This window comes from Streptopelia decaocto (assembly GCF_964273445.1).
Source record: "Streptopelia decaocto genome assembly, chromosome: 2".
NCBI lineage: Eukaryota > Metazoa > Chordata > Aves > Columbiformes > Columbidae > Streptopelia > Streptopelia decaocto.
Window position 1 is genome coordinate 150,009,872 of NC_138655.1, and position 72,089 is coordinate 150,081,960.

Here is a 72,089-nt window from a genome sequence, read left to right on the forward strand (position 1 = left end):
CTTGAGAATTTAGAAAGTTCCACAGTTCAGAAATGCATCAGCCCTGCCAGCACTGAATGTCATGAGCAAATAGACGAAAGAAGAAATTCTAACTTCCAAACAGTCCAGAAGCCAAACAAAATATTACGGGTAGAAAAAAAAAACCAACAAATCCAAACATAATTATATAGCTGGAGTTCAGATTGTTTGGACTCGGAATGAAACTGCTTGCCCAATCCTATCAGGGGCACTTTGCAGTTCCAAACCCACATATGCCTCCCATTTACTATTTCTATTCTATACCAGCCTGCTATTTTCTGCTCAACTGGTAAGCAAAAGCTACTTGAAAATTTTTGTCTTTTAGTCTGTACTTACTGTCAGCTGTCGCAACAATAATAGCTGAAAGACCATGCTAGTCCGTCTGCTTTTCAAGCAATCCCTCCAGGAAAGGCTTTCTTTATCTAGATGGATTTTTCAGTCTGTTTCAGAGACCTACCCAGAAAGACTGCTTCTCAGTCAGCCATAGGAATAGCAAAGACAGCAATTAAAATATCCTAAAGTTTCTAGAAAATATCTGCATTTTGGACTGTCATGATCAAGGTAGCATAGCAAGAAAAGTATAAATATGCATAGAAAAAAGTTCCTGATTTTAATTTGAGCACAGTAAGAAGAATGTAGAGGCAAGCAAGCTATAATTTGATTTCAATTTTAAAGTTGATCCTCTGTATTACTGAGATTATATTAAGGCTGAGATTATAAGAGTATTTTGGATGGAGAAACAGACAATAAGATTCACAGCAGTTCTTAGAACTATTCTAACTGATTTTTAAAAAAAGCATTTTCTAAAGGGAAATCACTAGATTTCACATTCTCTGGGGCAGAGATGTGCCTTATCACCGCAGTCTTGAGAATTGTACAAAGTTGGCAGCAACCTTTTCTTCCCTCAAGGACATATTTTATTTGTATAGAAATAGAAGCTGCTTTCCACTCCTTGTTGACCATTTCCTGGGTCCCCACTAGACACTGTATCTGCATGTCTGTGGTTTGGCCACAAACAATCAAACTCCAGGCGGACCGTGGGGTCAAGAAATGTTTTTCGGGGGAATTTGTAGAAGAGGAGTAGCCAGTGGTTTGCTAGTGGACGAAGTGAGTATGTTAAGCTGATGACAAGCATGCTGGCTGGGGAGAACTGTTGTTCATCAGCGTGGGCACCTATTTTTGGAGGAGGAACGGTTCAAGCAGATGGCCATATCACAATCTGGGCTGGATGCAATCACTGTGTGGGTCTGCACTGAGCTGTGAACTAGGCAGTGCTAAAGGGAGGAGGTGTTAGAGCCTCTGTCGCCACCCAGTTGACCTGTCATATTTTGCTTTCTTGTTAGAAATGACAGCGTATATCTCCTGTCAAACAGATTATGTGTTAAATCAGAAGTTATTAATGCACTGTAATACAACAAGTTATTACTTTTGTAATCCTGATTTTTTATTACGAGTACATGAGGACTCATAATGAGTTACAGTGCACTTAAGTAAAGACGATGACGTCTTATGTACAGTAAAGACAAACACAGAATTAATATGATCCATGAAACAGAGTGGTAGGCATTAATTTGGTATATTACAGAGACTAGTAACATTCAAAAATACGTTCTCCAACTAAAGTATTATTAAGGAATCAAGTGCATGTAGTAGTATCAAACAAATAAACTAAATACAAATACTATACTTTGATTAAATTTATGTAAGTGCTTTTAACATCTCAGAGAAATAAAAACAATAAATAAACACACACCTGTATACATAAAAGTTTATAAATTTATTCTTTGTTCTGAACAATTAATGAATATCAGAGATTTTTCTCTGACAAGAGGAAAAATGCTGGTCCTAGCCAAATGCAGAACAGATACAGCTGAAAAAGCTGTAGCACAGAAGTATTCTTTCTCACAGCTTGTAAGCCTATTTTTCAATCCTCTCCTATGCCACAAAGGCCTTTTCCTCTTGTTCACTCAGGAGTACTTCTCCGTACATGTTTGCACACCCAGTCCTTGCCATGAAACCTACATGAGGTGTATATACAACCAGTCACAAGAAAAAACTTCTAGACTCTGAAGCCTGGCTTTGATCACTTTTACCATTAGGACAATTAGTTTGTGAAACATTCTATTTTTCATGATACTGGATTTCATAAATGAACTGAATTAGTTTTTTCAGCTAGCCTGAAGGAGAATGGGAAGGACATCATCCATTACAACCAGGTCTGGAATTAGCCACTGGTGCCTTTAAGGATGCCAACGTTACGGGGAGAGTAGAAAGACAGGCCTGTTACTAAAGTTGCCTGACACATTTCATGATAAAATCTCATTTTCAAATGATGATACTTTCATGATACTTTAACTGTTTGAACTGAAATTTTCTGTACTCATTGACTGCCTCGAACTAAATTCTTTAGGAAAATTTCAACAAAAATCATTTAGCTAAAGACATTTTCTCTCAACTGGCTGAGCTTGGAGCCTTTCCAGCTGCTAGAAATAAATCATCCTGCAACGATGGATTCGTGCAGTAGTATACATTTTCTTAGAAATCCTTGACAAGCTCCTTACTTGGTGAAAGTAAACATAACACTGATGGCTGCAATAGTGAAGGTGATTTTGCAGCCCTAAGATTTTGGCATACCACGTGGGTCCATAGGTCTGTGTAAGAAGTTAAAGGGTGATACCATCAGTTACGTGGAACTGGAGGGAATAGAATGCTTGATTATCTTTGTTTTACTTCATTTTCAAAGTGAAGTAATAGGCACTGATCTACAGATATGGTTGTATTCTTCCTGGCCACAAGGAAAAACTGTTTGATTTCAGTCTGACATGGACTGATGTGTAACTTTGATGTATTTGCTAGAGATATTTCGAAGAGAAATACATATTGAAAAATAGTTAAATTTTTATTTTTGTATTATTTGATCTCTGCAACCTGATTAGTGAAGATATGAGACCAGTAAATGTGGCTTTGTTCTATTTCATCTTACACTTCTAATAAAAATTTAAAAATCTCTCTGACTTTACCCTGCTAGAAGAAGAAATGAAAGTGAGAATCTTCCATACTATTAAAATGGGTCTTCTTTCATGTGCATCTTCTACAAACATTCACAACTCCTGTGACAGTGGTACCACTTAACCCTATTTGGAAACCTCATTAACCTCTTTCTTGATGCCTGTGAAATGAGATGTTAGATATTCTGCTCTTTAAATATTTCTCTTCTGTTAAGCTAAAAGGAAAACAAAATAAAAGCAGAATATAAAGACCTGGGAAACATCTAATCAGTGATGTGCTGTTTGTCTTTCAGGAGAGTAAGTGTAGAATATGGACCTCCAGGTTTGCTGCTAACTTGAGATCCACTGATATATGTTCTATCCAATTTTTTTGGCTGTTTTTTTTTTTTTTTTTTTTTTTCAGGTAAATGTACATTCATAAACCTTCTGTTCAAACTTATTATTAAAATATAGACATGAAAAGAGGTTATGAGGTACAATAAGAACCACAGGATTTAATTCTAATAATACAATCCACTGCTAATAATGGATAATTTACTTATACTCTGAGTAGGTCGTTGCTCCCTGAAATGAGCCATTCCCACTGCTTGTTTTATTCCTCAGCTTCCTTGCATTTCTCACTGTATGTTTAAAGTCCTACACCAAAAACTGCTATAGGTCTCCAATGACAAGAAAAGGTGGAATATCAGCCTGGGCAAGTGAATTTTTACAGCTCAGTAGAATTCTAGACTTTATATAAAGAAAATATCACCCTTTACAATATAATCTAAACAATATAAATATTCTCAGAGATGCATAGCTAGCTGTAGTTTCACCTCAGATGTTTGTTCAGATATTTTTGCTACCAAGCTCTATCAGTATCATGATCAGGAGAAAAGCCTTATTTCTCAAATGAGCTGACAACAGTTACATTTTGAATTGTACTTCTATTTTAAATCGGTCAGTCCTTTTTATTTAAATATTTTGAAATGTGTAGATCCTCAATAAGCTCTGTTTATTTCCATGAGCATTTTTCCTGGCTAAGTGATTAGGCAGGTCTCCTGGTGTCCCTGTGAGAACAGGATCTTATTAAACGGCTTTGAAGAGAACTGAGTGGTAGATGTACAGTTGCTAGATTTATGGAACTGCTGGATCAGGAATGCTAATTTTTCCTAGTGTTAATATATTTGGGTGATGTCTTCCTGAAACATGGCTGAAGTCTGCAGCCTGTACCTTTTTCTCTAGTAGAAGAGCTCATGATGAATGTACAGTCAAATACCCTTAATGTTTTGCAGATGCTGTGAACACCAATTACAGAATGCTGACTGCAGTGAAGGGGTTAATGATTAATTAAGTATGATGATATGAATTAGGTATCAGCAGGGTCTAGGGTAATTGATGTCAGGTGAATGGGAAACTCCCCAGGATAATGTCAGTGCCAGAGGGAGTGGTGATTAGTGGGGATAAATGCTGGTGTGATCAGCATCTGATGAAGGCAGAGCTGAAATGTTAGTGGGACTGGTTGAGGATAATAAATGCTTTTCTGTTCCCAACAGAGAATAAAGGAGATTTTGAATCAAAATATGTAAATACAGGTAGAACCCTTTCCACATCTAACGAGTGCAATAAGACATACGCTTTTAATACATATCTGTATAAAGTTTTAGAAAGCAATGCTAAAAGTTCATTGTGAACCACATAATCCCTAATTTTAAGTGGTTTCAAGAAAGGGAGAAAGTTGAGCTCCATTATTTTTCTCTGTTCATTAAAAAAAATGCAGAACATTCTTCAAAGTGTAGATGAAGACTTCACTGTTCTTCCACGTAATCAATTTGCAAACTAGGTTACAAATACTGAGGTACACCTTTGTAAACCTTCTTGATGGAAAATATAGGTAAGCGTTGTCTCTATTTAGCTTTACATAGCTACAGTTAATACTGTTGTCATATGGATATGTGTAAGAGGGGCTTCTTCAGACAGCTCTAAACAATTTTGACTGACTTCTAGAAAAAAGTCTGTTGTGTATGTCATAAAATGTAGTACAGGATTTGTAGGATATAATAACTCAATTAAAGATTGTCTCATAATGCGTGTGTTTTACTGAGGTGAATTGTGCAAGAAAACTCAATCATTCCATTACCTAACTTAGACGTGCTTAAAAATGTTCTTTATTGAGCAATCTGATACAGTAACCTACACAGGCAATTGTATATCTTCTGTAATTATTTTACTTTAAAATCTCTTCACCTCCACAATACTTACAAGGATAATAATGGTGCTTATTTATTTACTGTAGGCAAATCCTATGAAATTTTGATGTGAATCTGGGCCACGTAAATTTAGCTGACATGCCAAAGAAGAAAAACAGAGAGAAATTGAAAGTTCTCTACGATATTAAAAAAATTATTAATTTGCAGAAATTTGAAGAAATCTGACAATGATCTGTGGATAACACAACCTAAACACAGGTCACAAAAAGAGAAAGTAAATTTCTGCTCTGTGTCTTTACAGTCATAAATTTAACATGATTGTTGAATGGCTGGATGGCTCATTATCTGTACATACTGTATATGTCTGCACTGTACTACTCCTGCATTATATAGGAAGGTATCTTTAAATCCAAAATGACAGACAGTAAAACAATGGTGAATTTGTTCATGTAGCTACATTAGCAGAGGGTGGTCTAAAACTAGTTTTACTGCTATATGTGAGAATAGATTCTTAGTGATTATTATAGTCTAGATAGGTGTAAATGTACAATTAATAATTATTTGTTATTTTTTCAGATTAGCATTATTTAGATTTTATACGTATTACTTTTATAGATAAATTTGCTTAGTTAATATTAGGTTAATGAGTGGGTTCATCTATGGAGGGTGCAAAATGTACAGTTTCACACATTTTGTGAAAGATCTAATAATAGATTTTGCTTTCCAACAGATGGTCTACATATCTCTCAAATAAAAAATACAAACTTAATCTGATTATGAATTAATTTTTATGAGTTACATACCTTTTAATTCACAAGGAACATAATGTAGTCATATATACAGTACTACAAATGGAATAATTCTGCTTTAATTAGAGGTGTACGTGTTCTGCAGTGATGCCAAAATTTCTCACTGAATTAATGTCTTGCTTTACTGTTGAAGTTCTTAAAGAGCTTTATGCAACAGACTGAAGAACATTATCTGTTCCTTTACAGCAGGGAAACTTGAGGAAGAGATTGTTCACGGAATCCAATTCTTTGATGTGTTTTATTCAACAGATCTTTCATGGAGGTCAGCTGGAACTCCCATTGACCTTTGTAGACCAATACTTATGCCAACACAAAGCAGCTGGTGCATTGGAGAGCTAGAGAACCTGGTCAGTGATTTAAACCCAGGTCTTGTACTTTAAATCCCACATGTTAAAACAAGAAGAAATATTTGGTTTTCTGACTCTTTATCCCCGACTATGAACATACAACTGTTATGAGCTCAGCTTTCTGGATTCTGTGACTGCTCTGCGATTGGGGTCACTTGGCCAGCAACTCGGCCCTCCACAGCTGCACCACAGGCTCACCAGGCTGGCTTCTCCAGCAGAGCTTATTGTACTTGTGTTTGCAGTGTGTCTTGCCGAGTAATGCACGCAGCCTCGCTGCTGGTGGATTCTGTGTAGCTGCCCACCCTCCCTCTCCCTTTTAATAAGTTCATTAGAATGGTCATTAACTAATTTTCTGGGGAAAAAACAACAACTACAACAACAACAACAAAACCCACAAAAAACAAACAAGGGGGAAAATATCTTCTTTTCTGAAACTGGGTATCTGATTGCTCCCCTGATGCTAGCAGTAAACTGCAAGAAATATGGTACAATCCTTGGAAAAGAACAAGAGGTGACTGAACGTGCAGCTATGCAGCTAACACACTGAGTAGGCATTTCAGCAGTCTGGATAAAAACTGTGTATGTTGTGGCTATGTGTAAAATGGCCTGGGAACTTTCCAAATGCAAGAGAAAGAACAATTCTAGCACCCAAGAACTAGAATATAAGAAAACAGACATGTAGTGAAGGCTGTTTGAGGATAGAACAAAGAATCCAGATGATAAAGCTGGAGACAGAAATAACTAAAAGTTTCTGAAGTTAATCAGTTTGTTTAATGTCAATACAAGCAGCCACACTAATCCTAGCACTATTAGTAATACTGCAATCTCCTGTCTCTTTTGCAAGTATCTTCACTGTTTACCTTGTCTGGAAACCCTGACTCTTCTACTAAGATCCCTTTCACCAGGTAAATAAACTTTTCAGTCAAAAGACATAATTAAGTCACATGTCCCAGAGCTATAAACAGATGACAGTCTGCAGTTTGGGAGGCTTTGGGTAACTTTCAGCTACACAGAATTTGCCAGTGAATAAATCTTGTACAACAAAAGTGTACCCCATGACATCAATCCTGATGACTTGAGACAGTCTTCAAAACATGAGGATAAACTGACGGTGTTATTGCAGTGTGATGTTGTGAGAATTTTGAAATTCTGCTTGTTTTGCCTGGTGCCCTAGGGACTACAAAACAATACAGCCTTCAAGTGTTCAGCAGAACCAAAATATAAAAATTAAAATATTAATTTTGATAAGAGAGTGGAGAAACAAAAGCATCACATAGCGAATTGGAATGCCTGGTGAGCTATGTGCCAGCTGAAGTCTGTAAGAAGTGTCACTGCTGCCATTTCTAACCCCTTAAAAAACATCTGCAGAGATGTTTTTGATCAGGGTTGGATTGTCTGGATAAATCCTAGGCTTAAATTCTTTGTTTTTTAACTCTGGACAACACTGTCAAGGTACTTTAAAAAGAATCAGGGAATGTTTGGCACAGACATACATTACTTTATAGCCACATGATTCCAGATAAGATTCACTGCTGAAGCCACCAAGGAAGGCAGAGCAGTGGCACAGCTCCCATCCTGCAGCCTTTGGCCCTGCAGAGATACTCATGGTCACCACGTGTGCAAAGGGGAAGAGTCATCATGGGGGCAAGAGCAGTCAACACACTGAGTCCAGAGCTGCTTCTGAGGGCAAAGGACTGGTTTGGTCTTGCCCCTTGGATTTAGGTGTCTAACCTACAGCCTGGAAGAGGTGTCTCTCTCTCTCATTTCAGTTTCTTGGCTTCCAGTACTTCCCTGAGGACAGATGAGCTATTTTTAATAAGTGGAGGTATAGCCAAACCTATTCTTCAAAGCACAGCTCTGTGAGCCTTTTCAGACATTTCTCCGTGTGCCAAAAGAGCTTCAGACAGTTTAGGAGCTATGACCATTAGTGAAGAGTTGCTTATGGATTTTAAGGGCCACAAGTTTGACTTTAATTTCCGAAATCCTGCCAATCTCAAGTGTTTTTATGGCTCTGGCCCTCAGTCTGGAATAAGGCTACAGAATAACTCTGTGTTGGAATAACTTCTACATCAGGTTGCTTGCATTTCGCTTCGTGGTTTAATGAGGAAGAAAGTGAGCAAAATACCTATTGGAAACAAATCTGCCAATGAGTAGAAGAAAGCGCAGACGTGCAAGTCGAGCAGAACTGAAAGGCAGGAGCTGGACAAAAAGAGAGTTTAGAGGAGATGGATGGAGCTAGTGATGTTGGAAAGAAGGAGCTGTGCTTGGGAAGAAAGCTGAAAGATGTACTTCTTTTGGGTTTGTGTGCATCTGTGTGCATAGTTTTTGATGGAAAGTAAGAGAAGACTGATTTTAAAATATCAAACACTGTTAAAGAAAAACTTTATTTGGTGCTGTTCTTAATCTAAGGTGAAGTACTCACCTGGTAAAGTGACAAGTGTGAGTCTCAATGCTTTATACTTTCTTCATGCAAATAAGTTATTGTACCAGGAGTTTGCAACCCAGATTGGGTAATGTGATGAAAAAATGAACATATTCTGAACTTTTCATTCATAATTCTGAAAATGTCTGCTGCCTCTGAGTGCTGATATATTTTATTGCGAAAAGTTCTGGACAAGGCTTTGAAATGTATTTGCAAGCAAACTCCTCCTGGCAGATTACAGGTAGAGGTATTCTCAGAGTTCTCTGCAAATAGTTCTCCATGTGGAAAAGTCTATAAACAGAGCAGGATATCTCTGTCTGCACGAGACTTCGGTGTTGTGTGGTACAGTGTCGGTCCAAGGTGCTGAGGAGATGGCGGAAGGACTTCAGAGCTATTATGGTGTAAGAAAGAGAAATTACACTGGATGGAGGTTTCATATGAGACTGTAAACCTCATCAGGGAATCCTTTCTGTCCTGAAATGATGCTAATGTTTAAAGACTGAGATCTGGCTACAGTAAGACCAGAAAATGATTGCTTGCACTTAAGGGTTGTTTCTAAAATAACAAAGAATTTACATGTATCTGTGAACTGAAATGTGAAATCAAAATCAGCCACCACTGAAATGCAAAGGAACTACAATTATTGTTACAGGACCAAAACTTCACACATTTGCAACAACTTATTACCTCACTTTTTATTTGAGAAAATTGACAGTGAATGAAATATTCTTTCACAATTACTAATAACTCAAATAATAGAAAGATTTGTCTTTCTTATTACACAACATAAAAAGACTGAGCTGTAATGGAATTTAAAGATGTCAAGATAATTGTGTAAAAATATTTGTGAATATAAACTGTTTTTATATTACTCGATATAACATGTTGTTACTGATAATGTAAATGGTAATTTCAGGAGAATCATCTTTGGTTTTGGAGGTAAAATGAAAATGAGTATTTCCCAAGAGCTAAGTGCATAATATATAAGAAGCTGCAATATAGCCAAATTGCTATTTGATTGTTAATATATTGCATAATATAAGTTTTCAATTGCTTTTTTTTTTTATTGTCTAGTAAAATAGCATCAGAATTTCAGAAGATATTTTTTTTCAGCTTGGCACATTTAGTATTTTTAAGGATTCGCTTTAATCACAACTTACACTGATTGAAGTTGGAATTATTTTAAATTTTTATTTTTTTTTTTTTTAGCTATGAGAACTGGTTTTGGACATTAGGTAAATACCAATCAGTTAAAACTCTCTAAGATCTTTAATAACAAAAACGTTAAGGATGAGTTAACAACTGCCTAACACATTTCTGTAAGAGTTCTTTAAAAAAAGTTGCTGCTGTATAGTTATAAAAAAATTGATGATGTTTTTCTGCTCATAAATATGACTGAACTGAATATGCATTAGAGTAAAGCAGGAAAAATCAAAAGGGATGTTTCCAGTGTGATGTATTATTTCTTAAACACCTGCTCACTCACTATAATTTCAGCACACAGAAGTGCCTTAATATCTTCTAGCTAACTTCCTCTAAAAAAATACAGTGACTTTGTAAAAAAGCAAAATATTGTTGAAAGCTGAGAGGTATCACATGAGGAATATTGTGTATAGGAGTTTCCATTCTATTAGTTGTGAGTGCTTCACAATCTTAAATTAGAAAATAATGTAATATTCTAGAATTTATTTTAGTTCTCTGCTTCTTAACATGTAGGAGGTATTATATTCATTCTTATCTCAAATGAATAGTGAAAATTATTTCTTCCACAACTTGGACAGTTTGCAGTAACCTCCTAAACACTATTCTGATATGGCTGAGATTCAAATTAAAATTAATCTTAGTTTTACTTGTTAAAGGCTTTATAAATTGATTAAAAAGAATTTAGAAGCTACTTGAGTACATTGTACTGATCCTGAGCACCAGTTAATAAAAGAAATAATTTATACTGATTGAAACACTTTTCAATCAAAACAAGTGTATATGAGGAAAAAAAAAAAACAACCAACCAACCAACCAATCAACCAAAAATCCAGCAAGTAAATAAGGCTTCATCCTCTGCTTTTGGGTTTTTGTTTTCCTCCACTTCTTGGCTTCATGGGCTGATACAGCTGTCATGGCTGCATAAAACTGTCTGAGGAGACAGCCAGTATTGTCATATATTCTCAATGATTTAACTTTCAATAACATGAACATTATTTAAACCATGAACATTATTTAAACACTAGAGCAAATTCAAAGTTGGCTCTGATTCCACTGACATGAAACTACTTTGGAATTAAAGTGATGTAAAACAGTTCTGCCAGCTTTTAATTGAAAATAATACATTTCAGATGTTAAAAAAAAAAAGATGTCTGTCTTAGAAATTGTAGATTACTGTAATTATATTAGGAAATGAAGAAGCTTTCATTATATTTCTTTGGATGTGTCAATGCATGGACACTGATACAAAAACTGAGGCACTGAGGGACCAAACATTGGCAGGACAGCAGAAGATGATAAACTCTGTGTAAGTCTGGTGGTGATCTAGAACCTTTAAAAGAAGGGTCATTTGCTATAATGAAAGAATGGGTACGTAAAACATTTCAGTTTTATTTGGCAAAAGTTATAACAAAGAGAAGAGCTTGATCCTACCTATCCGAATAAGTCTTTCAGAGATTTTATAGCTAAAACTACTTTCCGGTGAATTGTTTTGGATTTAAACCAATCTCCCTTATTTTGGAGATGGTTCCATTATTTCCCTCACTTTCAGACCTCACATGGAGCAATTGCACAAGCTGTATGTGTGCAACAATTGTATTTGCCAAGACCATATAACTGGGATGACTGAATATTACTGTTTTCTGAGTAGTGATTTCACAGCAAGAAGGAGGAAAGGACAAAAGAAAGGAAAGCTTTCTGTTATCCAAAGTGGCTGCACGAATTGCAGAGCTGCAGCTGTGAAACTGAATGGCCAGGGTTTACTACTCAGAGATATATATTGAAGGGATTTTGTTTAACTTACTTTATCCAGACAGTAGGTATTTTTATCAGATGTATTTAAAAAATAAAGTTTCATAAATCTAGAGGATAGGTTTGTAGAGGGTCCTCAGTATAACTGAACACCGATGATACTCAACAAATCCCATTGAAAATGTATGCTTTGGTCTAAATATCGGTCTAAGCAAAAGACAGAGGGGAAAAAAATCTCCAAATATAATTTTTGAGGACTTGCTTGATCGTCACTTGGGAACACAGAGCAAGCAGCTTTAATCTATTGTGGGCTGAATTACTGCAGACACTAAGAGCGGTAGGACACCAGCAGCGTGGCACTAGAAGCATGCGCGTTTGCAGGTGGCTTGGATGATGTGCAGTTCCAGCACATCCATGCCATGATCAGGCCCTGGGTTAGCATGTGCATCTCGTTGTGTAGAGCAGGAGTTCACCAGCTTCTTGGTGCTGGCTCCCTTCTTTCCCTCCTGTGACTCCAGGCAGTGACTGGACATGTTCTTCCTGTGGCTGGGGAACCCATGTTATAGCAGGATTGATGTCTCTGTCTCCCACCAAGTGCTGGTCCTCCCCCAGTCCTCCCTGAGATGCTGGGGTCCCCAGTGAGGTGCTGGTATGCAACCCCAACGCGACAGAGCTGTTTGAAAGCAGAGGGCACAATGCATTTCTTATAACACACTAATTAAATGGAGAACTGTACCTATGCAGAAACCGTTTTGCTGGGAGTCAGCATGTGATTGCAGGAAGTCCAGAAATAGAGAGATTGTTACTCTAGCCAATAAAATGGTAGATTCCTGCCAAATGGGCTGTGGTTTCCTGCATGGACTTGGAACACACCAGTGACAGAAATGTGAAGGTTCTGTGTCCTTTTTGCAGAAAGGCTGCTTTCTCTCCCCACCTGGAGGGGAGCAAGCAGGAATAGTGAGTGGGAAATGGTGTTGATATCTGAACAGTCAGCATTGAACTAAAACTTTTTTTTTTTAAAAAAAAAATGCTAGTTTTGTTGCTATCTTTCCAAAAAGGGTCATAAACTCTGTGTATTACTAAAGCATAAGTAATTCTTAGCTCTGTAGTAAGAGTACCATGAGTAAGAATACCATCAATATTTCTCTATTAAAGATAACCTGAATTGTTAAATCTTTCTAGCTGCATTAAAGACAAAAGAACTCTAAACAGCAGAATGTGACAGAGTGCCTTCATGGTCATGGAAACCTCCACCAGCAGGATATCTATCTAGTCATCTTTCAGTGGCTGACCTGTATAATACATTTTAATATTGTACTTATAAATATTAAAGGGTCTGTTTAGAATATTTTCCATAACTGTTTTTATTGCTTAAACATTTTGATTGCCTGAAGAGATGTTTTGAAAGTGCCTAGGCAAAAGAGATATTTACTTTTACTTGGTCACTCAAATTCATATTATTTATTTAAAGTATTGTTAAATATTTATATTAATATGAAATGATGAAAAATGTAATTCAAAATATTCAGTTCACTGAAGTTTTGAAACCTAGCGATATAATTTTTCTGGAATATTTTCCATCCTTTGGAATAGCATAACATATCTGCATGTACAGCTACACACATATCATATGCTGGCTTCCATTCTGATATGTTCTTCAGTACCAATATAATGTAGTTCCTTTTATTATATATATTTTTTAAAAAATTGAGTTGAATTACCACAACACATTATTATGGCTTTCACTTCACCCATTGTTTCAAACTTCAGCCTGCAAGTTATTTATAGAAGGGTTTTTTCTATGAGTGTTTATAAAACAAACCCAGTGAAAGGAATTCAGTTCTAGGAGGGAAGGGATGTAAGGAGACAGGTATTAAATCAATTTGTTTTAAAACTTTAGATTGCTGTGGTCCTTGGAGTACTTTGGAGAATATGAAGGCTCTGTGGAGTAACAGCAATCCCAGTGGGTAAAAGCCCCATTCAGAATACCTGCTGCAGTGTTGTTCTTGATATCACAAACAGCATGGTGAGTGAATGAATAACTGGGACACTGTTTTTTTGGATTTGCCATTTTAAAGAGGTAGTTAGGTGTAAACAACTTAAGAAATAATTCATTTTTTTCATAGGTAATTGCCTATGAATAAGAGTAAAGAAAGGAGGAGTGTATGCTATGGTATCGTATGGTGAGGAATGACAGGGAAGCAAATGCTTGCAGCAAGGCTTGAACTGGCTTGACCAGTCCATAACACAGTATAATTAATGTACTCAGCTTTGTAATCAATTCTGATGAGATTTTTATCATCACCTTACAAACAGCTCATGTTATAGGAAATTTCTCCATCATACCTGGAACTGTTAGGGCTCTTTCACTGACTCTGGAAGAAGTTACACAGCTATGCGTCTTAACTGGGAATGCCTCTGGACACCAAGAATAGCCGCAGTTCTCTGCTAGATGAAGCTTAGGAGAGAAGAGGGCAGACCTGTGGGGTATTGAGTCCTCTGGAGGTAGGCAGGTGTTTGTAGATATTTACAGGTGTTTAACAGATATGCCAGATGAAAGGATTTTCAAAAGTAAACCTTCACCTCTGATTAACACAGGATATCCTTAGGTACTGATGTTAAACTCAAATTCTTCAAACATTTTCCCATGCCATTCTTACTGATGACATTGTCAGAAACTTTGTGAACTTATCAAAATACTTTTTGCAAGGACTCTGGTAGGATCTGTGGTAAACTTTCTGTCCCAGTATATCAAACAGTATGTCTTTCTATGTCATACAGATAATGTATGACATGAATAATGAAGTGTGAGAACTTGAAGCTTGCTCTTCTCATTAATGGAGTGTGTACACAGAGCAAGCGTACAGCTGAAAAGATTAAATTTGTGTTAGATAAAATGGAAACATTTTTTTCTCAGAAAACACTTCATATATATGTGGTTTCTTTTTGCAAATTTCTGTTGACAACCTGTTGCTGACAATGGGAGTAAGTACCTTCATATACTTACTATGCAATTTAATAGGATTTTTTTTTCTTTTGTTTTGTTTGTTTTGTATTACATAGAGGATTTTGGAAAGAAAACCTCTGTGCAACACCACTCCTCATATTTCATTTTTCCATTGCTACATTTTTACATTAAAATGGTTCAAAAGGATCATAAAGCAACCACAATGCTGCTGTTGAAGCAAAAAACTGATTTAGAAATCTCACATCATGCTTTGAGCTTGTCATTTAAATAGTTAAGCAATCAACTAAGAGCCTATAGATGGATATTTCAGACATTTGAAAAAAAGTATTTTCATATGAACACATAGCCTATTGATTGATAAAGAAATTATGACAAAACAAATTGAGACAATTTTATGAACTCTTGAGGTTGATGATCTTGGAGAAGGCTAAAAAAGAAGACTAGTTAGCTGACTGAGGTCAGAACTGAAAACAAAGCATTCAGCCAGCTAGATGAGCATTTTGCTGAAAATATGTTGTTTACTAAATATTTGTTGATGTTTTGATTTGCTGGAATATAGGTTGTCAAATCTAAAATTACACTGTAAATAACTTATTTGAAATTATTTAGGGCCAATTTTTGCTTAAGGCCATATGCTGCTGAGACTGCTGTTGTCATAGTTTTCTGTGTTTTGCCTACCTACATGATGTAGCAACCTGGAATGGCATTTTTTATAAGTTTCTGACAGATTGGTTAATAGAACGGACTCAGAAATGAAGAAGATAATTTAATAAAAGAAACAACATATAATATGCAGTCAGCTTTCAAAATACAGTGGGTTCTTTTGAAAACAACGTAGAAAACCATTCTGGGAAAAAAAGGAATTTTGTCGTTTTGAAACTATGTCCCTTGTCTCTGTGTTGTCTTTGACTTTGAATGCAAGAAATGGAATATGGAAAGAAGTAATCTCCCTTCCCAAATAATTGTAATTCTTCCCCTCTTTCCTCCCGCTCCCACCTGCTTCTCCCTTTAAAATCTTTTGTATTCTTTAGGTTTCAGAAGAAAGGGAAGTGAAGACAGAAATTAATGAAGAAAAAGGGAGAAGGCAGAAGAAAAAATACACAATATCAACATTTCAAGTAAGACCGAAACAGATTTTCAAAATGAAGTCTGATTTCATAATTTTCTTCAGAAAATTTAAAGGAGAAGATTCTAAAAGTGTTTTCAGAAAAATATTGTTCAGCATTTTAAACCAATTCTGTTGTTCAATTATACTTGTTCTTCCTCTGAAGTGTGGATCTGGAACAAAGTTAAAAAATAAATATATAAATTCCTATCAGAAGACAGCTACTGAAGCCTTGGTCCAGCCTAAGTGAATGACAAAACTCCCATTCACTTCAACAAGGCCAGGATTTCTTTCCTTACTGACACGTTTAAAGAAGTGATCAAAGTTTCAGCAATGCATTTTCTCTGACTCCATGTAGGCAGTCATTGCTCTTTCTCCAGGCACAGGTCATATTTAGCATATTTTGGGCTCTTTAATGTGAACATTATAGGAGAATACTAACAAAACCACAAGATTTTGCAAGTCATCCTGTAGAAGTTTTCATCTCAGGGAAAAGGTTTTACATCAGCTCTAATAAAAACAGATATATAGCTTTTTTATTTAACAAAAAACCCCAAACCTCTCACTTAGGAAATCTAGTCATATTTTTTTTCTTTCAAAGTTTTCCTTGAAAACCAAAGAATAACTGTAAATGCAATTCATAATGAAGAAAATATCAGTTCTTATCCTTGTGAGAACCAGCATGTAGCTAGGTTAGAACTGAGTCTTTTTTGCCTATTGAAGAAATGATTACAGGGCTGACAGCTCGATTTACTAGGCTGTACAATACAGCAGCACTATAGGTACCTTTTGTTGTATTCAAAATGCCAAATGTAATCTTAATGCACTTTTATTTTTTTTTCCAGTTGAGTATTATATCTTTAACCAAGGAAATGAAGATAGATAAATAGAAGAGATCAACATTCACCCCAAATTTTTTGAGACACTCTCTAGGGAATTGATATATTTTTCACAAATCTATATTTTACTCTTGTGTTGTTAGTTAATCATTGAAGAGAAAGTCCAGTAGTTACTTGAAGCTGTGCAGAAAGATGATAGTTTAAATGCACAGAAAACTGTATGATAATGACATCTCTTGATGATACTTCATGTTGTCTATCTAATTCTGTGCATTAGCACTGCCTGAGTACAAGTAGCATCTACCTAATACCTGAAAAATAGACCTTAAAATACTGAAACTCTGAATAAAATAAGAAATAAAAATCTCAAACTCTGTGAATGAATCGACTAATTAAATAGAGATATTTTCTACTGTTTTGGAAAATGTAGTACATTTGAATACACCTTGCAAAGACTTATAATTCTAGATGATAAGTGTGTTTCCCTATATATTCCCTATATGATTTCCAGTCACAGGACTTGCTGTAATGTTCATTCACTGATCACATTTTGTTAGTAATCTTCCTCCAGTACAGAAGAGAGTTGAAGCACCTGTCTTGCTGTTGAAATGAAACATTCTTTGGGAAATTACGAAATGTTGTGATAACCTTATTGTATGACAAGAAGGGAAGAGGTGTGGAAACAGACCTCCACTGCCTGGAAAACCATATGTGAGCTCCTTAGTCTTTTCAAACTTGTGTGGTGTCACACAAAACTACTGTGGATCACAGATATTTTACCATCATATTTCTGAGAAAGCCATAATTTATTTTTAGGTGTGTGGTTGGGCTTCTTTGTAGGCATTAAGGTAGAGAACATACTTTGTGCTGACTTTGGATGTTCATCTCTATTTTGCAGGACAATGTAATTTGTTGACTTTAGTTGTTTGCATTACCAAATGTAGTAGATGTTCATTTATACTTTTAGACATCAGGAAGCCAAGATGGCTCCTTGACACACTTGGAGCCCAAATAACATATAGAATAACATGAAACTTTTTTTCAAATACAGAATTACAGATGGTTCTTTTGCTCCATTAGCATCACTTGATGGGGTGCCCTCTTGCAAGGCCTTAGTCATGCAAATACAAAGCCCCTCTGTTTCTTCCAGGGCTGTTTCGTAAGTGTGAGTGGATGCTTGTGGATGGGTAAGCCTGAATTGTGTCCTATTTGGTTTCGCTGCTTTAAGAGGTAAAGCAGAGTGGGAGTTCATGAACTTCAGGCAGGCAAGGATCCTGCAGAGCTAACTCTGCTAGTGACACAGATGCTGGCTAGGAAAGTTCTGCCACAGGGTCCCTAATAACAAGTACATGGCTACTAAGGCAAAACATGCTGAAAGGGGTCACTAGTTTTATTGGTGAGATCCCCAATGAGGAGCTCCACACTTGAGACAAGGATACCTTGCTTATGTTACTCTTCTTCAGAACAAAAAGTTTAAATCCAAAGTGGGTTTGTTTCACAAGCAGACCTGAAAAATAACTCTCCCTTCTATACCCACCATTGGTAGTTTAGTTTTTGAAATTCAACCAGGAGAGATGCTATGTAAGAAGTGGACCTGAATGCTCACTTAAATGTTTTTTCATCTGTAATAGCTGTCAGGGTTAGGTGAGTGTTGTGAAAATCTCACAAAAGTTTTGACTCAGCCTAACATGTAATCCTTTCATGAGCTGTGGATCATAAATATTTCACATTTCTTGACAGCTCACAGGCTCCTCTTTCTATTTGAAATGGGTATATTTTAACTCACCCGCCAATCCTCCTTGTGCCCTTGGCAAATATTGATATAAACAGGATATAAAAGGCTACCTTGAAAATTATTAGGTCAGTTGGATTACCCTGGATTTTCTGGCCTTGTGCATGGGCAGGACAGGCTGTGTCATCTGACGAAGAGCCCCGCAAAGCAGTGGTGAATCAGAGTCCTTTTACATCCACACAGTGCTGCATCCAGTGAGGTGGCTGTTAGAGCAGAAGTGAACAGATTACAGAAAATTCTGGGTTCATGTGGTATGCAGTGGTCAATCAGGCTGACAGAAAGCGCCAGTCTGGCATAGCCTCTGTGACCATCTTGATCAGTCTTGGGTTTAAGGCACAATCTGTTTTAAAAGCATAGTATTCCTGTAACTTTCCTCACCAGCTCCCATTTCTATTCAGTCCACTTATAGGGCTCAGAAAAAAAAAGCCCAGAAATTGGCATTGCGGCCAACTTTGTCTGTTATAACTAGAGAGGAATGTCTTGAACTTAATATGTTTGGTTTGGGAGATCTGTTTTTGTCCGCTATAACCAATTGTCCATTATAACCATGTCCATCATAAGTATAGTGTGCACTATATAATTTAACAGCAGTGGTTAGTACAGCAAGAGCCAACTGCTGAGGCTGGGTGGGAAAACTGAGATATTTTGTCAACCAGATATGTCCTAAAATAATCTTAATTTTTTGAGAAACTACCAATCTCTGCATTCTTGGCTAAGTGCTGTTGTTGAAATTTTAAAATGGTCTATTCAGTCTTAAATGTACACTTCAGCAAGAAAAGAAAGGAATTTATTTTTATTTTTTTTCAAAAAATCAAATGCCTTATGTACTAAGCACAACGTTGGCATTCTTGAGCTTGAGGAAAAAAGATTAAAATGGGAGGGAAACAAACCCAGTTAGTTTCCAGGGAGGAAAGCATACCTCTTAAAAATTGGAAATACAAAAATATGTTGTATTTTAGGTACAGAGATCAAATACATAAGAATAAGCTTTCTCATCACAGGTAAAAGATATGGTCTGGAAATGTAAGGACTCCAGTAAAAATTTCAATGTTTTTAATGTATTAAGCCTTGTAGCATAAAGAGAAAGGAATTGTATAGGGGTTAGATCACAGTATGGTATATTTTACCTTTTCAAATGCCAATAATCTTTAAAAAATGGAAATGAACTTGGCTTGAACATGTCCTAGTATTTGGTCCTGGAAAAAGAAATTATATTGGTTAGTAGTGTGGTTTTCTTAGGCAAAATGAGGTTGGTTGTTTTATATTTGAGTGTGTGTGTGTGTGTGTGTGAAACACAGCATTTTCATTTTACGTATCAACATTTCCACTAAAACTAAAGCCAGAGAAATAGCATGCCAGACTTGCACATCATTCATAAAATCAGCAGGTAATGCAGTCCATCTTGCAGCCAGTAATCCAGTAGCTAGAGAACTTGCCCAAGGGGTGGAGGAACAAAGCTCTCCTCCACCAGTGGAGAACCCTTGACTCTGCCTTCCAATAAATATCCCGGGGAAGAATGGTTTTAGTATATTTATTTATTTATTTCACTGTTAAAGCAGTTTCAATTTACATGAGATATAACTCTTGTTTTACTAAGTATTCTCCCACCATATAAATAAGAACTTAAATCATTGTATCCTTTTTGACTCTAGCCTGGCATCCTGAGAGGCTTGGTCCCTTGGAGTCCACCAATGGTCCTAGTTGGACTTCACGGGCTGTTCATGGACCGGTGAGTGTCATTTAGAGAGTGTCATGGATGTGTCCCCATCTGAGGCATCAGGACTGAGATGGGGCAGAAGGAGGGGAGCAACTTGCACAAACTTAACAGCTTTTCTAACCTATACAGGCATCTACATGTACCAAGCAATTGCAGAATAAAAGAGCAAGCCTCAGGCACGATTCCTCCTTGGGTGGTAGCCTGTTAATTTGGCAGTGAGGAACTGTGAGATAGCTTGTAAGGGAGCTCTACTGTTCAGGGGCCATTAACCAATCTTTATGTAAACTCTTCCTGAAAACTCATTTCCACCATACTGAGACAAAAAGAATAGGTTTTTTTTGTTTGTTTGTTTGTGTTTTTTGTTGTTTTTTTTTTTTTTGGTTGTTGTTTGTTTGTTTTGTTTTCCCTGTTTTGCTGCCCTTAGTTGTTGCTGGTAAGATAAAATGGACTACAGGCAGTTTAGTACTGGAGACTGACATTTTTCTTTTTTGAGTCTCCTCTGTGAGTGGAACAAGAGTCCTGTTCTTGCTGCAAAAATGTAGTTTCTTGATGAGGGATGTTAGGTAAGTTACTGTAATTACTTGAATTACTTGGCTTGAGCACCCCAGGGAGCTCTTCTGAACCAGAGTACTGGTTCTTTCAGGTAGGATAAAGTCACACTTGCTCAGCAGTGAAAATGAAGCTTAAGAACTGTGAATTTTGTCCCTGTCCTGACTGAAATGTGGAAAAAACACTGCAGTAAGCTCCAGCCTGTCTCAGTCCACTCACCCAGATATAAACTAACTCATCTATGGAAACTTTGTAACAAAGGAGAAGCAGCCAGTTCTACCTTGGCCTTGAGAGTCGAAGAGAAGTAAAGGCCTGTCTTTGTGCAGCAATAAATAAAATGCTCATTCCAAGAGTTTGCTCTGCCAGTGAATTATAGTTGGAACTGTTGGGAAAGGAAAGACTGTGGTTGGAAAAAGGAGTGTATTATGTGTGAGTGACACGATGTTTTTTCGTGCATGTGGGTGTTCCGAGCAGATCTTTGTGATGCGTAAAAGAATAGGGATGAAGAATGCTTAAGTGTTGCCAAGTTGTCGAGTGTTTATCTTTTCAGATATATAGTGGTATCGACAGTCCTTACTGAATGGCTCCTACAGTAAGCAAAGGAAAAGAAAAAGTATAGAATCCTCGCAGAATAATATCAATTTTCTTAGAAATAGAAAAGAGTATAAATAAATCAATAATTTACATATGTACATAATTTCTTACTCCATGAAAAAATAAGTTGTTCTAGTTCATGATAAGACAGAATCTTCAATGGCAAAGCTGGCACAAGTGAAACAAGCTTTGTATTAAATTTCTAGCTGAGATTAACTTGTTCAGGCAGATCAGTTCCCTTTCTAAAGCCATCAGCAGGTATTTAAGTTATTGCAGTGCTTCTTTGTCAGAGTTTCAGTGCTTTAGCAGCTCTGAGGTTTGTTTTACTATCTATCTTCTGCCCTTCAGTCTCACCAGGTACAGCCACTTACAAAGTGCCTGTCTCTGGCAGGAGCAATCAGCCCTTATGGGTTTACCATCCTGCTTCACAAACTCTAGGTGATCTCTTCTTTCTCCTTCTTGAGAGAGGTGATTTTGCATCTCTCAAGAGCTGTGCAGCATTATGTTTGTTCTCTAACTCTGAGGTGAAACAACTGAATTTTCCACTCCATAATGTAAACCCCCTAAGCCCACTCAACACTTCTGGCTTGTGCATTCTGGTCTACAGACCCCAGAGGATGTCTCCATCACTAACCAAAACACTTGTAATCCCAACAATTTGACTAAAACTGGACAGGGAGCAGAGTCCTAGTAAAATACTCTCTATCACTTCGCACATATACTCATGAAACAGATCTTGGTGCCTCCTAAACAACCCTCAATTTGTCAAAAAGTCACTGTTATGAATTCGGAAACTTTGGTGCGGCCAGGCTGTACACAAGCAGACTTCTGAGCATTGAAGGATGGTGACTGAGACACATTTTAAACTTTGCATGACTAATATCTAGTGCATAATTTATAAAGTGAGCACCAGTGATGCCTTCTCCCCTCAGTACACTGGGCAGAAGTCATCTCAGTATTTGCAGGAGGTGTGTATAAGCACATAGATACAGATACCAGTATGAAAGCTTCTGCTTGCTGTATTATTTCATGACACTGTACAGATGGTCTTCTAGATTACAAAGGAAATGCCTCTGGCAAGCTGTGGTCTTCACTCTGATTGTTGCTATGAGCTATGAAGCTCTATGAAGCTATGAGCTTAGAGTTTCTGCAAAATACCTCCTTTTCTCACCTCATTCTTTTTGGTCTGCTAATATAATGGTTTAACATAGAATACTTCGAAACAATTAGGAAATATTTGTAATCTGTTTAGATAGTCACCTTTGATATTTACAATTAATAAAGATTTCTTTAACTGTGACTTGAAAGGGCCATCCTGAGACCATTAAACATTCTCCAATCAGCAGTGGCTAGTGTCTATTTTATAGTAAAAACCAGTAAGAAATGCTCTGCTCCTATCTTCTCCATTGCAGCATCCCACAATATCTCCTTTCTAACCAGCAAAACGTGCCTTCACCCAGTGTATTCTATCTTTTTTTCAAATAAATTTCAGAGAATAGTGAAATATCTTCCCTGAGCAAGAGATAAAAAGCTGCCTGCTTCATACTTGGGACTTGCCTTGATATGTTTCATGTTTATTTCACTTACCATTTTCATCAGTTTCCAAAATGTCAAACATAACATTTCCTCATAAAGATTTTCAGTTTTGAATGACACATTAGTCATTATCCAGCTTGAAGTAATATTGAAAACCCTCACTGAAGTATACATATGAAGGGTCAAAATAATCAGAATATGTTAGTTTTAGAGTTCAGTTGTTAGTGTAAAGTTTTAGCTTCAAGCTAGAAGAAAAATCCTTGTATCTTTTATTTGAAGATTGAAATGAAACATACTCAAACAGATTAGTTTAGGATCTTTTAAACCTTTGTATGGCATATCATCTGATTCTCTAAACGTCATATTGGCAGTACATGCTAGTTGCAAGTATGAGCCTGGAAAGTGGTAGCTGAAAATTAATGCCCATGAGTTTCATTTTGAAGATCCTAACACTTCACTAATTAAACATATTCCTACGATTTAAGGTCCAAGAAATGGAAGCGGAATTTTCAAATGAGTTCCTCTTTGCCTGATTCACTCTTGTTCCCACCTGAATCAACTGAAGATTTTTAAGAGAGGACAAATGAGATATGTGCAAGGCAGTCCAGTTTTAAAAACTTTGTCTTGCACTTCTATATTGTTATTGGAATTGTATTACAGGTATGGCATTAGTGGAACTGCAAGTCAAATCTGAAACACAGAGCAGAGAATATTATTTTTTAAATTAGAGATAGCAAAATTCTTTCTCTTCAATTAGCTGAGAAATCCAAATTCCATGCATTCTTTCCAGGTGAAGTCTTAAATTAAGGACTTATTTGGGAACAGGAAGAAGTTTGTTTGTTTGTTTTTGTGGTGTGGGTTTTTTTTGTTTTTTGCTTTGTTTTGTTTTGTTTTTTGGTATTGATCTTTTATTTCAGAGATAGTTAAATGGACTGATTTTTATATGTGATCAAAAGCCTGACTTTTCAGCCATTGAAGTTAATGGCTATGCTGAAATTGATTTCTTAGAATGCTGGATGTTCTTCCAAATTAATTCTGTGCCAAAATGGGGCAATCTGTTTTTATATAAGAAGTGAAATTTATGGCCAGACCTGGCTCAGTAAATGTCGTTGAAGACTATGCAGGGCTTCAGCAATCAATGCAAAATAATAAAAAATTAAAAGGGAGAAACATTCTGTCAATAGCACTCCTGTAACAAAGGGAATGCTTGTTTTATATTGATTAGCTCCTGTTAAATAATGCATATGGGTTCACAACCATGAAGGCTCTTGTGGGGTTGTTTATTGCAAGCAGTGGCAGTATAGAAATGCTCTTAGTAAGCAAGGAAATCAATACTGTATCTGTAAACACACTTGCAAATGCAGTCCCATGGCTCACCCTGCAATCTGCAGTTGCCCATTAAACCAGAATAGTGTGAAATAAGACCGGTTGTTACATTCTGTATTTCTCTTGCAGCACTTTTCTGGACAGCATTAAGCTGCTGAGGCACTTCAATTAGAATCCAATCCACACATAAGAAGTTTGGTATACTTCTACTCACCTATTGAGTATGTAAGAGTACAAATCAGCTAAGCCATATCTAACACGCCAGATTTGCATATGAAGACAGATTTTTAGCAGCTTCCATTTGTTCAGACAACTAAAGGTTCTGAGAATAATTTATTTGTGAAGCTATCAAATAATCCTGGTTAAAATTAGGGTATTCCCAGCCTGGTGTAGCACCCCTAAGAGCATCCTCTCTGAAGAGATAGCTGCTCAACTCCCATTGAATTAAGGTCCTAAAACAGTAAGGCCTCTCTGGAAATCTCATAAAGAGACTCCTTAGTGTGGCTAAGTAAAATACCTCCATTATTTGAAAGTGTGGTGTGGGTGCCAAATGAAAAATCAGGTGAATGAAGCTAAAGGGAGAGTGGGGACTAGTGAAGCACATGTGCTCCTGGGACACCTGATACGTGTCATGAACCAGTGTCATTTTGTTTCACGCACCTCTGGTCACACAGCAAGGAAGTAGGACACTTCCTCATTGTCCTCTGCAGATTATGCTAAGGGCAATACTCCAAAAGGACTGAGTGAAGCTGAGATTTTTGTTTAGGGAGTAGTTATTCATTTAGTTATCATTCATCACAATCTGAAATCCTTTCAAGTATTGCAGTCCAATCCCTCTGAGCCAAACTCCCTGAATTTAGGAGACCTGTGATGCTTTTTCCACTGTGACTTCAGTTACATTTAACAGGGTATGACTGGCCCAGCAAATGATACAAAATACCCCCTTGCAGCTTTGTGCATATTAAATTCAAGACAAAATAAACATCATTTCAGATGAGGAGCACTCACAGTTCCCCCTCATGTTATCAGATATAGATTAACATTTGTAGCACTGGACACCTGTAAGTAATGCTTAATGATAAATAATATAAGGCTAAACATATTTAATCATTTTAGCCAAGCTGAATTATGGTGAAATTTAGTTTACTTTCATAGGTGGATTCTGTGAAAATGTATCTGCATAGTTTTAGGTTGTGATCATTATTATACAGCGCCTTCTCTGGACATAAAGAGTGGGATTTATATTAATGGATTTTAGCCACCTGAAAGTCAGGTGTCTAGCCTAGGCTGATAGTCTGAATTTCCTGTAAAGTTGATGGAGATAGTCTTCTCCAGGAGACAGAGACAACTAAATAATATAAGAGTAATGTATAAATTTATGAAGGTATCTTATTGTCTTCATTCACTCTGTAGGGAGCCTTAGCAGCTAACCTATATCAGATGATACATTTTACAACATTAGGCTAACTGAGGGAATCCTATAATATGAAAAATAATGACCAGTAAAGGTGTGAGGAGAGGTGGAGACAGGGGATTGCAAGTTAAAAATAGATGCTATGCAATAATTAGTAACAGCTGGAGGAAAAATGAGCACCAAACAGTGCTCATTGGTCTCATTTTGAATTCTTCCAAAAGGGAAAGATTATTTTTGAGGTTAACTGTTAGTTCAGAGCCAAATTTCAGCTAAAGAGAGCTCCAAGTAATTTTGCAATGACTCTAATAAAATTGCTTCATAGGAAACTGCCTGGCTATTTAATAGACAATACTTCACAGAAATCTGTGGTGACCGGGAAATGGAGTCCAGAATACTGTACTGAGGGCCATTATTTTTCAATACTTATGTAAAGGTTTATTTGAAGTCACTGATCTTGTTCCTGAATTTTTAATGGGGTCCATGTGACAGACATATATGAAATCAGGGAAGCAGGGTGAATATTGGAGAACTGAGATCTGTCTGAAATCTCTTTTGGACAAGGTACGCAAGGAAGATCTGGCCCTGAGCCTGGTGGAACAGTATCCGGAATAACATTTCAATGGCCCCAAGCCATGGACAGAGCAAGGGAATTACATCCATCTTCTAATGACATAGATGTTCTCTATTCTTTCCCTTAGGAGATTTTCCAGGGTCACCCTATACACAAATCAGTAACTGGCAGACCATGGCTTAGTGGGTAGTCAGTTTTAGACCATTTGTATAGAACTTTCATGAACATGGTTTTTACTTTGAACACATCTAAGACAGAGTCTTCATTTAAATTCAGTAATATATGTGATTACCGTGGCGCACTTGGCTGTCATGACTAGACCTGTTCATGTTCCTGACGGAGTTTGTTTGGCTCTGGTCTGGCTGTTGCCACATCACACTGCAGGATATAGAGAGCTTTTGAAACATGGATAAAGGTGGAAGCTGCAACTTCACCAATACGATGAATTTAAGAGTAAATTATGGTTAAGAGAAACAGTATCCTCCTAAGAATGGTTTCAGCTTATCTCTGGTGTGGAAACTATGAATATTAAGTGCCAGATTTCACCCGCCTGTGTGTTGCACTCAATCCAGGCTATCCAAAGGCAAATGGAGTTGGGGAGAGAGAAAACATGTAGTGCTGAATACATACAGACTCCGATTTTTTTTTCCAATAACCTAACACAAAGATCAGTGTATATAACTTATTTTACACTTTCAGTAGGTTCTGCAACTAGTAAATGCACAAATGAAAAATGTTTTATTACATATCTAATAATACCTTTGGAGTCTAAGTAGATAAACTTCACTGTGAGTGATATGTATTAAAAAAATCTATTTTTAGGTTTCATATTGCTAACCGTTAGCCATTAAAAAATCAGTTACTATTGTGGTTTATTGCCAATCATTGAGCTAATCCCTTGCCCTGGTCCTGCAGCAAAAGCACTTTTTGATAGCTCTTTACAAAGAACTAATCATGGGATTTAATCTAAGGGAAAGAAAATAAGTCTTTCATTAAACCATTCTGTAAGAGAAATGCATATTGCAAATATATTTCTCAACTCATGGGTGCAGAACTGAAGTCAATTATTCATTTCCAACACAGCCTTCAAATCAAAACATTTCAGCATTCCTTACTTACTAACATCAGTGGATCGTGTGAACCAGAACGCTATGTTACAATAACCTCATGATTTTTAGGCAGAGGGATCCTTGAATAATATTTCAGTCTCTGCTTTTCCCTGGAAACTTCCTTGCTTTCAACAGTCTTCCTCTGCTTGCCAACAGTGACCTAACTCTGAAATTATTTGCTACATTTGAACAGGGAACAAAATTAAGTCTTAAAAAAATGGGTGGCCTATACCATTAGCAAAGAGTGGAACAGAACTTGGGTGTGTGTCCTGACTGCTGCACCATGAGGGCTTATAGTCTTTGTGAAGTCCTTCCGACCAGTGGAAAAGCAGCATTTTGTCCAGAGGAGCTACCTTAGCTGTGTATTACTGTTATAATGTTTTGTCAGCTAATTGGAATTGCCGGAACTGTGCTTTATTGTTAGTTTGCAAGCATAAATTTCAGGGTGGGAATTGGGCTTAGACATATACAGCACAATGTGGGTCTTCCAGAAAGAAGCTTTAATGTAGAGGACACTAATTTTCAAATGTCTCTACTATATACACTTATCTAAGTATTTGTTTTATTAGTACTGGGGAAATAGATAATTTCAGGGAAAAGGAGGAGAATTTCTTGTTGTAGTTTGCAGGGCACATTTCTTAGATTTGAGAGCTGCTCAGACATTCAGTCAACATCATCCTCTGAAAGCACTTAGGTTTTGGCAGGTACATTTTTCCATAGAACAACACACAGAAAGAAACCCTGATGATTTGGAAGGGGTCAGTGGAGGTCTGAAGGGTAACTTAAGCCAAAGATCCTGAGGGAAATTATTCTTAATGAAAACTGACACTTATATGCCCCTGACAACTTTAGAAAAAAACAAACATATATTTCATCTGAATCCCCAAAAGCTCAAATATTTAAGCTGTGCAACAAACCCTGAACAAATTTTGCACTGAATAGCATTAGCTGCCAAAGAAAAATTAATTCACACTTTATTCCTACTGCTCTGGTACCCAGTGGAACTGTTTTACATTTATCAGATCCTATGCAATACCTTTCTTTCAAAACCATTATATTTAATACATTTTCATAAGGAACAATTTGGAGTGTTGCCCAGTCATTGTCTAAAATGAAGCAAGAACAGAACCTTTAACACAACATGTGCATATAGTATCCCCACATTGTATATGAACACAAGAGCAGACATCCTTTAGAAGCAATAAAAGCTATGTCTACCTATTAAGCTCCAAATGGCATTTCTTGAACACTCAAATTTCCCACTGAAGTCCATGGACTGTTTGCACGTGCAAAATAAGAACATTAAATGTAACTAACTTTAAGCACATATTCATACTGAAGTATGTCATCCTCTACTGCAGAACTGTTTACTGGAACAACAGGAACAACATGGAGGTTTCCAGAGGTTATACAGTGTTTTTGGTTGTATGCTTCCACTGAGTGTGAGCAGGCTACTGTTCTCATGAGTTTCTTAATGAGAAGTCTGTGTCTCCAATAACTGAGATGAATCTTTATTATGATAACAGATAAGCAAAACCAGGAAGGAGCTTGAGAAAGGGAGAGCTAGGTATATGTCTTTCAGTAGGTAACTATGACAGAAATGACTCACTAATTAAAAGAGCTTGGATGCTTCAGGGATGTTACAACTCAGTCCAGATTTTAAAAGATCAGATAGCCTTACAAGATGCCTATCATATTGCTCAATGTGCCTTTACAGATCTCAGACACATTAAGCAAAGCATGCTGCTGATAAAAACCTATGGCAGTCAGAAAGCATAATTTCATAAAAAGGGTGAGAGCTGCTGAGTGTGATGTCTAATAAGAGTTATACTGGTTTGCACCAACTGAGATTCTGCCTGTTATCAGCATGATGCCTGGTGACTGATGACAGCATCTTAATGTCTGGGAGCTGCTCAGTGTTTGTTCATCCCAGCCTGAGTTAAACGGGAATGCTGTTAATGTTTGCATCACAAGGATGCCCAGAGACCTAGTCTAATAACAGAAGTCCATTTTTCTGCCCTGCTGAAGAGTTTATTTTCTCAGTAGGCTCATCCTTAGAAGGGTGTGTGAAAATCAGAATTACTGTCTGTAATATAATCACAACTGTAAGCTGAGAGAGTTTAAAAGATTTCTACATCTGATTGTAGGAGATAAGACACTTTTTCACTAGAAGAATAAAGAACTACTGGAGTAGCTTATCAAGACTGAACTCTTTATTTAAAAGTGGGTTTAGTAAAAGCAAGTTTTCAGTTGTGAAAGTAAAAATGCTGAAAGGAAGCAGGCTAACAAAATTCAAATATGAAATGTAAATGCAACAGAAAAGTAGAAAACAAACTTTCACTGCATCTGTGAGGACAGAAACTAGCTGGTTTAAACTGTAGCAATAAAGACTCAGGAGAAGCTTTATAACATGGAAATAAATGGAGTCAAAAGGTAAGAGAAACACTATTAGCAGTGGTTTATAAGTACAGGTTATATAAACACATCTTAAAAGTGGTTTAGGGATTTTCAAGGCAGGATGAAGGACTGTGGTGCCTCCACATTCCATCTGATATTCTCTTTCCATCCTCTGGTGTCCTATTGCCTGTGTTATAACAGAGGTCAGACAATATGATCATGGCTATCCTAATTCTGGATGGTCCAGAATAAATTTCTTAGAAAACTACTATTGCTTGGAATTTCAGACACTGTTAAAAACATCCAGAAATGTATATGTGTCTACTGTGTTTATGGAAGAAGAGATGATTAAAAGAATGTAATTGATTCAAATGTATTTGACTTTTTATTTAATCTCATCCTCAAGATAATTTTATATTCTACACACAACTGTCAATAATTGCAGCCAGTTTAGGACATCATCTGCTCCAGGTGTGATGCTTTGTGACTTACACTGTTTCCCTGTTCAACAGCCTCTCCTAACAGTGTGAACATCCCCTGAACTTTCTGCAGCAATCTTCACAACTTTCTTATCACTGGTGCCACCAATACTTATTCGCTATATCTGGTAGGCGGGTATATAGCCAAGTTCCATCTTGGCCCAAAGCTCTATTTTTCTGTATTCAGCTGTGATAGCCCTCCCAAAGATGGTAACAGTGCTGGTAAATGATCTCTGTCCTAAGCATTTTGAGGTTTGAAATACTACATTCTATTGGTAGGTTAATACAAGCTATAGGATTTTTTAAAAATATTTTTTTGATGACTCATGGATTATATTTATGATTGAGGTATTTCAGCTTTCTTGCAGACATAAAGGCTGTCTTAAGCTGTGAAACTGGAAGATGCTGTTTACCATTGTATCTAAACTCTTAAAGCCTTTTAAAGTAAATTGACTAAAAAAGTATTTTCACCTTTGTCTCAGTAATATAGTCATAGCACATAAGGAAGGAAGGCGGTCAGCCTGGCCACCCTGCTTCCTGAAGACAAGACTGACTTTACCTCAACTGTTCCTGACAGATGTTTGGTAAACCAGTTTTTAACAACGTCAGTGATGGAAGTCCCACAATCATCCTAGATGCTAATGAGGGATTTCTAATTTTAGGCATCTTTATAGTTCAGACAATTGCATATCAACAACTAAAAGAGATGGGTTAAAAGGAAAAGCCTTTTGAAAATGGGATGAGAAGTCTTTTCTCAAAAAATTTAATTCAAATCTTGAGATGAAAAATATTACCTCTGTTGTTACCACCATTAAAATATTTTCTAAGGCAAGCGGTTATTTTATTCTTTAGGCTTTAGATCACACAGTTATGAGGAAACAATTCAGGTTCCCACTGGACAACAGCTCCAAGAAAAACACAAGGCTACTCTCAGGTGCAAGCTACAAATAGAGTGTATGAAGTGTACGCTGTCACATTGTTCTGAATTGTTATTTTGCTCTTTTGTAGTCCCAGGGACTACTGTAAGTAAAATGATCCAGCTGTTATTCATTGACACCTAGATGTGTGCATCTTCAACTGAGCAGCCCCTCACCTCTCTGGTATTAGTCAAGAAGGTCAATTGCATTAATAAGCCTCTGGTGAACAGGGAAAAAGAACCAGTGCAGTTAAGTAGAATATCTAAACAAATGCATCTGTATTCACTGAATTACACTTCCCATAGAAGATGAATCTTTTCCTCTCAAAAGTGAAAGAAAATTTTATTCTAATACATGGAAGAAAGTTATACTTTTCTACACTATTGTAGCATGAGCAACTGTGAATCATCTATAAAACTTTAGGCTGTGACAAATGAGTAAATACAGATGAGAAGAGGAAAAAAAAGGTCCTCCAAGGAGCTGAGTGGGAACAATCAAATATATTCTTTGCTCTATACCTTCCCTGAACTTTCACCTACCATCTTTTCCTGAACAAAAGTTTGGTATGTCCTAATTTTCAAGACCTCATCTATGGAAGCAACAGGCTAGGATTTCACATTTTCATTTAGCTGCGAATGAGAGTTGACCCTCCCTAAGTATTTATTTTAGCTTTTCAGGTGGAATATCAAGCTATTGAAGCAAAGCTGAATTTTTCCCTGTCTTCCAGCTGCATTTTTTTCTTGAAAGACAAAAGACACATATTTTCCAGCTCCACTGAAAATTTTCTGTATAAAAAAAAGGAAAAAAATATTTCTCAGAGCTGTGTGCAACCAAACACACAACACGTGCTCCATTAAAGCTGTAATCACCTATGAAAAAAACAAACAAACAAACCCCAAACGCAACAAGCCAAAACAAATCCTGTTGAGTCTCTTCTGTTCTCTAGTTCTGTCTTTATCTGTAGTTGCTGTTTGAATCATACCTGTGATTTTAAAGAATATGAAAAGCAGAGAAAGTCAATGGTGGTGAATGCAGTAGACTCTGGACTTATATGAGAGAGAAAACCACTGAAATAGTTTTGTTGTGTTTTGTTTTGTTTGTATGAATTTGCTATGGTGGAGAGGTATGAAAGAGGTCTATGCAGTATCATCGACTCTTCTACTAGTATCTTCTGTTCAGATAATGGGGCTTGCAGATAAACATTATCACCAGTTTTGATCTGTTATTACTTCTTTTCATAAAGCACATATCTCTATTAAAAGAGCATATATGATCATGAGAGAGTGTGATGTGGGGGCTTTGTATCTCTTAAAGCCTGAACAAGGACAGAAGATATGGCACTTTGTGAATTTGCTTTTTGTTTCTCTTGTCGTTTTTCTCTTTCATGCTAGACAATGAGCTATGGGTATGACCCATAGAGAACAAAGTCAGAGAAATAGTAACTAGCAGCCAAGTTGCCTGTTAACTAAAGTGAAAATGCAAACCAACTAGCTAGAGCTGAACATTTCATCAAGAGAGGTAATTGTCCAACAACTCCATGAGAATACCAAAGGGAAATATTAGTTCTCAATTACCAAGCAGACATTAATGAAGATTTAATTGGGAAAAATACTTTGCAGAATAAGTTAGGACATATGAATAGAAAGAGGAGAAGGAGAAAACAATTCACCTTTAAGGTGTCAGTTTTATGTGTTTTTGAAGAACCGTACAACACATCTATGATGTTTTAAGTGCAGTGTAAGAGTCTTAAAGAACCAGAAAAACTAAAAATCAGTTTGTCACCGTTTACTGCAGGGTGACAATAAACCATGGCAGATGCTCTCCGTTAACACCCCCCCACCTCCCCAACACGCACACACTCTCCCCACTAAGGAAAGGGAATATGAGGAAAAGAGTGAGAGACTTGCAAGTTGAAAGAAAGTTAAAAATGCTTCACTAATGCTACTAATAAAATAGAGAAATAATACAAAATATACAAAACTGACCTTGAATTTCCCGGCGCAGCTCAGCGGGGGAGCCAGGTCTGCTCTAGATGCTGCAGGGCAGGCGCCCCGAAGTCCTGGGCTGGACTCCACAGCGAACTGGATTCAGGGATGCAGCGTCTGGAACCAGGCCTCGGATCGCAGGGATGACAGGCAGGGTCCTCTTCAGATGCCGGCCATGGTCAAAGAGAGCAAGACCCTCGTGATCTCCCACTTTTATAGGGTGTATGATGTGGATGGGATGGAATACGTGGTTGGTCAATTTTAGTCACCTGTTCTCCCCTCCTTGCAAATACACCCCTCTCACTTATGGGACGTGTGAAATTTTATCAGTGACCTTGCATACCATTGCTTCTGTTTATCAGCTCCTGTCTGCAAAAACATGCAGCCAAATTCAGAAAAGTGCAGTTACTTAGAAGAACTTAGCCGAAATGAAAATTCACTAAAAGAGAAACTGGTCTTGTTTTTAACAAAATCAGGACACAGTTTAAGAGAACAAATTCCATTTGAACAACTTCAGGGATCTCATCACCAAGTTAAAGTAAGGTCTAACCTGAGAAATTCCTTATGTATTTTCTGTGGCATTGCAAAAAATATGAGAAATAAATAATGGAACTTATATATGTTTTTGTAGACAGTAAGTTGAGTCCTGTTTAAAAATGTCTCTCTTGAAGAAACTGTACCTTTATAACTGCCTAGTCCAGAAGATGATTAACACATATCCACAAAAATAGGCTTTTTTTCTTATGTTCATTTAAAGTGATAGCTCTTGTAGTCACTAATATTAGCCACTCTACAATGAACAGGCACTATCAGTTGTTTTGTTCACAGTAGGCACCATGTACATGGATTTTGTCACCTGGGCAACAGTGCACATATTTCTCTTTCCAAAGGCACTTCAGAAGAGAGACTCTGCTGCTTTTATAAAGGACTACCTACCGGACTTTCTGCTGCTTCTGTGTTCCACCAACTCATGCTGGTTCCAGTAATTCATATTCTTGTATTTTCAGCTTTATTTCACTAGACTTGAAACCTTTTTTTAGGAGGTGTAAATCAGTGAATTGTGTGCTACCCCACTTTAAAGTTGGAACAAGGAACTACAGAGCTAGGTCTGCTGTCTTTTGAAAATTTTGGCGAGAAGTTCATGCTGGGGCATCGTCTGTTACGAAGATTCCAAGAGAAGCTGTCAGAAATGAAAACAATATGCTCTGATGGAAAGAAACTTCTATAAAAAATACTGTACAGTTAAAATCATATAGTTCCAAAAATAGTTTTCGATGGTGCTTCTTGACTATCTTAAAGCAGATGTTTTGAATTCAGAGGACTGTTGTAGCTCTTATTATTTAGCATTCATGTTCTTTGACACCATAAAGCCATGATGAAGTTGTTTAAGGAACTATTTTAGTGAAGAATCTTAATATGTAGGCTCCATTAGGAAAGTGTAGAAAGATTCTCATTCTCTATTACATTTAAGAGAATGTTTCCACGAGTGTTTATTATTCAGATAAAAGAGTTCTAGGGTGAACTTTTCATCTTAACATAAATTTGCACCCTGCTGCAAGGTACCTTCAGTGTCTCCTTACCAGACACTGAAATAAGGCTTGCAGGATTCAGCAGCTCATGCTTCTCTGCCCTCTTTGTGGCTGCTGCATGCAGCTAATTCCTCCTGGGAAAAGAAGCAGGCCATCAGTTTGTTTACCATCCAGTAAAGATATCTGGTGGTTTCCTTGCACAAAATGAGCTGCTCTCTTGTCAGGAGGATGTTTGATCCTCTCACAAGCTCTGCCATCTGTTGAATAAATATAGGCATGTGAAAGTTCAAAGTGTTACTGTGTGTAATAACAGGCAGTGGAACAGTGCATAGTATTGACTGGTGGAATTAAGACACATACAGTCTCCAATTATACCCAAGTTACAATGCTATTAGGAACAAGACAAACTCTTTAAAAAAGTCACCCACTCGAATTTATTTAAAGGAGGAAAAAAAAATAGAGATCAATATTTTCTGTTGGCTATCACATGGATTTTGTACTTAGCTACCAATTTAGATCTGCCCACACAAAATTCATTCACAGTTTGTTTAATTTACTTCAGCACTCTGGATTGACCTAAAAAAAAAAATCCTTAAAAATGCAAAGTTAAAAAGACACTGAATTACAATGACTAAGCTAACAATTTGCAGTTCATTTCTTAGTCCCAGACAGACTGTGGAACCTCTTGTACAAACAGTTTGCTCCCAATTAATAGGCTTGGTTTTGATTCCACTTCAGTGTTCAGAGAAAAAGAAAAAAAAAATATTATTCTGCTTATATGCAAAATCTCCCTAGCCTTTCTTGTGTTTGCAAATATTCAAGAAGATTTTTTTTATTGCCGATATAAACTTATTTGTTAGTATTTCTAATAGTAAGTGGAGCACACAATTTTGAGCATAAATGTTGTGTAGGCACATCAGTGTTTAATATAGATTATGAAGGAATTTTAAAAATACTCCTGTAAGATCAAGTTATTATATTATCAGCCTTTATTGGGCTAGGAACTGCCCATAATTTGAAGCATTGATTCAGCAAGGCATTTTAGCACTTGTTTTCCATACTTTGAATTGAGAACATGCATTAGAGATTTGCCATACTGGCTCAGAATCTGTCACTGTTAAGCCATTGTAGAATATTTTATTATTGTAATACAAGTAATAATATGATAAAGTGAGATAACATTGAAATTAATATTGATTATACTTTTCATAATTAATGACATGATATGATAATGTGTTTTTCATTGTCTTTGTGTTTTGTGGTTTTGCAGAAATACTCGTAGCTTTGAGACAGGGTTCTTGAAGAGATGAGATGGCAGTATGGTCCCAGCCTTCAGAAAGATTACAGTCTTATAATTGATCAAGAGACAGCAGAAAGCAGGGGGAAGATAATAACAAACAAGGTAGAAAAATAAAATAAGACACAATTATTAATTTAAGGTAGGATCTCAGACTACTGCAAGTAGGATTTGTCTGAAAACGTGGAATTCTGTATGAGTGACACCTGAACAGTCTAGCTGATGGAATATTTTAACTAGTGTAGGACAAATTTTAACCATGTACATTTACATATTTTACATATTTTCTAAATTAGTTGCCTATATGTCCTCTATTGTCAGGAGAGACAGGTACCTCTGGAGGATGTTTATTTGCACATTAAAAAAGGTGTGTAAGATAGGAGTCATAGATTGTTCTCAGCAGCTGCCTATCTCTTTCCAGTGACTTAAGAAGAGAACAGAGGACTAATTAAGTTTAGATAAGTTGTAGACAGCTCAGGCTGGCTCAGCAGAATACAACCCTTAACTTGCATCTTGTTTTAATGATCTGATGACTGAAATATCTGTGACTAATCTGTTGTCAAATTATTTCATTGTCATAGCAAATGGAGATCTGATTCTTTGCCCAGAGGTGTGTGTGGAGGAATAGCTGTGTCATAGTTCACACATATGCCCTCATGATAAACAGAAATGAGTCGTGAACTGTGGAGCTTTATCAGTTATTTGCTAATGGATGAGGATTAGCAGACAATAAGGAGAAGTACTGATACATTCTAGGAGGGAGACCTTACTACAGCATAAACCCAGAACAAGCAATTTTTTTAGCTGAATAGAAATTTATAAACAGTATCCTCCAAGCTATTCAACACAAACACATATCTGCAGGCACCAGAAATCCTTGTAAGTCATCTGCGTTCTGTCAGTGCTCAAAGTACCACCCATGAGGAGTTTACGATCTCAATTTCAACATTAGTTTGCTAAATGACTTTGGCTCGTCACTCACCACTGCACATTCTTTATCTTCCGACCCGTATGGAGGAAATAGGAGTTGTTACTTCTGTAACATGTCTTAAGATTTTGAGCTAAAACGTACTTTTCAAAAGATGAGTAATTATGATGTTTCTGACTCAAAATACTAACCTGCTCATTTTCTGCTAAGGCAGGTGACATGTTCTCAAGCTTCAGAGCTAAGGAGTTCAGCTCATGCACTGCTAATGTAAGACAAATACTAAAGCCAAACATAAAATATAAGATTTTACTACTCTAATGTCACCAGAGTGTTGGTGTGATACCCATATTCTTGATTCAGGCATAAAATATTGATAACTGTTGTTTTTTAACAACATTTAGTTGGATGGGACTTTTTTTTCTCTTTCCCAGAGGAAAAAGCTAATAGGCCTTAAAGCAAAATTTATTCCTCTATAGCCTGACTCCATTACTTCTCCCTTGGCTATAATTTATTTGTCTGCTACTAAGACACACTTTAAAAAAAATACTATGATGCCGATATTCTTGCAGTAAAATCTCACATGGTGTTAACACAGGACAAAAAGATATAAAGAGCACGGAAAACAAGGTTAGCATGAAGTGAAAAATGATGTAATATTAAGCTAGGCAGTTGTTTTTGTGGCAATCTTTTTTCCAGCTCATACAATTGTCAACGTAGATGACAGTCCTTATACTTTTATGGTCCAGATTGTTCAAAATGGATTCCTGGTTTGTGGCTATTATTTTCAATATGCACTTCATTATGCCCAGTATTTGCATATGCAATTCACTTAGGTAGTTATACTGGCCCCAGGGAAATGCCCAGTGAACATTCATTGTGACTGAGCTTGAATAAATAATGAAATGCTAATGGAAAAATGTAGGCTCCCATGATAGCAACTGAACTCTGCTCACCATAAAATGGGTTGAATTAAAGGTCTACATAAAAAAAAAAAAAAAAGTTTCCTATACTATGATTAAAACACATTTGACTGTAATTTTACATAGGTAATACAAGTAAGTCTCCTAAAACTGCTTCCTTCAAATTCCATCATTTGATTCCTATTCACAGAGAATAAGGGTGGTGTACAAACTACTGGGTTTCCTTCTCCTTTTAACCACAGCAGAGCAGAAAGGGAAGTGCAGTGCCACCCTTCCCTTTCCTTATTTCTTCAAGATTTGTGAGCTGATAATAATTCAAAATGACTATCTTAGAATTTAGATTATAGAGGGAGGATGGCAACTAACTGATTCCCAAATGAATTTCTGATTGAAATAACTATGATGTTTAGGCAGTGCTTATTTTGTAATTGTCACTGGTATGCTGGACTTTTACATTGCCTTTTTTTTTTTTTTTTTTTTTTTTTTTTTCTAAAATGGCTATGTCTATATACTGTTTTACAGCCAGACTACTGGTTTGTATGAGTGAGCTTGCTCTTCTATTCTAAGGTTGCCAGCACCATACCTGGTACCGTATAGCTGCGTCATTTGAGAACTGTGGCCAAGCTAGTAAGGTCCTACTGTATGGCTTAGCTCATAGGCTTGAGTGCACCAATATGACAGCATGACTGCCATCTTCATGTGTTCCATTCCAAGAGCAAGAATAAAAAAATCCCTTCACACCAACAAGAAATACCCTTCAGCAACCATGACACAAAGGAAGTGCATTCTATAGCTGCCCTTACCTCATTCCACTGTACTCCCCAATGGACAGGGGCTAAGGATGCCAATCCTCCTCTTTGGTGGGGAGAGCTGAAAGAGTGACTATTGAAATATTGTTGTTTGTACTGGCAGGAAAAAACCTTGGAATAGCACAACATGAGATCAAAAACTTCTCAGGATGATTACCAAGAGAGAAGACAGGGAATACATCTTTCTCTGACGGGAAATTAGCTAGTATACAAACAAAATGAAGCACAAGATAACTTACTACATGTGCCAACTACAGGCATTAGACATGGATTGCAAAGGCATAGGTGGGCACAGGTGAGCAGGAGTCTGGGGAGAGGCTTTAGTTCCAGGCATGCCAGACTCCTCTGCACTGTGGACTTAGTCAGAAACCAGACAGGAGAGGGACAGCAATAGTTAAGGCGGCTCTACAACACTCAGGGTCAACCGTAGTGACCTGTCATGAGAGAAGCTGAAAGAATATTTACTTCTCAGTAGGTCTCATTTGTCCTTGCCATGTGTCATTTAGGTTGTATTTACTTTAACTAAGTAATAGCATGCCATCTTCATGTCTTTTTCAGAAAGGAGAAAAGGACAGTGGTCCAAACTTATCTTGGACCTTATAACATCATATTCAACATGTAACATCTACCATAGAGATTCAGTCAGTGACTCCTGGTGGTGATTTGTATGGGTCATTTTTCTTCATAAGGAGGGTTAAACTGGCTTCAGCAACTAAGCAGGTAATCCAATGGTCTGCATGAGGTATTTTTATTATTCACAAAACTCAGGGAATACAAGACCAAAGTCAAGCTACAACTGTTTTTGACTAAGTATAACTCAGGAATTGCATTACAATAATGTGGTCTGTTTTACAAAAGGAACCTTTCAATCCTCCACTAAAAGTGTGCATTTCTATTGTACAAAAGACACTTGCCCCTGACTACCAGGGATACCACATTTCCTTTTAAGGTAATCTATTGCCTTTCGGTAGAAAGCAGTATCAGGCCCATGTACTCTAAACTTTGTATTTTCCCCTATAGTATACTTAATAATGTAAAAGACCTCGTTACACTGAGGTAAGGATACCCTTAACACTGGATTCGTTATGTTATACCTACATTTTTCTGAACTCAAGTTTCATTAATTTACTCCTTAAGCTACCTGTAAATGGTTCTGCTTATAGCCTACAAATACTTGTAGATGTTTAAGGTATCATTAGTCACCATCTGATCAAGTTACGTTTGGAGCCATTCCAGCGAATTTAAATTGTTAGGGCCTTGGCCAAATATGTTCTGATTTGTCAAGGTACTTTTGACTGCTGATGTGTTCAGAACCATAATAATAATCTTGGTAGTAATTTTTAGCCATATGTAGTCTTCTTTGAGCTATCTTTAAAATCCTGCTAAACAGCTCTTGCCTAGCCCTTCCTGTTAAGTCACCAAATAGCCACTCATTTGACTATCTGAGAGAAAATGGACTTTTTTTTTTTTTTTTTTTTTAAATCAAAAGTAGGTTAGTTGGTGCTTTCCTAGTATGGTGGGACAGATGATAAAGGATATGCAGTCAGTTAGTGGAAAGAATATTCCTTTTAAGGAATTAATATTCTCTTTGTCTTACTCAGACAGTTGTTAAAGGCTTCAGCTGTAGCAGGTCAAACAATAATTTCAGTATCCCCCAGTTGTCTGCCTCCTCCCTGTGTGAAATGTTGATATGTCATTACTTTTAATTTATGGATTTTCAGTCTCTATAGTCAGTGATCAAATCAGATTATATTAAATTTTCAACTATAAATTTATGCAAGCGTTTTGTTAACTCAAGCTTCCTCTGGAACTCTTGGTAGTAAGTGAGATGTGACTTGAAGTTTCCTGATAATAAGGGAGATGCATGACAATATTATTTGATATACCACAACAGAACAATGCAGAACATCAATAATATAGAGCTCTTTAGATATTAACTATATAATGACAACTTTTACAACATTTTACTTTCCATTTTTAGATTGCCTTTTTAGCTTTGGGGATGGTGCAGTTGAGCGATCTTTCAGAAAGTAGTGACTCCATTAATGGTAAAAGAATAAACTCTTTCTGTCTTTAGTCTTTATATTGAAAGGTGGACTGATGTAATCTGAATGGGGATCGAAAAATGACAAGTCTTTAGGTCCTTGGGGAGAGGATAAATTCACAATGAGAGACAGTGCTGTACATTTTCTGTGGTGGATTCATCTGTTTTCTGAAATAACAATTTTGAATATTTTTGCTAATCAGACCAATTTTTTCCACGTATATGTTGCTAGAAGATAGTTCAAGAATAACAGTTACTCCATCAGCATAGAAAAGCAAGAACTGATACTTATTGTTAAAATTTCTAAGAGCTCAAAACCTTGGGTTCTTTCGATTTTGAGCTTCATTTTTCTCATCTTTATATTAGTATGTATTACACTGTGTAAGACAGGTGGTGTAAGATGTAGTTGCTACTTGTTGTTGTAATGTTGTAATCCTCATATAACAACTGGAGTGACTGCTATTATATGCAATAGCAGTTCAGAATGACTGATGAATTAATGTCTTTTTACTTCTCCAGCCAGCTGAATTGCCAATGTTTTGTGTTTCTAATTCAGGAAGTAAGAAGGAATCTGACCTTCCTTTTGCTTTACAAACAATCTTTTAAAGTTGAAATTAATGTTCTCAGAGTGTAATGCTACCTGAGTGAGAGGTTTTTTGCTTTCAAATGAAGTTCATGGTCTCTTGCCCAACATCCCATTATGAAATGTGGTTATCTGTTAACACTTATCTATCTCCATACAAATCATATTCAATTTAACCTAGTTTTCTCTCTGGGACAAAGGAAAAATTACATAAAGCATACTGTTGTGTAACAAACACATTATGTTCTCTAAAATCTGCCAGACTCCAATAAAGGCTTAACAGCTATGTAGAAAGTCATGCGATACTTTCTCTGGATGAGCAATACTAGCACATAACACCCTCGATCTTCCTAATTTTCAAATGTATATGACAAATGAAAATATAGATATAAAATAGATACAATATCATAACATAAGTGTATAGAAACACTCCCTGAATTTTTATACAAATATATATATATGTATATAAAAATAACCAAACACTGTTATCCTGTTATCAGAGGATCTTTGTGTTTGAACAAAATATATTTTCCTTGCACCACTAGCTAAGCAAAATATCTCTGCCCCTATTAAAAAAAAAAAAAAAAGAAAGAAAAGGCAAGAAAGAGAGAGAGAAATGTCTGGAGGGATGAAATCCAGAGTTTTGAAACCACAATGTAAATAAAAATAAGCTAAAAATATTAGTTTTTTTTAAAAATCTCACCTTTTAAAATGATGCTTCAGGAGCTCATCCTTACCTGCAGTGACTTAGGAGACCAGCTCACAGTATAGCATCTACAAACTGATGACAGAGTGTTGTAGACAGAACAGAATAAACACTCTTGATTTTTTTTGTAGCTGAATAACACAGAGCAAACATTAAGTGATACATCAAGTAAAGGACAAAGATATCTGAAAGTTAGCATCAGACTATGACTGAGTCTGGACCAGCATTAAGACTTCCTGCCATTTCTGGAACATCCTTCCCAATGCATCGTATAGGAAGTGTTAGGAGGATTAGTACCCCCAAAACAATCAAGAACCTGAGTCGAGGTACTGCCTGGATGTGGGCAACAGAAAAGCTGAAAAGAGGTCTCATGGCCTCTGTGGAGTTTAAATAACCCACCCCAGGGTGCAAGAAGGTGCTTCCACATGCTTGCAATCCTATTTTAGTGCGTCAGAATATTTCTTTCAAGGCAATGAGCAGCCTGTACTTTTTGCTTTTGAAAATATGTCACCAGAATTTCAGTAGTTGAAAATATTTTCCATTCAAATTCCCTTTTAATTCCTTTGGCAATAAAATACTTGAAGAAAGTTTCACAGATGATTAAATACCTACACCCATAATTTAGGATTTTTTATGCAGTTTAGAGAGTTGCTAAAATGGTTACTTACTGATGGTTCAGTGAAATATTAAGAAGTGTGTCCCATTTCCTGCAGAAAAGAAGAAGCCTAAATCCAAGAAAAACTGCAAAATGTAAATGAGCAGCATCTGAGGCATTAATTTACTCCTCTGCTGTCCTCTTTCTCTTTTCTCACAATTTTTCTAAATCACATTAATTTCTTCAGATGTTATAATGCTTTTAATCATACATATTCCATTACTTGTACATTGTTTTCATAAATCAGTGTACGTCTTATCTTGTGTAAAGATGGATCTCAGGTGATTCTTTGGAATTCTGTGCATTTCTAGACTCATTCTGTCCCTCTGCATTTTTTTTTAATACAGAAGTATGGTGTGTTAACACTTAAATAGAAAACCATGTTAAAAGTACTTGTGTACACTCTATAAAGTAGGGATTCCGCAAGTTTTTGTTTAGAACAATTAGTTTAGGGAAATCATCCACCTTCTAATTAGTAGTTTAATTTGCTGGTTTAAACGTCAGTCTCACAAGTTATACACATTATTTTCACCTTACGTAAAGCATATGCATAAATAAGAGATGTAATAATAACGGACTTGAGGTCAATTTTGCTAGAATAAGGTATTTCACTCAAGTATAGGTAAAAATAATATCTAACTGCAATGATAGGGTCAAGTTTGTAGCCTTATCATTGTTTCCCATGTGCTTTAATCTGGTGAGGTGTTTTAGCATAGAATCCAAGGGTAGTTCAAGTCAGAAGGGACATCTGGATGTCATCTAATCTAAGCCTTTGTTCAAAGGTCTAATGAAAACCTACTTGCTCAGGGCCATGTCTGGTTGTGTCCCGAACACCTTCAAGTATGAAGATTTCACATCCTTTCTGGGAAACCCCTTCCAATGTTTGACCACCTTAATGAGATTTTTTTTCCTTATATCTAACTGAAATTTCCTGTTTCCCAAATGGTGTCCATTGCCTCTTGTCACATCACTGTGCACTGTGAAGTACAGTGTGCACTGAGTTCCCTATATCCTTGCATCAGGTATTTTGCAGACAGCAATAAGATCTTCCTTACCCTTGACTTCTGAACTGATCCAGACTGAACAGATCCATTTCTCTTCTTCTTGGAAGGCCAATGGAAGTCCCCCAATCATTTTGTGACTTTCCCTTGATCTTGCTCCAAAATTTTGATGTCATACTTGTCCAGGTTCAAGATCGAATGGCCACTTGTCAGTCACTTATCTTCTAGTATATTCATTTTTCCTCTGCTGCTGATCCCTATGTTCTTGAAAATTACTGGATGTTTTGTGCCACATTTCTTTCATATAAGCTCTTCAAACACGGAGCACAGATATGTTCCCTGCACCTCTATTACACCTTTCCAATGAGTTTCCCCATTCAGGAATATTTTTTCTAAAAGTGGCAACATTTGACTTCTGCATTGGTGGAAGGCTTTTTTTGTGCTGCAGAATAGTTTCCCCATCACCTCCTTCATTGAACCTGGGAAACCTTTAGGGTCAGATGTAAAAATTCTGAAATTAAAAGCTAATAAGAAATTAAGTCAGAATTTCTCTAACTGTAGAAATCTTACTCAGCCCAGGGGAGGTAAAACTCATCTTAACTCAAGTAGCCAGAACAGGGAAGTCTTTGTATGAAAATACCACATGATAATGGGATAATAATCATCATGCCTGTAACACCCACAGTAAGCACCATCTGGTGCCAGAATGACACTCCCAGGCTTCTGGTATCTTCTTTCCATTGTGTTCATATTAAACAGGTTTCTTGACTGTGTTTTCACAAAATATTGCACTAAATTTGTTTTCATTCCCTTTTTTTTCCTGTCATCCACATACTGTTATTCTTCCACTCATCAGGGGATCATAAAGCCATAACCTCCCATCTTATTAACAATAGACTTAGTAATTATTTAATATAGAATACTGACAGGCATCATTACACAACAAATGAGTTCACATTTTAATACCTTAACACATAATTTATCTTGCTCATTTACAAATCCACATTTCACAACCCAACTTACACATTCTTTTATCAGTGATTTATTTCTTTTAGCATTAACTTTTTGGTTATTCAGTAAAACAGATACCTGGCATTTAATAAGCCCTACATATCCTTATCAGCATCCATACCAGTGATGACGATATAGCCTCTTACTAGGATAAAGGGCTCAACTCTTGCCAGGCTGCATTTGGGATGGGAAATTTAGTCTGTTAATCAAGCACCTATAATAGCAGCACTGACAATACTAGAGTAGATAGATGATAAACATCTTATTGACTCCCTGAATTACTTGAGAACAGGAAAAGGTCAGCACAATGAGGTCTCTGAAATGGCTTTTTACCTTTTGTTATATTTCTCCCATTTTTTACCATGCTTGAATAGTTATCCCAAGCAATGCTCAAAAAGCTGTTCTAGATCTTGTACTGGAATGAATGAGACAAGTAGGAACTCTAGGAATTCAAGGTCAAGCCCATGGCAAAGATTAAAGCAGAAGCTTTGTTTTTCATTTACATTTTAGCTCTAGCTCAACTGAATCTGATGGAGCACACAAGGCAATCAGCCACTTTACAGAATTAATAGTCAGAAAGAATCTGGCTCGCTCTGCTGTGAGGACAAATTTTTCCACACTTGATTCAATAGAGTATATATTTGTGGAGAGAAGCCAAACCAATTATTATTTTTAAGGACTGAAAAAAAATATGTTTTTTTCAATCTTTCAAAGTCTGACATTATCCCTTTAGCTTTATGTTATGGAAGTGAAAGGTCTAATGAAGCATATATTGCATGGCACCATGGTTTGTAGCTAGATTCTGAAATTTCCCAGTCTCTTCTGGCACACGTTGATGTGACCCACCGTTGCACAAAAATGCAAAGACTTGGGAACGCTGGGTTAATTTTTTTGCTGCTTACTATCCTGACAGCTAAAAATGTCATTTTCTGCTTTAGTCCTGAGCTCAGTAGTAAAAAACAATTGGTTCCTTCCTTGAGCACAGATCCTGCACTCAGCTTCTGTTCGTGCTGGCCTCATGCATACTTTCCTAATATTCCCTTGTAAAGAGACACATACATACCTGCAGAATGCAGCTGAGGCGAGTACGATATTCACAGTTTTTTCCTTTGTGACTTGCCCTCCTTCATGTTTTACCATATTTACCAGCCCTGACAATGCCAGGTTCTGACCTGCTCTTAATTTAGGTTAGGCTATCAGGACTGGCCAAGACGCATCTCTGTAGTCAGAAGAAATCAAAATGAGGCTTCACTGAAGTTATATATCATTACCATCACCCAGACTTTGTGTCTGGACTTAAGGCAGACCACAGGAAAATAAACCAATAGCCTTGTGGTTCTTGTTTCTGAGTAGATCTGAGATATCAAAAATTTGGTTATATTTTTGTAAAGGCATTTTGGTTTGGAGAAGCTTCCAGCAATTCCCATTAACAAAGAGAGCTCCAAGAATAAAAGATAGACTAGTAAAACCTAAGATATTTTAAATGCAGTTCACCATGACCAGTCATATGATTTACACTATTAACTGCATCTTCCATCATTCCAAGAATATGCAACCTAAATTTGTCAGCACTGGGTAAAAATAGTTGATAGCTGTAGCTAAGTCATTAGGTAGAGAAATATTGGCAAAGTTAGAAGAGCACATCCCATTCTAGGATCTTAAGGCATATAAATATGTCTGTTGGTAAGAAAGCATATAATTTTAACTAAGGATTATATATATATATATATATATAGTAGAGATATGACTTTAATTTTATGTAATCCAGTTCTGCTTTCCTTGTGAGTAGGATACCAAAAAAGGCTCATTAATTCTGGAGGGTGGATCCAAATATTCTTGGTGTTCATTCCTAATACTGGTTGACACAGGGATGCTAAAAGCAAGCTAACAGTTAACAGCAATCTAAAAAGCCAACACTGACATGAGCCAGCATCAACTCTTGCTGAGCTCTAATACAATCCACGGATGAAAGCTCTTTAATCTTAGAGTTGTAATGAGAAACAGTATGAAAGGATAAATTTCACAGGAGATATTCAGCTATGGTCAAATCTTCAGTTCCAGGAAAGAATCAGAATACCTCCACATGGTCTTAGACATAAAAAATACATAGACCAAGTTGATTTTTTAATTATGAATGTTCTTTCAGAACCAAAAAAGAAATTGCTAAAACAATATTTGAGACAAAAGTAGTAGCATAAACATGAATAATTTTTTTCAGAGCATACAATGGTTTTTATTCTTTCTTTTTTTTTGCCATCAGTAGCAGTCACAGTTGCATTCACCAGCTCTTTGCTTTGCCAATGAGTCACTGGATAACCATCTGCATTCCTTATGCTGGGTTACTACTTGCAAGGTGGTAGGAACTGTACTCAAGTTATGATGGGCATTTTGTACAGGTATAAGATTCCACTTCCTGGGCAACCTTTATGTATATATTGAAATTATAAGGAAGTTTACAGTCTCATAATCTAAATCTCTCAGAATCTCTCTCACATATAGATTTTTAAGTACATTTAGTTTAGTTTAAGAACAACCACTTATTCTCACACATTCCATGACTTTAAATTCCCTCTATATCTCTACCGAGGTAATACTATGTGCTTGACTAAAATGTGCATTCTGAAAGAAATCCAACCAAAGTTCAAGATTTCACAGCTTCTCAAAAAAAAGTTGTTTAATTAATTAATCAATCTTTTGTTGGAAAAACGTGCTTCATTTACACCTTGAAATCCTCAGGCTGCTCACCTTTTGGCCTTACTAAGCATGATGGTACAAAGGTAAAAGGAGAGTAATAACTTTTAAAGATAGTATCGGCATTGCCAGTCAGGGTGCAGAAGGGAATTGTAGGTAAAGAAGAATTTGAGAGAAACAGTGATTACTAGTTAGACCATGAAATTTAGGTTGCTTTTCTTATTTTATCTACCAAATTCTCAGGTAGACTTGAGAACATTGTTTAACCATTTTTTTTGTTTGCTTTTAACACTTGAAGATAATTCCCTTCCTATAAAACAATATCAAGTTTTTCTGAGTCTTTCATGTAAATAATGCAACAAATGCCATCATTTTCTTCCTTGTCTGGGGCTGTAAACAAACTAGATTACCACACATACTATTTTCTCTGGGGCATGTGGCAGTTTTAAATGTGTCCTTTCAAAGGATATTAAAGAACTATTTCATATAATGATTTGTATATGATGAAATTATAACATGGTGTCAATTTGCCACTTTTTTTGTTTTGATAATCTAAGCAGCTTTGTTAAAATAAAATAAAATAAGTAAGGAAATAAGACAGAAGTGGAAAAAAGTGATCAACTCACACAACATAGCTACGATACAGCTTCAAGACTTCTAAAATCCCTGCTCAAGGCTTTAATTTACTCTGCTTTTTTGTACAGATAAAATTAATGCAGCACGGTCCTGGCACAACTGGGATCAGAAATAGCACAATTGTCTGCATTACCTATATTATCACTCCTTTGTGTAGTATGTTTTCAATTGAATTGTGAACTAAAATCCTCATTGGATTAACAAAACAAGTTCCTGGAAATGGTGCCAAAGCATATAGTTGTGTCTGAAAATCCCTGAATTATGCAGTATATCAACATGTTTATCTCTGAAAGTACTGATTTGCTGCCTTTTATAGGGAATATTTGACTGCTGCCTTCTTCAGTGTTTGCTTTGCAAAGACATGCAGATCATGAACTAAAAATCCAAGAAGGAAGTTAAATTAATAATATTTTTAAATGGTTTCTGATTTCTGTTTCTCAAACAAAAAATCAAGTTGCTTGTTCTTTGAACTTCCATCAATTGTCAGTGTTTTGCTAAGAGTTTTTCAGGACAGTCAAAAAGGAAACTGGACCAGAACAATGGGTAACGTAAGCATTTATCTCCACTACCGTGCATGCTGATAAGGAAAAGCCAAGTAACAGTTCTCTCTCATCTTTTTAATTTTCTATTTATTACCTCCTGAAATAATTTGCTCCATTTAACACAGAAAATTAGATATTTTGATCTGTAAATTTCCCCTTGTTCTCATCTTATTATCCCATCTACTTATTCTTTGTCCTCTACAGAAGAAGCAAATGCATTTTTAATTGGTAACAATTTTTTTTCAGATATTTTATATCTTTATGAACAAATTTTTCCAAACTCAGGTGACAATGGAAATTTTCTTACACAAAAGACAGTATAACTGTTTCCCACAGAAAGCACCTCTTCAGTTCAAAAGATCATTCATGGGTGAACAGACACAGTATTTGGACAGTTGCTTATTTTAATGGAACCAGAATACAGTTGTCTTCATTTTTTTAACGAGTTTTGACATCAAATAATAGCCCTAGGTGCCTTAAATTTTAGATTTACAGTGTCAGATATCATTAATGGACTTGGATCTCAGAAAGTGCATATGCAGCATAGCCTGGACAGAGGCCTCTGCAATGCCACTCAATTATGCCACCAGTTATGCTGAAATTCCACTGATGAAACATCTCCGCACATCCCAGAGGGCCCTTGGCCTCTCAGGCATGCTCAGACCATATTTAACTTGCTTGGGCAGCCTCAAGCTTGGTTTAAAATACAAAGAGCTACTCCTCTCTCCTGTTTACTTATTTTTTTTCAGTTACTTTAGTGTTTCTTAACCAATGCCAGTGTATAGAAGATGCGAGTGCTGGTGTTTGGGCATTCAAGGTTCATATTTACACTATTGGTATCAGGATTTCTGAACACAAATTGTTTTCAAAAAAGGAGTGAGGATTGTCTACATGAATCTGTAAGTGCTGCCTTGGTGACTAGTACCTAAATAAAAATAACTCTTAAAATGCAAAACTGCATAACACAGCAGCATTGGATTGCTACTTACCATGTCAAGCAGTGGAATAAAATTATTAACGATGCTTCAAAATATTTTTGTTGTATATCTAAAATAATTCTGATATGTAAAGCTTAAGCAGAGCTGATGACATAGTACACATTGGGAGTATTTTATTATTTCAGCTCTGAAATTAGTAAAGAGACTTTAAATGGTGGCTTTTTATGCCGTATGTCTCTGCTCCACAACAAAAGAGGACATAAAAGTTTGCAGATTCTAAGACAGAAATTCTCAGGACATCCTGTAATCTAATGCAGTTGGATGCTGCCATTCTCCTTTTCCCTATCACTAGAAAAGGTTAAACTGTGACTCATTAAGATCATGAAGGAATACCACCATTTCTATAGACTAAGTTGTTCTGAGGTCCCCTGAGAGCCAACTTTTAAAGCAGCTGTGACTACAAAATACAGAGACTGGCCATAGGACACCTCTCCACAGAAAAGAAACACAAATAAGTATTTCATTAGAAAGCCATGAGTTTATCACAGGCAAGTCCAAATCACTTAATGGAATAACACGCCATTTAAAACTAATTTATATTTATAAGGTCCTTGAAGGAACATTTATTTGATATACAATGAAATTTTGACACTGGCTACATATTTATGGAGAACTTTCTCTAGTTTTGAGAGTATGTTGAAACACTCAAGTGGTGTTTCAGGAATGCATGTTCACTCCATATGTACAAACAAAGAGTGAAGACCTCAGGATATGCATGCAAAAATGGTGAAGCCCCAAGTCGGACTCTGCTTTTAAAGTTGTTGATATAAATGATTGCTTGGGGCCCATAGTTTTTTCTGATGTCGACCTCCATTTTACTCCATGATTAAAACAAAGAACACACAAAATGCAACCCCCACCCTTTTTGCCAGAGGTATGTAAAATAATAAACTGAGGGCCAGAGTACAGTTTCAAGCAGTGTCCCACATGGTTAAGACTCATTAATTATTAGTCTTCTGCCTGGCATAAAGCTTGTGCTGAGGTTTTCTCAGACATACTTGAGTGTGGTTCAGGGCATAGCACAGGCCACACACTGTTCACAACACACAGTGTAGGTGAAGGCAAGATAAAAGACTTGAACCATACAGATGTGAGCAATACCGTGGTACTTTGAGTGAGCGAACAGCCCTTCATCTGTTTTATTTACCCAGCCACCCAGCCATAGGTCTACATGAAGGTACTTGCATGAAAACCTGAGCTTCTGGTGCTCATACCACAGACTGGCCATAAAATACCTGAAGATTAGATGTCTTCTGTTAGTGTGGTGCCTTCTTGAGGTAATAAGTCCTGTTGAGAAGTTGTAAGATTGACAAAGATGGTCCTCAAAGATTTAACCTTACGCTTTTAAAATACAGCTTTCCATACATCAAATGTGAGATGTAGCAACGGTGAAAAAAACAGGCCAAGCAAAGAGAACCAGAGGAACCAGCCCCACCTTACTCTTTGGCTATAGAATGAGCAATAGTTGAACCAAAGTAAACAGATTGTGCTTGCCTCATCTTGCTCTAATACAGATTGTACTATGCAAATTATCTTTCGGCCCACACACAGAAACACTAGTAAGAATAGAGGGATTATTATCTAGGACAATCTAATCCACTGTTACTGAATTAGCTTAAAACTTTCACAACTTCTAAAGAGTTTCTCAGCTGGGAAGTGATGTTGGAACACAAACTAATATCTAATGATCTATGGTCTGTGCAGAACATGAAGTATGCCTAGGATGCTTACAGTATTGTGTTTAATACATTTAATAATTTTCTAAAACTTTTCCTCAGATTTACTATTACACTTCCGAATTTCCTTTTGAAGAGCTTTGCATTTTAAAGGTTACGTGTATGAGAAACTTAGAAACTTAGGGATTTCTGAGTTGTTTGAATCTGTATATTTTATCTTACTAACTAATACTGTAGTCTATGAACTACCTGTAATATCTTAGTTTTAAAAACTTTGCTTAGTCATGGTAGGTCTACTACTTCCGTGTAGACTCACTGAGATATTTCTTGCTTCCCCTGCAAATTCACTCACACTCTAACAATTCTCTGTGGACTTGTTGGGGCACATTTGGCCATCATTAACTCTAACTGCAAGCTTTACACTACTGTATTGCCCTCTATCCATACATTCCTGGAACATGGGTTAGGATGCACACAAGTGAGCAGGTGCAGCTAGGCAGGGAGTGGTAAGGTAGGTGAAAGGTCTTGCTTCATAATTCCCCACATTACAAAGCCTACATGGCATGTAGGAAATGATGTAATTGTGGGTGTGTGTAATTTGCTATAGGTTTACTCCAGCACTAAACTAGTACTTAGGTGCCCAAATGGCAATTTATGTGGAATTTCGGTGCCTAGATTCAGGAGAGTGATCCAAAATACCCCACCTAATCTGTTCAGGTACCTGAGATGGCAAAGGTACTATTTTGGATCTCATCCTAAATTACTACCCTCCAGACTGAAGAGAAGGCACAGAGCAAGTGTGCTTCAATGCTGTGCAGCTCCTCAGAGAGATAGCGCAGAGGTAGTGCCTAATGTCTTCTGTCCAAGTCACAAACTAGGACACAAATTAGAAATGGGTTAAATTGTCTTTCACTTTTGCTGTCATAGCCTTCTTCTCTGGAATACATTTTCTGTCAGAAAGATTGAGAGATACTTTCCTCTCACATTTAACTTAAATATTCTGACTGTATTTTCAATCCAGTGCATGAATGAACTTCCTCTAATTTCTACAGATCTTTCTATATCAGGAGCATGAGGATCTAAATGCCTTCTTTCTGGTGGTGGCTTAATGGGAAAAGTATTACACACCATTTATCCCATCATCAGGTGACCATAATAAAATAAATAAACTTTTGTGAACAAAAAACTATCAGTAACTACATGCAGAAATCAAAATACACAGAGCCCAAATGAAAACATGGCTCTGGACCACTCTGCAGTTAAAAGAGATGATGGAAAGATAATGATGTGGGAGAAGAAAATTTTTTTGTAGAAGTAGATATGATGGAATAAATTCAATAGCTTGAAATTAGGACATGACTCCAGCTGGAGGAGAAAAAAGAAGAAAACTATATCAAAGATAAAATTAATGTGTGGAGACTATTCAAAGGCATTGACTTTCTTCATGAAGATTATTTTTTCATAGCCCAAGAAACAAATATGGTCAATGGATCTGTAATATAGATAGAGAACTGGGAATGGAAATTATCACAGAGGGATTTTGGATGCATGAAGAGGCAGGTTATTCCTGTATCTCATAATTAAAAAGGAGGGAGAAGTACTTAACATTTATAACTAGGAAAATACAGCAACATGGGTTGGGTTTTTTTTGAGGAGCAGTTAAGTCAGAGGGTAAATTCAGGGGGAAGGAAGAAGAGACATGACCAAGCTAGTGCAGTAGACATTGCATTCAATCTGGAGAGTACGTATGACAAGTGACTGGACCCCAGTGACAAGTGCCTCTTTGTCTGTTTAACTGTAGTGACCTTTTTGTTATTTTTTGACACTGCAAACTGATACATACTTTTCATTCTTATACACACATGCACAATGTATATATGTATATAAACCCAACAATGTATATGTCCACACATACATACACACATGCATACATATATAACTCATAAACATAATGTGCTTCCTCTCCAGCAGAATTTTTTAGAGTTTAGAAGCACTTCCATATGTATTTTACCTCCTAAACATGTATCATAATTTTTGATTTTTTGAACCAGGGTAGAAAAACATAACTTAGATTTTTTCAAATTAATTCCTGGTTTATTTCTTATCAGTAGGTCAATAAATTTGTTCTAGTCCTCATTTGCCTTATCTCTACTCAGTTTTACACAGTTACTCACACTTCAAGTATGCATTTCAGTAGCAGTAATTAATTGATTCAAAACATTCAACTGTTAAACTAAGTGGAACTCCTGTTGAGCAGGGACAGATTTCAGCTTTAAACTGAAAATCTAAGCTAACTATGCACAGCATGGGAAAGAAAGACATACTGAAACAGAGGGCAGTATCTGTGGAGCTAGGAGTCTCTTAACCACATATAATCTGTCTGTGTGAGTAGGTTTATTACATTGAGTATATGTAGGTTTGGGTGCAAAGAACTGAAAAAGAAAGGATGAGGAAAGTTTGAAAAAGCTTCTGCAGGTGCACATCAAGTCTATGAGACAGATACCAGCACAGAGTGATTCACTCTGTATGACTAAGATGTTATAGATACAGGAGATGATGCAATACCGGTTCCTCTCTGTCATGAGAACACTAGGAAATCAGAATCAAAGCCATGGTGTAGATGACTAAAACTAGTCAAGAAGAAAACCATTCTTAGCCCACATCTTTAAAAAACACAGAGCCTCTTTAGTTCATAATAGCACTAATCTGTGCATACAATTTGATAGAAAACAATTCTGGCAATTTTCATCTTCTAAATTTTGTTCTTCCCGTGAGAAGAGAAAAAAGAAATCATGCTCAAAGCTACTTTCTGAGGGCTGCAGCATACATTACCCTTGTTGCTACAATATTACTGAAAAAGGCATGGGGTTGTGTATGTCAAATATTCCAGGCTAGAAAGCCAATAGATGTCTTTGATAGTGTCAATGCTTTAATTATAAACCCTTTTCCACTCCCCATGAGTGACTGACTAAGCCAGAAGAATACACCTTTGGTGAAAGAATACAGAAATATTCTCAGGAATTATTTCCCTTTTATTGCTTTTGAAATAGTTTGGTTCTATTTAAATTAGAAAGTTTGTTATGTTGAAGAAGGTAGCTCTTCAATAATCATAATTAAAACACTAAAATAAATTAAGAAAATATTCTCTAGAGCACCAGAGTGTGAGCCAGCTTCTCTTGGTTATATCTATGACCTGTGCCATCAGTGGGCATATGTAGGTCGATAGAAAGCACTTTTGACAAAGACACACAATTATTACTTTGTGATGAAAACCATCACACTGACATGAAGCTGGATGTGGGAACACCACAGGGCTTATAGGTGGGCAGAGATGGAACACTGAATGAATTAAATTCCACACTTCATGTGTTGCAATGGCATGGGGTGGTATACAGATTTCTCAGTAGTGTTGCCTGGAGTCATATTGCCACTAGATGTAGAGGGATTTGTTCTGTGGCTGTGGACACTCTTCTGTGCAGACCACAACGCATGGCACAGATAGTCCTTCTGTGGCATGTAGCATGAGAGTTCTAGGCAATCCTGTCACATGAATGCTGTGAGTGGCACAACTAACCTCCTGCTGACTCTGTGTCATTAGATAACAGTGTATAAATTTAGCAGTGATCTGGGAAAATTATCCTACCAGATACCATCCACATTAATAAGCACTCCTCTTGCACGGATGAGGGATCCATAGCATGGCCTCATATATAACAGAAATTATAATAAACAGGTATTTTGTCAATACAAAAACTATTAAAAACAGACCACTTGCCTAAGGCAGATTCATTTTGGGGGAGGGAGGTAAAAACTATATCTGTGTCTAGTAATGAAAAGTTAAACCTTTGACTAGTTTAACCAATAAATATTTAAGTGGAATCAATCGTTTTTCAAAAAAAAAAAAAGAAGATATTTGTTTTTTAAAGACAAGGATTTCCCATGCTGTACTCTTTTGTATCTAGTGGAATGCTCACATTGTTCCTATTTTTACAGTTGATATTTAGGAGAAACTCGGTTTTTATTTTCACTACAGTAACTGGAATGTTTTGTTCTTTGGTAAGAACTCCTCAGGACTATTTTCTTGGCAACCTCTTGAGCTTTTTAGCTATTGCACAAGTAAGATAAGAATAATCAACTTAAATATTTACATTGGGTATTTCCAATGGTTAGTTCCAATTTGCAGTTTTCCAAAGGGCTGGAAAAGACAGTGTACTGCCCACTGAAATGTGTATCTTGAAAGTCTTTTGGTTGTTAATGTTCCTGATCTCAATGTGACACTGGAAACCCTTAATACCTTAATGACATTCCCCAAAGGCAAGCAGACTTGTGGATGTCTAGGTGCTGCTAATAAAATAGCATTGCTGAGAACAGAAAAGTGCTGGAAGCTCAGCTGCTCAATGTCACACACCCCTCTCTATTTCTATATTATATTCTTTCTGTAAAGGTTACTACCCACATATGCTAGACCATCCTCTCAAGCACTTTAAATGAGTCCAGCAGCAGCAGACTTCACATCAAGCACATTCAGAATTTCAAACTGCATGGACTTAGACTAACAAGCCCAAAAGTTCTTTATTTTTTATGAGTTCCTTATTAAAGAGCAGATCACATAACAGACACTTTATGGTAACTCTCAAATACCCGCTGTGTGAAGAAATCTGCTTGTACAGAAATACAACCAGACCAAACAATGAACAACAGTGAGTGCTTGGCACTTAGGTCTCTTTGCAAAATAGAACACTATTTATGGACAAGGTATAAGATTTGAACCGTCTGAGCTTTTCAACATTTGTACTGCTACATGCAGGACATTTTCTCAAGGTGAAGAGCTATCAGAAAGGAAAGGAATTTAATTATCAGATAAATAGGAAACGAACACACATTACCAGAAAGTGCAGTAACTTGCATTTGCTATTAAATGTCTTTGAACAATTTAACCTGAGCACATAACTGAGTCCCACTCAGAAGTCTGCGTACAGCTCTGAAGTGGAGTAATTTTGCATATTTTCAGAGGGTGCTGCTTCTTACTACCCTTGTTTGTTCTGACTGCAAGAGGAGGCTGAGAGTGCCCAGCCATTCTTGAGTTATTTTTCCATAATTCTTATTGCCAATTTAATAAAATTTGGCATAGGATGAAGGAAATGTGGGGTGGTGTTTCAGCAAGAATAGATATGTCATTAGCTATCCCAGAAAGGGTGTTTGCTTCCATTAAGCTCATACTCTTCTGTGCAATCATTCATTTGTTCATCACCCTTGAAATGGGCAATTTCAAAGCTGCTATCTGATGGATAACTGTTTTCTCGTGTTATATTTTTGTGCTCTGAAAAAATAAATTTATTCTTGTATGCAGCATCTCTGCTTTCATTGCCTTACAATGTGCAGCATATAGCCCAGTCAATCGAGAGTCAATTTGTCTGTATTTCTTTGAAAGCTGCTTGATATCAACCATTCCTTTCAAATCTTAACAAAAAATATAGTATGTCAGATTCCAGGTTATGGCTTCAAACAAGATCCAAATTGTTCCACCACAGTAAGAGACATGTAAAGCACTTATAGTATTTTGACTGAATCCTGACTTGAATATCCCAACTTGTAGTGGGACAGATTGAACTCTGTGAGGGAGAAGTCGGTTATATTTTTGCATGCCAGCGTGCCCTTTGGTGAGGTGTCATTAATGTTACTCCTCAGAGTTTTAACCCTGTGCTACAACAGTTTAAATTCTCGTTCTTTCATTACAGGTTTCTTCTCTGGTCTCTTTCTGAGGATCATCTATTATTCAAGTTATTTCTCTCTGTTCCCATAAAACTAAATCTTAAAACTACTCTGATTTAGTATTTACTCTTTGGTTGTCCTCAGGAGAATGAAATTGAGTAAAGGCAGTGAAACCTCCTTTCTATCACCATTTCACAGAAGAAATTTTGACTTAATAGATTGCCTGATTTAATCTATCAACTTCTAGCAATCAGGTGCTCAAATCTGACAAAGACAGGGCCATGAATGAATCCAGAGAGAATGACAGTATTTAAGCAATAATAACAAAAGTATATGCATTTTAATTTAAAAAAAACAAGAACAGAAGAAAATAAGTCAGTGGTACAAGCTTGGTGACTGTTGATATGATGTGACTGAAACACCAACCATTGAACACATGATTCAACACTTGTGAACTCTTGCTCAGCTAATGAAAGTGATTACTTTTACTTAGAAAGGAAGAGGAAAATGTCATGAAAAGCAAGGATCAAAGCTCATTTTTAAGTGGCACCTCTCCATAAGACTTCTTCAAAAGAAAATCCTCCAGTCTGAAATAAGTTTCTATGTCTGTTGGATATCTTAGATGGTAGACCCTCTAACAGTAAGAAAGGCTGTTTGCCAGGCTTCTGACAAAAAGTAAGGTCAAAATTGGGCAGAGATGAGGAGAAAATGATATTTTACTTTCTTTTTATCATTTAAAATGCAAATTGTTTTATTTTGGCAGACTATGTAGGGATGATAATGAGATCATGCAGTGACCCACATTTAGCTATTAATGTCTAATCAATATGTAGAAGTCTAAAACAGGAAGCTTTACTACTTTGAGAAAATCCAACCGATCAACCAATGAACCAAATATTTTGTTTTCAGGGCCAAAATTTTTTGTGCCATACTGCTCATGAATGCAGTGTTGTCTTTGCTCATATCACTGTGGGAGTTTCTTTCTCCATTTCAGAAGCTGTGATGCAGAACAGATGCTGAGACATAATATAGCCATCCACAAATCTTTAAACTAAGAGCTGTGACCAGCTACGCTGTCTATGCAGGGGGCTCTGTCTGTGCTCATATACAGTTTCCATACCCACATTCCAAATATGTGTCCCACTTCTATCCTCTTTGACTGAGAGGTGGAATGGAAGCTTGAACTACTCAGTTTCACAGGAGTTATATAGTGCCCCTGAAAGCCTTCTTCATAGCTCATTCCTACACCTAAGTAGCGAAATCATGATAATTCAGCTACTTTCTGGAGATGTGGACAGCTGTGCAAGAAGTACAGTTGTGTAAAGTTTGTTCCTGTTTGAATCTGAAACTCTACAAATAAGGTCTATTCTCAAAGCTCAAATTCCAGTATTAAAATAAGTGGACTGGAACTGGATCCAGTGCATTAATATTAACATGAGAACACCAGGCATTCTGTGTTGTATCCATATTCCCAGAGGTGTAATCTGTACTCTTCGCATAAATGACAGTTTAACAAAGTCCCTCCTCCCCATTTGTTTCAACTAGTTCAGAAAGAGAAAAAAAAAGTTGATGTATTTAAGGATGAATTTACATAGCTGGTTAACTCTGACTCTTCTGTCTTGGATTGTGATCTAAATGTGAAGGGTTATAACAGAAGAGAGGATCAAGACCCAAACACAATTAAATGGATGACTGATTACATGTTCACTTCATCAGATTGGCATTGGCACTCTCACACGAGTGAGTCTCTGAAAGTCTAATCTTGTGGCTGTCTTGAAAAGAAATGTTTGTCTTACAATGAAGTTGTGATCAAAGTCACTGGTAGGATATGTTTTCCACAACAAGCCCAGGTGAAAATGAATTTAAAAATTATGTTGTTTTAAGGCAGAACACTAATGCTGCTGAGCATTAATGTTGATGAGTTAATGCTGACTTTTAATTTAAATCTGTTGTGAGAGAGATAAGAAAATAAACAGGAAACTATTAAAACTCAGTGAGACTCCATTTGAGAAAACTCTGAAAGTAATTTTGAGCAAATTTCCACTCAAACCAAAAGCAAATATGAGGTTTTTCAGGAATCTAGAATGCTTGGGTGAAGGGAGGTAAATACTGCTTCAGAAGGTAGGAGAGGTAAGTGCAATGGGAGAGGCAAGACAGAACAGCATTGTACTGGCTGCTTTCACACATCCTGCAGTATTACTATCTGCTTACATAAAAAAAAGTCCAGGTACTAAGCTCTAGTATGTATTTGCTCGAAGTGATAGTACCCACAACAATTATATTAGAAGGATGAACTTAAGGTGACATGTGGTTTTTAAAGAAATGTTTGCGGGGATGCTTGAAGTGCACAGCTAAATATAAAGCAGCAGTAGTAATGGTAGTATCTTGCTATTAGTAATACTTTTCCTACCAGGTTACTATCTTACATGCTCCGCTTCTAAATCTGACTCTTAAGACAGCTTTATGTGGTATCTCTGAATTTGGCCTAATAGTCACCTATCTCAGACTGGATTTGATTTGTCCCTTAGGACCAATCTAACAGGTATCTAGTAAGCATCCACTAATTATAGAGGATCTTACCAACAATACTTTACCCCTTGCACACATCCACAGAATTAATTTGACTTATCTAGCCTTGTTCAAAGAAAGAAAAATCTAGGATGAAAAGCTGTTCTCCACATCATCTAAATAATAATTTCAATTCCCTCAGTCATCAGCATGGCCTCATTTTACCCTAAATATTTTCTAGAAGAGTCTGTATTCAATTTGTCTTGAAATATCCATGACCATAGTTTTCAAATACTAATAGCAGTCAGTGCTAATATAAACACTGCCTTATCTAGGACTGCTGAGGATATATGTGATTTCCTGAGCATATCCTGAACTTGTATCTGCTCACTTACTGTCTGATAAGTAACACGACACTTTTGCAATGAAAAGAACAGGATTTAAGTAGGTCCCTTTAAAACAAGAATACTAAGATTTGAATGTATTTGAAGAGATCCTTGTCCAATACCTGACTTTTATCTGCATCAAAAGCAATCCTTGTTGTGTTAGAAAAATAGAAGGAAAAGCAAATGCACACACAAAGGAGGAATTATGCATAGAATGAACTGCAATATCTGTTGCTGTGCTAAATGACCAGCAATGAAAGACATAGCAATTCTCTACAAAATGCTGTGTAAACACTCTAAATGTAGAGGAAATATTTAATACAGCAAGACAGGTTGTAGCAGGAGTGAATTGGAAAAAATTAAGAAAAGGATTTATGGAACAAAATAGCAGTATGAAATTCCTGTCCGTCAGATAAGTGCAAGTGTGTGATTTTGCTATTTTTAAAATTAATATTACATTAAGGTTAAGACACTACAACACATTTGATTTTAGTTGCTATATTTACCATCCACTATTTTGTGGCAATTCCTAAGCAAACGTACAGAACAGTGAAAGCATAGTCACATAACTATACATGTGAGAATTTTTAAGTCAAATATGAACGTACATATATACTTCTACTAGGAAGCTTAATGTCAATTTGCCTCTATATCACTAATGTCCTGCAAAGGTGTTCATGCTTGCAGGCAGTCCAGTTAGGCAGATTATTCAGATGTGTATTATCAGCCTTTCTCTACATAGGTGACTGGAGCCTTAGACAGACTTTAGAGTGAACCTTGTCGTGAAAGCAATTTAAAGATTAAGGCTGCACATTACTAAAATGCAATAATAGCTAGAAATATAATGAAACAAGGCTCATGGCCTCTAGGATGGTGTGAATACAATAATGAATTATTCTTCAAACATCAGTAAATACAAACCTAAGTATCGTATGATGAGTTGCTACTATTTATAAAGGCATGTATTACATGCAACGTTACCTGCTTGCACCCAGTACCTTGCTTGTCAGGAGTCCTTGTAAGGTGGAGCCAAGCTAAAGCAGCTGTGAGTGTTTTAAAATACAATACATGGTCTTAGTTTTGCAAAGAAGTTAATTTGGAAGCTGTTATCAGCTTATTTGATAACTGACATGTCAAAATCCAAGTTAGCCTCTCTCCACAGATAAAAATCCTGTTTCTGTCTTAAAGGCCAGTGAAGAATTCATACATTCTCTTCTTAAGTGTTTCTGTTGATTTCATAGTGGGATGGAGAGGGACATAATATGAAAAATTATATTTGAAATGTGAATGTAAGATAAGTTTTTGACTGCACATGATAGTACATACACCACTAAGCAAAATACCCCTAATAAATATATTAGAAGAGTACATCTGAAAGTATAGAAAATCACCAATATAATACACACATGACAACTGGATTTGTTTTTACGTTACCCTGAAAGCTATTAATCATTTTTATTCAAGGCATGTTTCAATTTATCATTTTTACTTAGCATGTTATTTTATGTTTAATAGTTTCCTATTTTATTGTTTGTTACATGTGGCATTTCACAAACACACAGGATGACAAGTTCTCTTCTTGGGAGAGTATGTAATAAACATCAGACCCTTCTCTTGAAAAGGAGTCTTATTGCAAAATAAAAGACACAATTAGAGTGAGATCAGCATTAGAGTGAGGGGCGAAACAGGCAGAGATATTCTGGGGTAAAAGCACTGAAGAGCCATGGGGAAAGAATCTGGGAACTCATGTCTAAAGAGTGTGGCTCAGTCTCTCAATGGCAAAAAACCTCATGGGAAAAAAAGTCATGCAAGAGACAGACTTTTATATCTTATATGCCGTAACCTTGGAAAAGGGAATTTAGAAGACCGAGAGAAGCATCATTTAGTGCAAATAATAAATTCAGCTGAGGAGAAACAGTGATTGTTAGAATATGATTGACACTGGCTCTGGAGACAGATGTCCTCCTGCCCTCCCAGCTGGAAAGGCCAGCTGGGTGGAGCTCCTTTAGAAAACTGTCTGCTGCCATTGTACAGTGAAAAGAAGAGTGGATACGCAGAGGTAAATTTTCAAAGCAGTGTGTTTATTAACTACCCATTGACAAATACGGGCAATTGTTAGTGAGCCTCCTGCACATCCCTTTGAAAACCTACCCGGTTTGTCTGAGATGATATCTCACCATTTATGCCAGAAAAGGTGGTTTCCAAGATAGAGGTGGGCCTTTCTTGACAATGGATAAAATGGGTGATCTCAGGAACCCTTTGCCTTTTTAAAAAACCGTGTGAGGTCTCCCATACTACAATTCACATTCAATTTAGGTTTTTTTCTCTTCTCGCAAGATCAAAGAATTTTTTCTTATGTCATCACACATGACATGGGTAATGAAAGCTTTGAGAAGCTAGAACTGACAGTTTCCAGCATGGCCTCTATCTAATTCTGTAGCTTTTCAGTATTCTCATTTATATGGGGGTGAGAGGGGGGAAATGATTAAGAATACTTCACCTGGCAATCCTTGAACGCTCACCATTGTGAGCTGAGAACAAGCACAGTCTCACTGTTATTATGCTTTGTCCATGTATACTGACAATGAATAGACCAACACTTTGAGTGTTTCTTCATTATAGCCATGGTTTGCTTTTCAAAGTGCTGGAGCATGTATGAGCTAGTTATAAATCAAATAAGTGAGAAATTTTGGATCCCATGCAAAAATCTCTGTGAAGTAAAATCATACAACAACAACAAAATATAAATTCAGATTTTCAAATAATACCATTATCATGTGTTTGGACACATTGTTGTCTGAACATAAGTCTTGACTGTCTGGTTGAAACTTAGTAACATCAGATCATGGTTAAATCTCAGATGAAACATGACACTGTCATTATTTAGAGGCTTGATATTATTTAATGTGTTTTTTTTCCCTTCTTTTTCCTTTTGTTTCTGGCAGGCTCTCTATGGTGTGCAAGCAGTTATACAAGGCCATGTATAACAAAACAACAGACATCAAGGAGTGAAGGTGGTCACAAGTTAAAAATGTGCACTGCGCTGTCACACTCAGTGGAAGCAACTCTCTTCCCTCTACATACATTCTTATTTTTCTCAGTATCACTGGAGGAAAAAATAATGTAGTATAAGTTTTCACAATGTCCACCAGCTTAAATTCGATTCAATCAGTTACATTTTGGATTTAGTTTTGAGGCAGGTATGTTAATTCCACTGAATAGGTTTGTAGTGGTATAGTGAGCGTCACTTGAATTTTTATATGTGCAAGGTCAAATTGTTCTGGGCATATCCCTGGATAAAATGGTGTTTGCATTTCTATTACATGGAACTGAGCCAATATGAGGCAGTGTGTGAGATGCAACTAAGAAAAAAGATGGGATATATTGCGTAAATACAATAATAAGAATTACAATGTGGATAGAGACTTTGATCAATATTGTGTTGTATATCAAGTAGGTATCTGCATTTCTATTAATGCATGTGCAAATGTTCAGAAATCTTTTTTTTGTTTCATACTGAGATAGGAAATCAAATATCAACATACTTGAATTAAAATAAATGGTAACAATTTGGGAATGCCATAACACTCTGTTTTTAGTATAAAATACTAAATTATTATGTACTGATATTCTGCAAACAAAAGCTTTTGTTTTGTTTCAATTTGATATTAATTTCTTCCTTTCACACTTGCATTACAGAAAAATGGTTTAATTTCTGCGTGGCTCTGTTTTTACCTACACAAGCAGAATCGAGTTGTCATAACAGATGAGTTTCTTGCAATTCCGTGAATCTAACATTTAGAAAATTCAAGACCATTGCAGGGAAAGAAGAGTAACTGGAAACCTATACAGAAGAGATCTTAGAACAGCAAAGCTGTATGTGTTATGAGAGCTAAGTTTGCTTAACTTTGCTTATTTATAAACATTTTTTTTTAAAGGAAAAAATAAATCCTAATTTTTCATATTTAAAAATTTGTTCTGGAAAAATAACATCTTCAGTAAGAAATACTTGAAAAGAGAATTCTAATGCTTGAGTTCAACAGTTTAGGTTGCTTGTGATAGTACACAATTGCACAAAGAATGTCAACTACAGCTTCACTGCAAGCCAAACACAACTTGTCTTTTACAAAACCTGTATCCTAGATAGTTTTGAAAACAGAGCATAGGAATCATAGAAATACAAACAGAAAATTGTCTTTTCAAATTAATTTCTTATTTCAGTTAAGTCCTTCAGTGTCACTAGATAATTGACTGGACATAGTTAACAATAAGAAAGACGGTTTTGAGGTAGAAGGAGCCCTGTTCAGTCAAGGATCTTAAGAAAAAATCCCATTGTTACATTGAAGGAAGGGATTGGTTTTTTTGAAGATTCATAGTTGAAAAGACACCGGGGGTGTGTTTTCTCAAGAAACCTGGCATCTTAGAAGACACTCATGGGAGTGTAGCTGCATAGCTAAGGTTGCTGAGTGTACATGATAATTTTTTTCACCATATACTGTTGACTTCTGCGATGTGAGCACGAGAAATATGAAGAAAGAATACGTGGTTTCTGACGTTATATTGTTTAGAAACAATATGATTAGTTTGGGGAATGAACATAGCCAGAGAATCTTAGTTATCTCTTTCCCACTTTTCATCCCATAAAAGTGCTTCCAACAACTTTTCTTTACAAATGTAATTTTCTTTTACAGAAGCTAAATCGAGGATCATTGGACAGCTCCCAAATACGTGTGTTTTTCCTCCCAGTTCCTTTGTGGAAACAGCTTAGCTGCATAATTTGACATAGTTTGAAAGTCAGTGCAAACATCCCACAAATACTAAGTGACTGTTTAACCTAAAAAACATAGAGTGTACTTTGAAAACTTTATTAGCAATCTTTCACTCTCAAGTATTTTTATAAACTTTTTCCCAGTGAAAATGAGATCGTCCCTTAAATTGAAAAATGATTAATTATACAAACTATGAGACAGAAATGTTTATCTTTATAAAAGAAAAATATTTACAGAGTGATTTCAGTAGTTTATAGTAAGTAAAGATAATTAATAGTTTGTTGCTATTCTATGATTTTTCAGTGAGATAATCCATAGCTGGTGGCATGGGGAATAGCTTCTATTTCTCAGTTCACCAAACACAAGAAACCTCCACTGAGCGGTTTATCTTAATAGCAGGCATCTGTCTGTTTTTCATTATTCACATGATAAAGAGGAAAGAACTTTGTGCTGCTTAGGAGAGCCTTAATGCAGCACATACTCTTAAAGTAACAGCAGATACATCTGGGAGCTTTCTCGCCACTCATATCTTGCACTTAACGCACACAGAGCTAGTGGAAAACCCTTCCGAATCATCTCAGTGTTGTTGTAAAAAAGCTTTTTGTAGAAACCAGCACTGTGCTCTGAAAGCCTCAGAGGGCAGGACTGTCTTGGGAAGGGGTGGATCTCAGCAAGTGATGTGTCCTGTGGTCCTAATACCTGTGCTGACCCAGTGTCCCTGGGGCAGCTCTGGATGGAAAGCCAGATGTCCATGTCCCTGTACTGAGGAGTAAATGCTTGAGCATGTTCTGGTACTTCTGGTCAAAGAAACAGTAAAAACAAGCCCATGGCCCTTGCATTCCAGTTATTACAGCCTCTGGTTTGCATACCCTTTCAGAAGCAGTCTCTATGAGGAATATTTCCTCACCAAAGCAGAAAAGGGAAAATAGCTTTTATTGAAAAATAATAATAACTTTGTCAATATGTGTGTCAGCACTTATTCTTGCTGGTCACCATAAGCAGGGCAGTAGTTATAGGTTGCCTCTCCCTTTTTCCTCCTCTCCAAGTGTCATTGTGCAGTGTCATGTGAAGACATGACTCTTGATGTCCTGAGATGAGAGGAATCATATTGTTACCTCATCTGCTGTCTTCACTATCCCCTGTCCTGACTGCAGCTGCATTTAGCCCCACTGGAATTTCAGGTTAAACAAAGAACTGGCCAAAGCTCCTCTGAAGACTGGCTTACTTATTCTAATGTAAGCATCTATCTACAGGGCCAAGTGCACAACAAAACCATGAGGATGTTTGTTAGTTTAAATCAATGAATAAAAACGCTTGGATGTTAGAGCAGACAGAACAATACTAAAAAGAATCAGTGATCTGCTTTCAACTAGATGACTGCAGTTCTGGTAACATTTTGTGTGCAGAAATGGATAGCAAAATAGAGTTCAGAAATGAACATCAAATACAATTAGAGCTTCAAAAGCTTTCTGTATGAGAAAGTATTGAAAACTTTGGAACATATTAGAAAGGTGAGAAATCAAAGGAAACCAGATAAAGGTGACTAACATAATGAATGATGTTGAGAAAATAAATCAGGAGCTCTCATTTAGCCTTTACAATAAAGTACTTTAAAATATAAGAACAAGGGGCATTCAATGAGACACCAAATCTAACATCTATTAAAGATGATACCTTTTCTTTATTACCTTGTGAAAATCATTGTAATAAAATGTTGCCGAGGCCAAGGGCTTAGTAGAATTCCAGGTAGAGGTAGATGTCGTATGGGAACATCTGTAGTAATGCTAGCTAGGAAGGCTCATTTAAGGTAAGCCTTTTGTTCTTCATTACTTAAATAAAGCCACAAAAAGAAAATTTGCACTTTGCAATGACAATTATTTAATTGAAATATCTCCTACAATTTCTCCCAAAGGATATTATGTTGCTCATTGTGGTCTGACATGGACTGGTACTCTCGTGTTTCTATGGAACAAATTTGCCATGGAGTTAGCTGTTCACTGAGTGATCAGGCCAATGTGTCTTAAGCAATTATCAACTCTCAGATGGGAGACACTGACCTTCAGGTCGCATTCAGTAACTAAACTTTGTGTGCTCCTAGTCCAGTACAAAATGTGGTTTAAGAGAACAAATTCTTGTGTTACATTTCAGCAAACCCAGAGACAGGACTAGTCTTCCTTGAAAGTTACTTCACTCGGATGAGTATCAGCAACTTTCCCACACTGATTGAGGAGTACAAACCTATTTGACCCTCCTAACCTCCTTTCAAAATAACATTTTTTTCTCTAGTTTTTTATCAGTTTAAAAGTACTGTATGCTATCTCTGGATAATTTTAAGTTAAAAAGTCAAATAATCATATATAATATATAATATATAATATATAATATATAATATATAATATATAATATATAATATATAATATATAATATATAATATATAATATATAATATATAATATATAAAATACATAAAATATATTATAGTATTATTATATTATATAATAGATAATGTATATATAAATAATATATATGCTTACAGATATAAATGTAGCTATGTATATACAAGTGTGTATTCATACATATGTACACGTGTGCATGTGCATATATATAGATATACACACACACACATATTTACATACAGAAGATATATCTACAGAAATTTACCTTCCTGCTAATTTATTGTAGGCCATTAATAAATACCATGAATTTCTATTATATTTCAACATCATCAATATGAAAAGTCACTGTATGACCCATCAACTTTATTTAGCAACTCCTCTGAAACACAGGACTGCAGATGTCAAATGTGGTTTTATAGACAAAGGTGTGGAACCTGAATTCAGTAATCTTTTTAAAAACAAGTCTGTCCCAGAAGAAGCAATTCTTTCTCTTGTAAAATCAACAATGTCAAGAAACAAATGTCAGGTGACAGTTATACAGGTTATTTGTTATATGGTATATTTTGAATGCCTGTCTTCTAATTTTTTTATTTTTCTGAGGTAAGTCACTACGTGCTGGCTGTGATGGGAAAACTGGGCTCTTTGGATCAACAGTATAACAATAAACCTCATTTTTTTTTCATTTTTTTAAATCCGTACACAATTACCTACAGAATTTGTACAACCACTAATACCCAGAAAAAATGCCACACTTATCAAGTCATAAATACATGGAAGGAGACTACTTGTTTTGAGTTCATTTTGGGTTCAACCCTTCATGTCCTAGGCAGATGAAATTCAATGAGACCTATAAAAATAAAAAATATATATTTTTAAAAAGTTTTCTATTAAAACAAACAAACCTCAAGAAACAAAACAGTTTAACAATTTATCTCTCTTACCATACATGACCCTAGTGCCTATGTCTCCCTTCTAACAATGCAAGGACATCTTGAAGGCTGTTTACCATTCTCAGGAATACAGAGCAAGAATAGATGTCATGTTTTCTCTCTGCTCGGAGAGAATGTGACCTAAGACTGTGATAATGACATCTGGTTAGCTGGGAAGGAAAATGCAAGTGGGAAAGCATGCAGTTTTAAGCAAGTACAGCATTAAACTTGTTTTGGAAACCAGGCAGAGGACACTGAGTAGGGCAAGTACTCTGTGGAAGAGGGCACCCTCAGGGACTGTTTGTGGAGAAAGAGCAATCCCTGGCAGGGCTGTATGACCTGTGGGCACTCCTGGCAGGGAATCTGAGTGCAGGGAGGCTGAGGAGCAAGGGTGCCCAAGAAGGGATGTCCAAGGAGCAGGGGTGCCCGAGGAGAAGGGAGGTCAAGGGGCTGGGGTTCCTGCAGCCTCTGGACTGGAGAGATGATTAGATGGCAGGAGGCCAGTGTCCTGCTGTCCCCCACCCTCCCTGTGAACAAAAGTCCAGTGAGGACTGGAGGGAGATGGTTTCAACTACATATAGTCAAACATGAGTTTGAGTCCTTCTGGGCCAGGATCCAGGCAGGCGTGGGGGTGGCTGCCCCTGTGCCCTGCTCTGCTGGCTTCCTGCTGCTCTGCTCACCTGCCTGGCTTCTGCTCTTCCATAACTGCTCTCCCTGCTCAGGCAGAGCCTGGGACATCAGACATGTATGGGCTTTTGTTTATTTGAGTTTTAGCTTTTTTTTTCCTTAAATTTATTTTTACTTTAAAATAATGTCTAATGCATCCTGTTGCCTCTTTCTCTTTCCTGTTATAAAATATGACTTTGGAAATTGTTATGTGCTGTTTTTTTTTTTTTTTTAAATCACCATTCTTTATTTTCTATGTAGCCACATGCCTCTCTTTCCTCTTAAACTGAAAAAAAAAAAATCAAACTAAGATCTCTTCTGACCTCTCATTTGTGTTTTATTGATTTCAAGTGTTCAGCACAGAGAATAAGGGAGTGAACATGCAGTTTTCTGGCTTCAATGTACACGTGTGCAGCCAACGCACCATAGCAGATACCCAACAGTGGTGTGCCGTGCATTACCTTCCTCATGAGCGGCCCTGAAGCCTGAATTTTAAAGGCCAGGGGCTACTTCAAAAGCTTTCCAAAATTCAAAATTATCTCTGAGCATGACAGTCCAGCTGAAAGGGTGGATTTTCACAGGGCTCTGAACATCAGCTCAGTGCTGAATTAAATAATTTGTACACATAGAATGACTGTATGTTGGAGATGTTGGTAGACCAAAAGCAAAGACAACTGTGATGATTACTCTCAGCCCCAGTAGGTCGAGTTGTTGTGGAGTCACACTGGATGCTTCTGAAGTGAAACAAAAGATGAACAGCACAACAGACTCAAAGTATTGAAGGTTCTGATCTTGATTCCCATGAAATTTATCAGACAATAGCTAGAGAATACAGGAGAAATAAGATTAGGGGCTAGAAAAAGGAAAGAAAAAATAAGCATTGGCACAATCCTGGTTGCTTTATCAGAACCTGGGTCAATGAGGACTGAGGGCATTGTCAGTGATTTATTTTCTCAGGTGTAGGAATGTGAAGATTACCATGTTACACTTGACTTTGGACTCTTCTGGTGGTCAGTGCTGAACAGTGGTGATCAAAAAGGATGCATGCAAATCTACAAGTGTTCAGGCCCTTTGATACATGGGAAAACATTATTTTTACTATAGTTTATATATATATATATATATATATATATATATATATATATTTTACTACCAGCATCTGTATTTTTATAGGGTTGTGACACAGAATACAAAGGTTTACAGCCTTTTCCCTTGGCTCACTTCTTTTAATAATTCTGCATTTTTTTTCAGACAAAGGCCATACCGGTGGAATGCATGATGATACAGTGTGAGCTAAGTTTATTGTGACAAAAGATGTATCAGTTTGAAATATTAACCCAGCATTGCCTTGGAGGCAGTGAATAATTAGTTTAACCTGGCAATGAACAATATAAACCTAACCACAGAGATGGTTGGTGTTATCATCTTATGTTTTTGTAATGCAGTAAGGACACCAGGTTATCATGATTATAGCAGCAGGAGAGTTTGTAGAATGAGCTCATGTATAAACAGTTGCTCAAAAACACTGTGAACATTTATGAGGCTCATTATTTATCATTAATTATTTAGCTGCAGGTCCCTATGTGGGCAGTGAAATCCTGCTGATTTACTACTTATCAGGAATAAATTACCACTTACAACTTGGGGTTTTCATGATTTTCCTTTTGTCATCATAAATAAACTTAACTAATAAGACTGTTTCCTTCTCCCTATTAAACTGACTGCTGGTAAGAGGCTTTTTGGCTAGTGACCTAATATGAGACAAAATGTAGGATAAGTGAAAAGCTGTGTATTTTTATGAAGTCCTGGATTGTTTGCAATAGATCTGAGAACTCAGCACGGGCTCAGTATTTGCTTACATTTACAGTGTATTTATACAGGACCAGATTTTTGAAACTGCTCAGCAACCACAATTAAAGCCAGATTTTTTTCTGAGGAGCAGTTTCAAATTTTCCAGCTAACTGGAGTTATTTTAGTACCTAAATGCAGACTAATAGCTAAATCCTCATTTCGGCACCACTCTGATCCTCCAAATCCCAGCTCAGCTGCTGTCAAACCCTTTAGGTGCTTCTGTTGCTGCCAGCAAGTCACCAAAGATGCCTATATTTCTGCCAGGGGCCACATAATATCCTGAGACAGCTTTCAGCTCTTCTTCATGCTCATCCTTAGCTGAATTCAAAACCCACGTAGTCTTCAGTGCATCTTTTGGCAGGTTTCCTGACAAGGAAGGCATGACCTGATGGATTACAGTACTCAGTCTACTGGCATCCAGAGACATGCAGAAGATTCGCCCATTTGCACACGTGGACATCTGGATGTGTGTGCATAGACATTTGGTTTATCCCAAGGCCCAGAATTTGGTACACTCTGCAGGCAAGAAGACAGGTCTGTTTTTCTGAGGGCTGAACCCTGTCAGGAGTCACATCCTACCTGTAAGCATATCTGTGTTGCAGCAAAAAGTGATGCTATGGTTGTTAACATTTCTATACATCTGACTGCAAACCTCTGTTAACCCAGGAGGACATTTCAGCAACCAAAACCCATATAAATCTCTGATGCTTTTCAGACAGGCTTCTCTAATACGACTGCAAACACCTGTGATGGGCTCTTTGATATATGAAGTAGGCAGGTTTTATAAAAAGGCTCAATTTTGTTTCTGTAGGACAAAAGGTTGTGTTTTATCTGATCATCTACATCTATTTCTTTTTATATATTTATATATAAATGCGTGTACACACAATATATACAATATACACATATTTTCAAGTGTACATACATTAGGTATTTTTAACTTATTTATACATACACAGGAAGACACACACACATATATATGGTAGTGACAAAAATAAGGTAGCATATGCCATTCTGGTCTCTCAGATTTCAAACTTTTTCAGACATGGGTAGAATCCATTTTGTATTCTACTTCAGATTTTCATGTATGATTTCACAATTTCAGTCTCGACTGCTTCTTATCCTGATGTAATGTTCAAAAAACTTAGGTCATAAAATAATCTCAAGAAATTTCTCGTATCATCTAGAACTTAAGAAATTGAGGAGTGAAACAGAAGTTGCATTTTAATACTGTTATTCACATGTAAAGTTTAAAAAGTGTTTTTTAGTTTACTAGATGTTAATAGTAAATCAAATATTCTCCAGCTGACTCAGTGACATGTTACAACACTGATGAATGAAATACAAACTCTGCAAAAATTAATGCCTACTTATTTAGGATAATTTAGAGAAGACTTGTAAGTTATGTTGTCCAGAATATTTTTTTTCTCTAGTTTGTGGATGGTGTTTTTAAATCTAGTTTAATTATATACCTGTAGGAGGAAGTGGCAAGGTTTAGGTAACTGCACTGAAAATGTCGTACTTGGGACTAATCATGTATATAAAATTGTGTGCTGGTTTGGGTCTTCATCAAAAATGTGCCCATAATGTTTTACTAGGCTCATCTCTAAAACTATTGTGAACTTCGGCAGTATTATCTCAAAGGAAAAACATGTTGTCATGTTGTCCTGCAAGACAAATTTTTTACAAGTAACCTTTAATATAGCATTTGTGATAATTCTGTTTTTGAATTAAATCTATTTTCTTGCTGTTGATCAGAGTTTTGGGCCCCCTTTTTCTTCTACTAAATCTAAAATGCATACAC

General features: G+C 36.6%; 1 long non-coding RNA gene across 1 annotated transcript; it reads right to left on the bottom strand.

The window, feature by feature from the left end:
• Nucleotides 1–8,768: 8,768 nt before the first annotated feature.
• Nucleotides 8,769–33,327, bottom strand: LOC309436762. Its single transcript, XR_014183408.1, has 3 exons — nucleotides 33,044–33,327; nucleotides 12,482–12,679; nucleotides 8,769–9,184 (listed from the first exon to the last, which is right to left on the bottom strand). It is a non-coding gene; the product is annotated as an uncharacterized lncRNA (long non-coding RNA).
• Nucleotides 33,328–72,089: the final 38,762 nt, after the last annotated feature.